The sequence below is a fragment of the Benincasa hispida genome, chromosome 10 (assembly GCF_009727055.1).
Source record: "Benincasa hispida cultivar B227 chromosome 10, ASM972705v1, whole genome shotgun sequence".
NCBI lineage: Eukaryota > Viridiplantae > Streptophyta > Magnoliopsida > Cucurbitales > Cucurbitaceae > Benincasa > Benincasa hispida.
In genome coordinates, this window is record NC_052358.1 from 11,863,098 (window position 1) to 11,935,186 (window position 72,089).

A 72,089-nucleotide genomic window follows, 5' to 3' on the forward strand; every position below is an offset into this window, starting at 1 on the left:
AATATTTTTCTAATAAGTTTTGAAAACAACAATATTAATATTAAAGGTCATGTCTTTTCACATAATAACTATAATTTTTTTTTTTAAAAGAAAAGTACAAATATTTCAATTTTGCTTTGACCTAACCTTCATTTTTGCAATGTAAGAAAAGAGTTTTATTTTTATAAGAGATGTTAGAGTCTTTTAAATAATATGAAAATTAAAATTAGATGACAATTTTTATTATTTTATGATGTAAATTTTGTATTCTATGAAAATATTGAGTCTCTAATTAATTTATTAATGCAAGAAATCTCACTAAATCTTAACAATAATTTGTTAAAATAAGGTCTAAATTGTTACAAATTTCAAAGTACAGGGACTAAGTTGTTACATAATAAAATTTAAGGACAAAATTGTTACAAAATCGAAAGTTGAGGGATTAAATCGTTACAATCCAAACTTTAGGGAGTAAATTATAACTTTTATAGAAGTTTAATGACTAAAAAGTGATTTTTAACTTACATTAAAAAAATAATTTTCAAAAACATGTTTTTTTATAATCTCAAAAGTTGGAACATGAAATAGAGGAGAAATCAAACATAAGCGGTTAAATAATATAATCTTAAATCTACATTCACCCTATAAATTTAAACTTTTTTCTTAATCGATGATTTAAGATGGTAGAAGAGTAGATTGGTTTAAGAGATTTTATACTCAAACCTCAACAACGTTATTTTCTCTTCAATTAAATATAAACAAAATTGTTATGAAACTTAAAATTTTAAGATGGGGTGTGTTTTTAGATTTGATACAAATGTTGAGAATTAAAAAAGGATAGAAAAGAAAACAAGGGAAAAAAAAAAGTCAAAAGCGTACGTGAGTGGAGGGATAACATTTACCAAACCAAATAAATAAATTTACTTTTGGGGAGTGGTCGGCTCAAAGCCTCAAACTCACCGGTCAATGCCCATTTATCTTCTAATTATTTTCTTCTCTTTTCTTTTTTTTTTAACTCTAAAGTCTAAATCAAACCATGCCCTTTCTAATTAATATTCAATATATTTTGCTTTTTTTCTACTCTCAATTATGTCCTCAACATTTTCTTTACACATATTATCATTACTCTTAAATAAGTTTACTAAGATGTGACCAATTCACTATTTTAAGCATATAGGCTCAATCCAAACAATCTAGTCCTACCTCTTATATACTATCATTATTCATTATTATATATATATATATATATATATTGATAAAATAAATGCAACCACAAAAAATATCTTTAAAAGTTTGGAGATTGAACTACACATTTTAAATGTTTAAAACTAAAATGTTTGTTTTTAAAAAGAGATCTAGAACGTCTTCACTTGAACATTAGCACCAAAATAAAAATTTAAACCCCATTTGATAACTATTTTGTTTTTTATTTTTATTTTTTGAAAATTAAGTTTATGGACACTACTTCCATCTTCAAACTTTTTCGTTTGTTATCTAATTTTCATCAATGGTTTAAAAAACCAACCCAAAATTTGATAACTAAAAAAAAATAGCTTTCAAAATATTGTTTTTATTTTTGAAATTTGGCTATAAATTCAACTATTGTACTTAAGAAATATGCAAATCAGTGTAAGCAATGTAAATGAAGTAGACTTGATTTTCAAAAATAAAAACTAAAAACCAAATGGTCACCAAATGGGGTTTTAGTGACTTAGACAAGTACTAACATAATCAAACAATTTTTTGGGGTAAAATTATTTACCCAATATACTTTCATTTAAAGAAAAACTTGGCAATCTTTCATGAACACAATTCAATAGATAAAATATTAATTATCATCTTAAATTAAAGATCAATTATTTGATCTCTCAACCTCTTATCAAGTACATGTTGATATTAAAGTTTATGCCATTATTATTCAAACCATACATTGAATATAGGTAAGATTTTTTTTTTAAATCTTAACTCTGTACTTTTATGTCATAGATACCCTCAAACTTTCAAAGAGTTAAAAAATAGTCTTATCATTAGTTTTGGATGGAAATTGTTAGTATATTATTTCGAAACTACCACTAAACTTTCAAGTTTCAACAACCTTTAATTTTTTTTTTTTTTTTAAAGGAAAAGTTTTAAAAAATAATCTTATTGTTAGCATAAACCAACATTGTTAATACATCGTCACAAAAATAACTCTAAAATTAAAAAAAAATAAAAAAAATAAAAAATGCTCCCACCGTCAGTATAGTGGTCTATTTGTTTGATTTTTTTTTTTTTTTTTTGAGTTCGAAAAAGAACCAATTTTAAAACATATTATATAGATATCTTTATTTTTTTCATATAGATACTTTCATTTTCTTTTATTTGTCCAATTCTCACACTAATTTTTCTCATAACCCAAAATAAAAATTATAAACTTAAGTTAAAGCATACAATCCAACGAAATCTCACCAAATTCTAAAATTAAAATCTCTCCTTAAAATAAATATATCAAAAAAGATAAATAGCTAAATATAAAAAAATATGTATTTGACTATCAACACACACTCGATGTTAAAACATTTAAATTTTAAAGATCCCTCGGTGCTTTAATTATTTTCTTTCTTCTTGTTATAGTCTATATATCTTAAATGAAGTGAAGAACTTTATTTATTATTATTATTTTACTAAGATAAACAAATGTCAAATATTTAATAAAAAGGAAAGTATGAGGGTATTAAAGAATAGAGGAGAAAACAAAGAGAGAAATAAGAGTATTTCTTTAACCTTCCCTTCAAAGTTTAAGGATCTTTTTTAAATTATTGAAAGCTCAATGATATTTTTTACACAAAATACTAAAGGTTTCCATTCAAAATTGGTAATAAGAGTATTTTTAACTCCTTTTGAAAATTTAATAGTATTTTTGAAACTTTTGAAATTTTAAATAATATTTTTTATCACAGAGTATAAAATCTAGGGATATTTTTGTACAATTTAGCCTAAACGTATATAATTTAAAGAAAACATTTGTGTCTCAATTGTAATTAAAGTGATATCAATTTCTTAAAGATGATTAAATTACTAATAAATTTGGTCAGACCAAACCACAAACATAAAAAAGTATATTTGAAATAATTAATAATTAAGTTGCACTGAAGTTTCACAAAAATTTTAAATCCCCTCTCTCACCTTCCTCTATAAATACACAGATACACATAAGAGGAAGCCAAAGCAGAACCAATATTATTTTGTTATTTCTCTTTGAATACAGAACCAAAGAAAAGCCCACAAATTTGGTTGCTTGGTGCAGCAGTAATTAATTGACAAAATTAATTACGATCCAACATTGCACAATCTTTCATAAGCTAAGGTATTTCATTTAATTATTCAATTCACATCTTCTAATACATTGCTCAAGGTGCAATCTTGTTGTCCATACTAAAACTTTGGATCTTTATATATTGTTTATTAATTCCTCAATGTTTATTTTTCTACATTAATTATTTGGAGAGAAAATATATTTCTTTTCTTGTATTTTAAGCATTTAAATATAGTCCCTTCAAAAGAAAATAGGGTAGATGAAACTCGACAAAATGTTTGTTAGTGTGGGAAATCACATGCATTCATGGTCGTTGCGGGCTCTTCTTGGGCTAGTTTGTCGGTCTACTTCTTTTGTCTAGTCTCATATGGTGAGAGTTCTTCACTCTGATGTAATGTTAAGCCACTCTTATGTCTAAGTTAGTATAGTGAGTGTATACTTTAGCTAAACACAAAAGTAAGGTCATAGTTATCCTTTAGAGATTACTTTACTCTTCTCCTTTTGAGTCGTCAAACTAGAGTATTCATAATGCCCTTTCTTTGATACACGTTGTCAGAGTTATTAAATGAAGCTATGACTATGTATAACCCCAACAATATTAGAGTAGTTATGGCAGTTGAGGCTGCGGGGCAACAAATCAGGTACGATTTGATTATTTCTCGATTGATATTCCATCGACTTAGCTGATTGGCCCGAAATCTGAAGCTTTAACTTTTTTCTTTTGAGATGTGCATTTCTCCACGTTGCTCCTAGTTAAGCTTAAACCGGCTCATGAGATTTTGGCCTTGCCTGAAGCAACCCTTAATAAAAGTTCAAAATTATGTGCTTAAAATGAAGATAAGATTGCACTCATATAAGTGGTGGTTAAACATTGTTTAGTAGACTACTTGTTTGGTTCATCTCCTTTATCAGCACGTTGATCTCTACTCTCAATAGTAAAATGAGCAAATATAAGCAATTAACATAGTATTTGTACTATCAATCTTGAAGTCAAAGATTTGATTCCCCCAATCCCGTATATGATTAAAAAACGTCTCTTAATCTCGCTAATTTTCAAATAATCAATTTAGTTCTTAAACATTTTATCTGAACAATTGAGAAATATATTTACATTATCCTACTTTTTGTTTATTATTTTTTATTAAGTCAGATGGAAATTAACTTCAAATTTATAGAAAATATCGTTTTATTTTTTTCTCAAAAGTGCAATGGCTAATGTTTTTTCATTCTACTAAAAAGTCAGTGCGTCTAAATTTAGTTCTTTTAAACATAATTCAACCGTCCTATTTATTCCATGTCATCTTCTCTCAAACATTCTAGAGGATTTTTATTTCAAAATATTTTTAAAATGTATGTGAAATGTCAAAGGTATAACATCCCAAATAAAAGAAGTATTTTTTTTAAAGAAAAGATAAAGTTTAATAGTATTTTTTAAGCTCGATTTGTTAATCATATGATTTTTAGTTTTTGGTTTTTGAAAATTATACCTATTTTTTTTCTAATTTTTTTCTAATAATTTTCATCTTTATTGAGTAATAGAGTTAAATTCTTGCAAAATTTCAAAAACAAAAACAAGTTTTTAATTTTTTTCCCTCTAAACTTGACTCTTTTTTTTTTTTTTTTATATTGGTAGAAGTATATAAATAACAAAAAAATTAGAGGTGGAAGAGATATTTATAAGCTTAATTTTCAAAAACTAAAATAAATAATCAAATTATTGTCAAACACAACCTTAATAATTTAACTTTTGCACTACAAATAGTCTCTTCTTAAGATTTTATTATTTTGAAATAGAATTTTTTTTATAGAGAGTGTCATCTTAATTATTAGTGTTGAAATGTCTTGAATTTATTGTCTGGCGCTACAAACAACCAAGTATGGGAGTTTCGCATTCAAAATTTATTCAGAATTTGTATTTAACATATTTAATTATTTATAGTTATTTACGATTATGACTCTAAGGTTTAAAGAGATGTATTACATAAACTCTTTAACTCGAGTGTACCGTCGTTTTGTATTCAGAAACTATTATCTTTAATAATATTGTTCTTTCTCTATCTCGTGAACATAGCTAACACACTATTAATGAATTATGTATATTTTTGTGTCGATCTTTTTTACGTTTGTTTTTGTGCATGCACACATGGATTTTATTATTATTTTATTATTTTTTTTAAAAAAAATGTTGTTTATTCCAAAAGGAGCAATAATGGAAAAATGAAGTACATATGTAATATCCATCTACAAAACAATCAAAAGCCAAACCTTTGGTTTCCTCGAAGGAAAAAAAAACAAGAAAAAGAAAAGGAAAAGTCAGTTTTTGGTTTTTCTTATTCCTTGACAGAACAGAAGGAGTCAACTCCACACAAGAACAACTGCAGGGTAAAAGGGTCAAAAAAGTTCCTTTTTTTAAAAAAAAAAAAAAAATACTTTAAATAATATTTTTAAAAAATCCAAAAGAAGCATCTTCTTCCATTTTCATGAAACTTTTTTAGACCCATTCTCTGTTTTGGACTCTCTCTAGACGCATGGAAGCACTTCTTCTTGGTAACCATTTTTTATTTCATAATTTTCAGTGTCATTCTTCTCTTTGAACCCACATACTAACCTTTTCCTACTCTCTCATTTCTCTTTTCTCATGTCTATTTCATTGAACATTTCAAAGCCCATTTCCCCATTTCATTCAAATTCTGAGTTTCAACCCCTCATTTCGGCTAGAAGAACAACAAGCCCTTCTCTTCATGCTCTGAAACAGGTATTTCTGCAAAACCCATCATCGATTTTTACTGGTTCTTATTGAGATGCAATCTTACTGTTTTTCCCCCTTTACCTTCTTTCTCTTGTCGGTGTGTGTGTGTGTGTGAATGAGAGCGAGAAATGTTTTGGTTTAAAGAATTGGACTTAGTTTAATGAACTTCAGCGTTTGAAAGAAGCAAAGTTCCCCCCATCACTGTTCTTTGTTGGGGTTGGGGTTGGCGGGGGGAGATTCTCTATGGTAAAGTATTTGGTTGTTGAAAAGGGTATTATAATACAAAAGTACTCACATGTCCAACTTGTTCATTTGAGTTGTGAAGTTTGAGAGGCTTTACAGCTTTATCCTTGCTGCAATCTTTTAATTCACATGATTCGTGGTGACACCAGGCATGGAAAACCTTCCTCTTTTAGTTTATGTGGCCTTGAATTCATGCCTTGTCTTTTTTCAGTTATTATGAACTTTAACATAATATGACATTTGTAGCTTTCTGACCTCTAATGTTATTTCCTTGTGTTGCAGGTTAACTCCATTATAACTGCAGCCAAAGTTTTCATTTGGGAATATCTTTATGGCTTATGGTAATTCTAGATCCATAAGGTTAGTTTCTGTTTCAATCTTAGAACTGAGGGCACAAATTTTTAACAGTATTTCTGTTGTTTTCTCTAGCATTTTATTGTAATTGGTTTGCACTTAGTTGAAATTTAAGCATCGTGACACGATATTATCTATTGTATTTATGATTTGAAGATGGTTTTTTCTTTCAGGTTCCAAGATGATCTCGAATCGTCTGCCCTGCCTACTATCAATGGTGGCAGTGTCACAAAGATCATATATAACATTGATGGCACACAAATACCGGAATCGAGCAGCAAGAGAACTGTGGCTTCTAGGAAGTCTGGAAGATCCCTGAGAGCTAAAGTTTTGTCTAGAGTTTTCTCAGAAGATTATGAGAGAGTACAAAGAAAAATATTGGATCCTAGGGGACAAGTCATAAGGCGATGGAATAAGATATTTTTAGTTGCTTGTTTAGTCTCTTTGTTTGTAGACCCTCTTTTCTTTTACCTGCCTGTGGTCAGGGATGAGGTGTGCATCGATATAGGAGTAGGTCTTGAAGTCGTCCTCACAACTATAAGATCAATAGCTGATGTTTTCTACACAATTCAGATTTTCATTAAGTTCCGTACAGCTTATGTTGCGCCCTCTTCTCGTGTATTTGGGAGAGGAGAGCTTGTTATAGATCCTTGTAAGATAGCAATAAGGTATCTACGCCATGGTTTCTGGATTGATCTCATTGCAGCCGTGCCAGTTCCACAGGTATATGTCGGTCCATCAATTGCTTTTCTGTTGGTGTTCGATATGAGGTTGCCAAATTGTTGATCTAAGCCTTGGGCCTTTGTAGGTACTGATCTGGATTGTCATTCCCAACCTTAGTGGTTCAACAATGACGAACACCAAGAACTTCCTAAGGTTCTTCCTCATATTCCAGTACCTCCCAAGGCTTTTTCTCATATTTCCTCTCTCAACACAAATTGTTAAGGCCACTGGACTTGTGACACAAACAGCATGGGCTGGAGCTGCTTATAACCTGATTCTTTATATGTTGGCAAGCCATGTAAGTAGAAAAATATTACCTTTTCTAATTGCCCCTGAAGTGGAAATTAGGGATTAAAATGACAACAAATGACTTATTTGTATCCCACTGCGTCTATTGTTGTATCCTTTTAAAAGGTTTTAGGAGCCTGCTGGTACCTTCTTTCAATTGAGCGTCAAGAAGCATGCTGGAGAAGACTTTGTATGTTTGACAAATCTTGTACAGATGGATTCTTCGACTGTCATAAGGTCGATAACCCTCAAAGGGACTCGTGGTTTAATAAGAGCAACATTAAAAGTTCATGCAATCCAAATGGTTCCTTTTATCAATTCGGTATATATGGTGATGCAATAACTTTCCATGTCACAACCTCAGCATTTTTCAACAAGTACTTCTACTGTCTTTGGTGGGGCCTGAAAAATCTCAGGTGAGCTACTCCTGCATTTTGATTATGTCAGCATAAAGTTTTTTTTTCACGTTCTTCTCATAAGGAGAAACAATGTCACATTTTGGGTTTTTTTCATATGATTTAAAGAGACAGGCCTCCAATGTGATCAGGGGCTAACATAGGCCAAAGGGAGTCTGTATATTTTAGATTTGTTTTCTGAAAGAAAAATGTTCTTTTAACCATCAAATGGTTGATGATCAGGAAACCTACCACTGAAAGTTTTCTTTCAAAGGGAAGAACATTATGTTGTCATGAAGCTTGCTGAAGAAAGTAGTCTTCGATTTCTACGTCACTCACTGTTGCTGTTCAAGCCATTCTTCTTCTGGCTTACTAGTGACCCTTCAGTCCATTAAAAAGTTTGATACAAAAAATTCCAATTTCCTTTCATTTACATGTGCAGTTCCTTGGGACAAAATCTTGCCACAAGCACTTTTGTTGGGGAAATAATTTTTGCCATTATTGTGGCAACTCTTGGACTGGTTCTGTTTGCATTGCTCATTGGTAATATGCAGGTAAGCCTTTCATATAATAGCTATTGTAATAAACCATTAGTTCCAATCCCCTTCTGCCATGTATCTAAATAAGGCACTAAATTATTATGCAGAAATACCTCCAATCAACAACGGTTCGATTAGAAGAGTGGAGAATAAGGAGAACTGATACGGAACAATGGATGCATCACAGGCAACTACCTCCAGAGCTCAGACAATCTGTCCGCAGATATGATCAGTATAAGTGGGTAGCAACTCGAGGAGTCGATGAAGAAGTGTTGCTTAGAAGCCTTCCCTTGGATCTCCGAAGAGACATAAAACGTCACCTTTGCCTTGACCTCGTTCGAAGGGTAAGTTTCACATATACATTTACATGACATATGGATATGGAGGAGCATTGTTGGAATTGATCACTCAGAATTACAATTTGTGGCAAATGAAACTGATTCTTCTCTGTGCACTCTCTTCTTGATCTTGGCAGGTTCCATTGTTTGATCAAATGGACGAAAGAATGCTAGATGCAATATGCGAGAGACTTAAACCTGCCTTGAGCACAGAAGGCACATTTCTCGTGCGAGAAGGCGACCCCGTCAATGAAATGCTATTCATAATCAGAGGTCATCTCGACTCATACACCACTAATGGTGGTAGAACTGGGTTTTTCAACTCCTGTCGTATTGGCCCAGGTGATTTCTGTGGTGAGGAGCTGCTGACTTGGGCTCTCGACCCTCGTCCAAGTGTTGTACTTCCTTCTTCCACTCGCACAGTCAAAGCCATCTCTGAGGTAGAAGCATTTGCTCTCATAGCAGAGGACTTGAAATTTGTATCCTCCCAGTTCAGAAGACTACACAGCAAACAACTGAGACACAAGTTTCGATTCTACTCGCATCAATGGCGAACATGGGCTGCATGCTTTGTTCAAGCAGCATGGCGGAGATATAAGAGACGCAAAGAGCGAGCTGAGCTCAGGGCTAGAGAGAGTTATCCAGCTACCAAAGTTGAGTCCCCGCTTTCACCACCAACGACATCAAACTTGGATTCACGCCCAGGAAACGCTAGAAGGGGATTGAATAAGCGTTGTGTGTCGGATGCTGGTGTCGTAAGCTCGTTGCAGAAGCCAGAAGAGCCTGACTTCTCCATCGTCGAGGAATAAAGTGATTGATCAAAGCTCGGCTGAAAAACCAGCAACTTTAGTCTGTACAGGTGGGGTGTGAATGGTGAAGCTATACTACTATTGGTTGTTCCGTGTAAAATGAAAGTTTGCTCAAGAAAATTTGATGTGGGGATTTTTGTTGACCTTTTTTTTTTGTTAGGATGTGGTGTTAGTGTAACACCGTGCAAAAACCAGGGAAAATAGCTCAAAGAGATGTATGAATGATGTAAAGCAGCACAATAAGTTTCTATAATTTGTATGTTAAGTGTTGTGATCGGGTTTGATTAACTTCTTAAACTCCATGTTTGAAGTTTTACATTTTTCTATTATATTTATATATTTTCCCCCTATTTTGAGACTTTAAAATGATAATTAGTAAGTTATTAAGCTAAGCTAATTGGTTATAGGATCTCAAAAGAGGGGCTCTAACATACCCTGATAACCAAAGGCCGAACTATTTTTGCATTTCGAACTTGCCCATGCAAATGTTATACCGCATCCTTTACTAGGTTTATTATTTTGATCCCGTTTAGTAATTATTCTATTTTATTTTTATTTTTTTTGAAAATTAAGTCTGACATTATCAACATCTTCAAATTTTTTCCTTTGTTATCTGTTTTTCATCAATGGTTTAAAAAAACCAAGCCAAATTTTGAGAATTAAAAAAAGTTGTTTTCCAAAAGTTGTTTTTATTTTTGAAATTTGACTAAGGATTCAACAATTGTACTTAAAAGAAAGATGCAAATTGTTGTAAGAAATACGGATGAAATAGGTTTAATTTTCAAAAACAAAAATAAAAAACCAAATGGTTACCAAATGGGACCTTCATAATTAATCCTTTCAATGTATTTGTTTTTTTCCCCATTTTATTTCATTATACCAACACATAATTTTGAACTTTGAAACGAATATGAAAAATATTAACATGAAATAACAATTTGTTTGACTTAATATTTGTATAAAAAGGGCCAATTTGAACACTTTTGTGGATGGGATAGCAGGGCAGTTCAAAAAGCCGAATCAACCCAACCCAATCCAAATAGAATTACGGGGCGTAAAACAAAAAAAATATGTTGATTCGGGTATTTGGATTGGGTTGATTCATATATTCACTTGAAATAATCTAAACCAATTCGAACCAACCCAAACTTATTATTGATTTTAAAAAATATTGTTTTTTTACTTAGGATAGAATTTATTTTAATTTCATAATTTTTTTGGATAATGTATTCTCCAACTTCTAAAAAAAATTTAATTTTCGTAATATAAATTGAAATTGAGTTATTAATCTTAATTCAATATACGTAAATAATTAAATAAAATTTTTATATATTAACATAATATTTACTTTTGCAATAAAAATTTAAATAAATGATCAAAATAACTCAAACCAACTCAATCCATGATAAATAATAAGAGTTATTTGAGTTAAAAAAAAAAAAAAAATTATCATGCGAATAATTGAGTTGAGTCACAAAAGTGCTTCGACCTAACCCAATCCTGAATGTAGATGGAAAGGCCCAATCATTACACTTGAAAGTTTGGAGCTCGTACTAAATGGGCCTGGGTTCGTTCAAAGTATACGGCCTGTCTCAACCATCTTTTATTTATCTACTTTCTATTTTGCCTCCCAAATGGAAAGAACCATGGCTTTAGTTGTTAGAAGTGTTATGGGAAAAATAATATTAAAACTGAGTAATGATGAGTCCATTGATAGAATTGGGTCGATTCCACATTCCCTCTAAAGTTCGCCATTTAAAGTTGTCAACCAAAAAAATAAAGCATTGAAGTAAATGATTTATAGCCTCATTTTAGACATTCATATTCATCCCTTCTATAAATTTAAAACTTAGCTTACACTTTTAGGCTCCAACAAAATAAAGTTGTGCATTAAGTTCTCTTTTTTTTTGGACCATATGACAATCTTGTTTAATTAAACCCCCCCAAAAAAGGACACGAATGATTTATTTCAATTGAATTTCACATAGGAAAAGAGAAATAAAAATTAAACGGTCCATTTATGCTATGATTCACATTTTATTTTGATTTCGTACATGAGAGGGTGAAAATGTGGTGGACAAATCAATGGTGGTGGTCAACATTTAACCCTCTAAAAGTGGGACAGCTCAGTAAAAATGAGACATGGAATAATAATAATAATAAGAGATGGGCCAATGGTTATTACCATGGCCCACCCAAGAAACCAAACCCACTTTAAAGAGACAAGAGTGGGCCCATTTTCGCCACATCAGCCTAGTGAGTCCCACAAGCAAGCAATGGGTCCATTTTGACTAGAGCCTCTCAAGGTTTTATTTTAGAAAGAAAATTTTCTAGTATTGCCCTAATACATCCTATTTACATTCAACATTGGATCTATTATTTTATTAGATGGGCTTCATAGAATTCTTAGATCTTGAATTTACGACAAGCAATGAATGAAAAGTGGTATAATTCTTTTCATAACAACCTAATACTATTAACTTTTTTTTTTATGAAAAAAAAAATTATAGTATTACGTGTGACGCCTATAAAATAAAATATCTTATTATGACCTGTCAAAAGTTGAACAAATAATGTAAACTAGAACTAAAGTGAGTTTGACTTAATGATATTAGTATGAATTTTGTCTCTAGAGGTCAGAGGTGTAATCTACCTTCCAAAAAGAATAATAATAATAAGAACTAAATTTGTAATTTAACAAAAAAAAAAAAAATGTATGTACTATTACAATAATAAAACTTTTTTTGTGATAAGGCTAAGAGTGAGGGTGTTATGTGAAAAGTTGAATCTGAATTTAGTTGCAAAAGATGGATGCTTTTAACCCAACTTTCAAACTCTTTGATTAATTATAATTCAGAAAAAGTTTGAAAGAAGAAAATGGAAAAGAAAAGGAAAAAAGTAAAATAAGAAAAAAAAAAAAGGGAATGAAAGGTGTTTAAAACAGATTTGGGACATTCATGTAAAATGGTAAGATATAAGGGGTCAGTGAGAGAGTTTTCATTGACTTGAGGGCATTATTGAAAGGACAAAACGGAATTGAGTAATTAAAGCCAAAGTTGTTGGGATTAGGAACAGATTCTGGGAATTAATTATAATGAAATTAAATTAACATACCAAATTAAAATTAATTAATCGATTACTTAAGGAGGTAAATAGTAATGTTGAAAAACAAGAGGAGATGATTCGGACACTGCAACGACTGAAAAGAAACAAAATTATCCTTGGGGGTCCAAATAGAAAGAATAACATTATTTGGGGATACAGAAAAATAAATAAATAATGAAAAAAAAATTAAAGTAAAATTTGGTTGCATTATCGTCAAGTCCCCACTCTTATTCGTGCGACCATGTGATGTTTAGAACAAAGTCCAACGCTAAAATAATAATGTTGTGTCCTAACTACAGTATTCTGTCTTCCTTTTTTTTCCTCTCCATGAAGATTCATTTCATAAATTGCACGATTTATCATGCAGTTTTATATATATATATACACGGATAATCAAACTTCAAACTTCAAAATCAATAATATAGATTATTATATTATAGTAAAATATGAAAAAACTCTTTAAACTTAGCCGTATTAACTCTAATTAAATTTTCTTATTGTATACTTCGTTTGGGAATCAGTTCAAATGATATAAACAATACGAAAATTTTGAGAGGGTATTCATATAATTTGGATAAAAAAGGATTTTACGTGATATAACAATTTTTCACATAATATATTCTTTCTGGAGGGTCATGACTTTTTTTTTTTATTAATTTTTGTGTTTCGTAGTTTTATTTTCTTATTTCTATTTTTTTTATTATTATTCATGGCATGTTTTTTATAATAGAAATTTCATGTTAGCTGAATTATATTTATGTATTTTTTATGTGCTTAAACTTTTTATAAGGTACATTTTTTATTTCTACTGTTTGAAATTAAAGAGGAGAGAGAAGAGAGGTTATCTGCAGTTTTGGGAGAACAATAACAGAAAAAGGAGGAGATGGTCAAATAATTTTTATTTATTTATTTTATCTTGTTGAATTTTTCCTTTAATTCAAGTTCCCATTGCTTTTTCTTTTTTCTTTTTTTTTTTTCCATGCGTATTCGTTCCAAATCCCAAAAATGTTCTAAAATGCTGAATTTTTCTTTTTCAAATTAAGAAAAAAAATCTTAATTTTGACTTGTGTTTGGTAATGTTCCACTAATTATGTTGTATTCAACAAAAAAGAACAATATAAAAAATGCTCAAGCGAAATGAAGAAAACCACAATGTTAATTTAAAACATAGAAATGTGAAAAGAGATAAAGTTGATTTTTTGATTTTTTTTTAAATTATAATTTATCCTCTAAATTTCTTAGATAAAAAATATAATAGACCCTTGAATAAAATTTATAGTTTAAAATTATTACATAGATGTGTCATTGTTATGGGTTACAGAATCAAATGGCATTGTCCTTTATATATGTAGACCACAGTAAAAATAAATAATTTACTGGCAGATATCGAAGGTAAAAATAAAATCGTTAAGAGAGTAGGGCTAATGTTTCAAAATTGTACAGATTAGGTGGAAGGGTTATATTATTAGGAGGAATCGATAAAAAATGACAACGAAAATAATTATTATGTTTGCTCATATATGGAAAATCAGCATATGGGAAGTAGGGACATTAATAATCTAATTCAAGTAAACTTGGAATCCAATTATCGTAATGTTCCTTGAACTTCGCACACCATTTTTTTTTTTAATAATTTTTAGGCCTATTAATATCATGCAATTAAGGGTCGTTTATTTTTCCATGAAGTGGATATCTAGATTATCGTTTTTTTATTATTATTATAAAATGCTCTAACATTTAAAAGATTTTCAACCATCCTAAGATATCTTACAAAAGGCATCTCGAGAGTTTTATATGTCCTCTTTAAATATGGGTTTTCATATTCTCGAGCTGAGGACATTCTCAGTTTACTTTTTTATCCTTCCTTTTTTCTTATGTATATATCATTCTTCATTTACATTATATAATTAAAATAAATTTTGTCAACCATGTATATGTAGATCTTATAATTTTTTAAACTAGATATTTAAATTTAATTTAATATTTATTTTTATAAAAAAACCTTAAATTATTATATAATATTTTGGGGAGGAAAACAAAAAAATATATAAAAATAATATAAATTATATTAAAAAAGAAATTCAAATGGATAAAAACAAAGATATTATATTAGTTCAAACTATATTAAATTAATTATGAATTATTAAATAGTTGTAAGAATATTATTGAAATATTATGTAAATTTAAGATATATCTAAATAAAAATCGTTAAAAAATAAATACAATAATAAAATATTCTTAGATATATAAAAAAATATATATTATTAACAAACAAATGTGGTAATGTAAAGATGTTGGATATTTACAATTTTGTATGTCTATAATCTAGAGTATCTAAAAAATTCGATTATCTACCTTCCAAAAAAACAATGAATGCTCAAGATTATGTTACAAAATTAACTCAAAACTTTTGATTTTTTTTCCTTAAATTCATGTATTTAAGATTTATTAGAGATAAATTTCAATTTTACATAGAATTGACCAATGCCCTCTCTGTCTCATTTTTCAAGGCTAAACAAAATAATCGGCGAATTCGACTCTATTTATAAATATGAGTTCAGCCTATTATTTCAAAAGATTTCCCTTTCATAAGAAAATTTATTGGAAAAATATTCCAATGAATTGATATTTTTTTTTTCCAAATTTAATGAACGTATGAAAACCTCTCTTTTGATTTAAATAATCATTATTTGTTCTTCTATAGGGGACTGATTGCGATTGTTCAAGCAACTTCCCTAATTATTGATGATCACTTGCCAACTAAAATTAAATAATTGAATTAATTAGATTAGAATCTAATTGCACGAAATAAATATATTATTAATTATAATTATAATTATTTTTTATTGCCTAAATATATAGATTTGTCTTAAATTGTATCAACATCAACAAACAAGACGATATTATGAAATAGAATCGTCGTTAATTCCAATTTTAAATAGTGAACCATTTATGTCATTATTATAACCTGTGCTGCAAATTATATAGTAGTGATGAAATTGTCCACATTAATGCATAGCACATAACATGACGGAGTTTTAAATATCGACACTTACTTATTTTAACTAAATATTTACATTTATTAATAATCACGATTCATGATTTCGAAGATATTTCTTTGTTTTTTTTTTAATTATCATATGTCATATGTTTAGTTATTAAATCTTAACTATTCATGTAACAATTATCAACCATGTCATCATGAATTTCATATAGATAAATGATTTAAGATTGCTTTTTAATTTTTTTTTTAAGACACAAAAGTCTACTAGACAAATTTGAATGAATAATTAGCTAGAAAGAAGATAGATGAAGATTCATGCATAGTTATTCAAAAAGAAGATTTAAAGAAATAGTCTATTGGACTCAAAAAGGCATTGACAAAAATATCTTTACTTTTTGTCAATATTTTATGAAACTATATTATTTTTAGAAAGTACATTAAAAAAAAAAAAAACTAAATCTTTTCTCCAGATTATAATTATTAAGTTGTATCTAAATTTTAAAATGCACTATGGTTTATTTGCAATGCAACGTTCTTCTGTTTTAGTTTGATTTGATCAAGAAATTAATGAAAAAATGTTCACTTTTTTTCTTTTTTTTGTAAAGATATTAAATTAAATATACAAATTTGGAGAATCAAACCTCTAATCTCGAAGTTGATAATATAAATACTATATGAATTGAATTAAATTCATTTTAACCATTTTTTTTCTTAATATAGTTGACGAACATTATTTATATAAAAATAAAAAAAGGTATTAAATGAAGTAATGAATAATTTGAATGATCATCACGAATGTATAGAACAATAAATTATATGAGACAATATTTAGCCGGAACAAGTACCTATCTTTATCTAACATTAATTATATTAATTGTGTTACAACTGTAAACCTTATTAAAAACAAAATAAAAAAAAAAACAAAAACAAAAACAAAAATAACTTATCGGAAAAACAAGAAAATTATTCTGAGGCCAACATAACCGTAGACGTCCTTAAAGTTAAAAAAAAACATTTAACCATAGAGCTACGGTCAAAAAGGAATCTAGCGCATAGCAGTTGCTACATTCATATATAGCCACATAGATCTAGTGCTTTCGTATCACTCACTCCATCCAGATTTAGCCACATTATTAATTAATTCATTTATTATCTTTTTAGATAACAACTTCATTTATTATTTTACTTCATTAATTTCACAACTGACTAATAATTAATAATAGGGCGTGTGTACATCATTTTATTAATTTCTCCTTGAAATGTTTATATTTCTATCATTTTATTAAATTTTCGTTATACTGTAAAAAAGTTTAACACAATAAAATAATCATCAAAATATCATTCATATAAATATATTTTATTTGAAAACACAATATGTTTATTTATTAATTTAAATTTATTTTTTGATTTTTTGATTTTTATAATTTTTCAAAATTATTCATCCAAATTGATATTTTATTAATATATTTATCGAAGTTTTTATAAAATTAAGATATCGATATTTTCATTGACGTTGATATCTTAAATCTTGATGTGTGCATATTCATGTGTGTAATATATTTGAGTCTAAGTTTTTTTAAAAAATTTCTACTCAATTTATAAATTTTGAAGAAAATTTATTTAGTTTTCATTAATAAACTTTAAAATTTTTAATTTTGTATCTACATTATATTTAGTTAATAATTACGTGGTACACAACTTTCATTCGTAATTCATAAATAATACATTCAAGATATATAATTCATATATGACTATGCATTATTTAATAACAGTGGAAGAAGATTTGTTGCATTTTTTGGGTTAAAAAAATATTGAAAATAAGATATAAAAGTCGAGCAATAGGTAACTTAGGATCCGTTTGGATTGACTTAAGAAAAAAAATGTTTTTAAAAGAAACTCATTTTTATTTAAACACTCTTGATAAAAAGAGATTAAAATACACTTGAAAAACTATTTTGAGTGGCTACCAAATATTTCAATTTTATCTAAAATGATTTATTTTTTAAATTAAACATTTGAAAATTTATTCCAAACACACCCTTAAACATGTGTGAAAAATGATGATTGAAAATGAAACTCTAAAATTATAGCTTTAAATAATATAGCTTAATTAATTAACAAATTAGTATTAACTATTTATTATCAATATTTTTATTTAATTATTAAATATAAATATATTATTTAGATTTAATAAATTTCAACTAATATCACTTACATTAATATTTTAGGTTATCTTAAATTATTATTATTAATTATCAGTATTCTAATGTATTTATATTTATTTTTAGTAATTAATTTAATTCTGTTTAATTTAAAAGTATTTATTTTTTATTTTATCTATTAAATAACTAGTTAACATTACATCCATTAATATTAAATTTAATTGATCTCTTACATTTAGCTAAGTAATTATTTACTTTTAGTTTCTACATAAAAACTATTGAATCGAACATAAATATTTAACTTTCAGACATTAATTATCCTATACATCCCAACACAAACATTAATCATCTCAAACATTTAAAATTCAGATACTCAAATTTCAGATATTTAATATTTATATTCATAAAACAATATTTGCGATTCAAACGACCTTTAGAACTAAAAGTCAAAACTTTTCTCTTCAGTAATCTGATTAGAAATTTGATCAAATGACCATATGATTTAATATGCCAAAATTTAATCTTAATATCATTCAAATTATTTTAATTGAGTTAATCATAACCCTTGGTTTCTAAATATATTCCATCGTCACTTTCTAACATTAAGATGCAAGTTTTTTCTTTTTCTTTTTCTTGTTCTTTTTATATTTTCTTTTCTTTTTAGAGTTTTTAAATTATCGGTGAAAATGAAATTGAAAAATAAAATTTAATACAAATCGTATAGAATATTGGTTAAAGTATGATTTTAGTCTCAAAATTTGTTGGAATTTATATTTTGTGTATAATAGATTTTTAAATTTTTAATTTTGTATCTATTAAATCTGTGATATATTCAATTTTTTCTAAAAAATTAAATTGATGATTAATCTATAATCTAAAATAAAATTATTCTAATAGAACCATAAAGTTTCAATTTGATGTTTATAGTAAGTATTTGAATTTTTAAAAAATGTTGATTAAGTCAACAACCTATTAGATACAAAATTGAAAATTTTAGCTCTCATTTGATAACAAATTAAAATTTCAGAATTAAACACATTTTCTCTCACTTTATTAGGGTGGTTTGCATCTTTCTTATGTAAATGAGTTGGTTCTTAATCACATTCCAAAACACAAAAATAAGTGTTTTAAGAAACTACTTTTTTAGTTTTCTAAACTTTGATTATTTTTTAGAAACATTGGTAAAAAGTAGATAATAAAACAAGAAATCTAGAGCTGAGTCCTAGAAGTTCTCAATTCCGCTTCTTGTTCAAAACACCTCCTTAAATAGTTTTTAAAGTTTATGAACATATTTGACACAAAATTGAAAGTTGCAAGACCTATCAAATATTTATAGAATTTCAAACATCAAATAGGCACAAACCTAAACGATAAAAAAATAATCTTGTGTTGTCCACCTATATTACTTAATCAGAAAATTAATAATCTCTACTTTATTAAAATGGGTCATATAAGGAGAATCTTTATCGGCCTCTTTTGCCCTTATAGTTGTGACTTTTTAAGTGTAGGTGTCCACTTGCAAGATAATGGAGGTAACTTTTCCAATTTTTAGTTTACAAAATAAATTTATATATTTAAAAATAAAGTCTTAGGTCGAACAAGTGCAATTGATGTTGACGGAACGCATCGAGGAATCAAATTCCCGCAGAAGTGTGTGAACACCTTACATTTAGATATTCGATTTTTATGAAAACAAAAACAGTAAAATAAAACATGCATTTGTAGGATAAAAATTCAAACAAAATTATAAGTATGCTATAAAAGAGGAAGAAGAAAAGAAATTGAAACTCACCTTTGTTGACTCCTCCAACTATCCTCTTCCACCGTTATCAACGATCTCGAACTTCTCCAAGAAGAAGGACACTACCAACAAAGTTACCTTTTCTCTAGGATTCCAAAGAACTTGGAAGAGTGGTCTCCAAGTGATAGGAAAAACATGCATATAGCGGAAGCAAACAGAATCAATAAACATTCTAATTACACTTAATTTGAATTTAAAAGCATGCATAAAATTTTTTTACAAAAGGAAGGTTTCATAGATATATACTTTTGTAGAAACTCTTCTAATCCTTGCTGAAATTCACGAATTTGACCTTCAAATCAGTAGTAGACTACTTAGAGGGTCTTCTATACTATTCTAAGTCTGAGTAGTGGAAACTCCCAATTAAGTTGTAGTTGAAAGGGTTTTGAGAGAGATGAGAATAAAAGAAAAAATTCAAAATTTCTCACTAATTTTTCCATGCATAAAATGAAAAAATTCAGATCATGAAACTTTTATCAAGCTTAACCATACAAGCACTACACACATTCAGCAAAGTGATACTTCAAACTGCACTAAATGAGTGTCGTAGGTGTCAAAAATTGAAAAACCCCGCTAAAAAATTTAAAATTCAAATTTTGTTTAAATTAATTGAAATCAATTTAAATAATAAACTCAATTTCTAAAATTGAATTTATTAAATTTGAAAATAATTTTATTTAAATAATTAAATAAATAAATTTAATTAATTAATTAAATAACAATAATTTATATCAAATATTAAATTAATAAAACACCTAATTTAAACATGAATCCTATTCATGTAATCAAAATTTAAATACTTAAAACTCTCCAGTTTATGTTTAATTTCAATAAACTAAAACTAAAACATTTAATTATATCGAATATAATTATTCAAACCTTAAAATTGAATTTCAACATTTTAAATTCAAAACCCTAATTTCAAATTTTGAACACTTCAAAATTTGCTTAATTTTCTAATCCAAGGTGTAAAGTTTTACGAGCTAGTAGAGAGACCTTATAAACCTACATATCATGAGCTCTAACGATTTGAGATTAATCGGTTAAATTATTTAACTCGAATAAATTAATATTCGTTAACCACCAAGACATACCACCATAGCTCGATGGTTGCACTCTCGATGTATTTCTGTCCATTTGGTTTAACCATAATCAGTAAGTCGATCCTTCATATGTTGTTTGTATTTACAGCTGGGTCAAAATTATCGTTTTGCCCCTGTAAATACATCTTACACCTTAAGCTTCCACCTATTCTCTATTGAACAATTGATTTATAGTCCAACTAATAAACCATGTCTCTCTCGGCCATGAGAGGGCAGGGTCCCTTTGTTCAAGACCAGAAATCAGTACTTAAGGGAATAACCTATCTGCTAACCATAAAACAGGTAGGAGTGAATTCCATCTTGTAGAACTATGTTTACAGCTATCTATCCGATCTTATCCTCAAAATGGAGGCTTGTTGAGTAGTGTTGTTGATCTACTATCACCTACGCAGATCAAAGGATGATCCTGAATATAAATAGGAGTTCATAATTAGCTCAAGATTAAGATCGAGTTATCCTAGGTCATCGAATTGAAATAGTCAGTTTTAACAGTAAACGGTCGTTATAAAGAAAAAAATAAAAAATGACTATTTTGTGGTCCGATTTTATGCAAAACTCTATTGCATAGGATGCCCCTACTTGCATGTCTCCACATGAATGATTTCAGGATCACATCGTTTGTATCATTATACAAAGTAGACCGCATCCATAGTGTCCCTAAGACGAGGTACCCAATCTCATCCATATACGTATAGACCATTTTAGCTATCTACTCGAACTTGATCCACTCTTATGTCTCCACATAAAGTTCAAATACTCATGTAATAGTCATGAATTCGTTTATTTGGATTTTTATTACATCATGCAATTTCAGTAACACTTTACTTTTATTAATAATAGAATATGTTTTCATGGTTTACGAACTACGAGTTTTAGGATATTCTCAACACCAAGAACTTTTGAGGAGGAAAAGGGTATATAATTTCTAGAGATAAGTTAGAGAGAATGTAGAGACTTGGAAGCTAAGTTTTGTGTGATAAAAAACCCCTTGCCCTAAATCGCTATAAGGATATATTTATATGTAAAAGGTTAAACCCTCCTCCAAGAATTTCCATTTATACCCTTAGGGGTAATTAATTAAATAACTCCTATTTAATTATCACAATAATTAAATAACCATATATTAAATCCTATTTAATATATATATTTTTTTAATTATCAGAAATATCATATATTTATACTAACATCTTATCATATATTTATACTAACCTCCAATCTCCATTATTTCTTAATCGTTTAATTAATCATTAATTAATCAATTAAATAACTATATTAAATCATATTTAATATGGAGTTAATTAACATATAAATATCACATATTTATATGTGTACATCTCTTTACGAACCAATTCATATAAATCTAATATTTGAATCTTATTCAAATTTTAGATCATATCTATAATTAACCATTATATATTAATCTCGTTAATATAAAATTTCCTAATTTGATTTACAATTTAAATCATTCCTTATTACTATTATTCAGCGAGCTAACAAGGGGACCTTATGAACCTACAAATTAGAAGCTCCAATAATATGAGATTAATTGATTAAACTCATTTAATTCAATTAATCAATATTCATTAACTACTGATTATTCCATTAAAAATTAGTTATATTTCTGTGTCCATAGATATAACTAGTCAATAGAGCGATGACCCTTCACAAATGCTCATAACTACAATTGGGTCAAAATACCGTTTTACCCTGCAGTTATATCTAATTCTTTAAGTACCACAGATTTCTCTGATAAATAAACACTTTTAGTCCAATTATAAACTAACACCTCTTGGGCTAGTGGGTGATTGGAGTCTCATTGTTTAAGACTCGAAACCAGCTATTAAGGAAGCAATTTATCTACTTTCCCAAGGAATGAGAGTGAATTTCATTTTGTGTAGCTGTGTTCCCAACTCCCCAATCAGACAAATAGTAGGCTTGTTGAGTCGACTATCATGGCTACTCTCACCCATACAGATCAAAGAACTGTCGTCATAAACAGAAGTTCACAACTCACTCATGATTAAGGTCAAGTCTCCTATGGTCATCATAGTGAACTATTAGTTTCTTCAAGTAACAGTGTTAGAAAGAGAAACTAATTATTTCGTGGTCCAATCTATGTATAAACTCCTTTATATAAGATATTCCACTCACATGTATTTAGATAAACAATATGGTTCATATTGTTTGTAACACTGACATCTCATATAACAATTACAAAGTGGGTCATATCCGCAGTGTTACTAGGATAAGACACCCAACCTCCATCCAATTACTGTAGACCTTTTAGGTTATTACTTGAACATGAAATACCTGTATGTCAACCACACACTGTTCAAGTGACATGATATAACATTGGATCTTAATTTATTGGATTGAATAAATGTTGTCTAAATAGCAAATAAAATACCAACAAAACTACAAACCACGAGATACACTAGATTTAGGACATCAATTCCAACACGCACCTCTTCAAGATAGGATGCAATAGATGCCAATTAGATATATCAGTTTAGGGGTGAACCCACACATATCGAATTAGTGTATTGATTCTTCCAATGTACATGTGAGGTGCACGTGTAAACAAATTAAATACTTGCATTTATATTCTTAAAATAAAATAACTCCATCAAATCCAAAGTTTAGAGGAAATACAAATACAAAAGAAAAATAGAGTATTTAATTGAATGAGTAGTAATTAATATAGGAAAACAACGCATATTTTCCTGTAACTTCCTAGTAAATATATAATAACATTAAAATAAAAATTAGAGGGATTTTCAAAAATAGAAAAAATAAGATAAACTATTTACACAAAATAACAAAAGTTTAATCTTCTTTAATAAATATTATCAGTGTCTATTAGTGATAGAAACTCAAACAAGTGTTTTTTCTACTATTCTGTAAATAGTTTGACATTTTTTCTATCTAGGAAAATTTTTCTAAAAAAATTATTGCATAATATATATTACAATATTATTACTAACATATTAGTTCGATAATCTAATTGTTAGAACAAATTTCCTCTCTTGGTACTAGATATAAGTATATATTATTTTTTTTTTTTGGAAAAAAGACTATAATATGAGAACACCAAAATAAAAACTGTTACATTATTTAACTTTTAAAAGTTGATGGTAACTAAAAAGAAATTATAAAATATTTATTTTTTATATGCCAAGAATCACAATTAAAAAAGGAATACTTGGAACTAGTAGATTTCACGTAGATTGGAGGCAATTCTTGACTAATAATCTTATAAAAGATGAAATATTAATGTAGTCATTAAATTATGGTCGGAGCCTGAATTGTTTTAGCTCTAGATCCATCCACGACTATTAGTAAGAAGAGAACGGTAGGAAAAGGCGCTAATGTAATTTGTAGGTAGCTTTGCGATGGGCTTTGAGAATCGTACAGGTATCGGGCTAACCAAAATTAAATTAATGGGGCAACAAAACAATGTCCCAGTGCTATACATCAACTATAGCTTTAAATAATGTAGCCAAAATTACATTTTTAATCAATATATATATATTTCGTCTCTATCTTTTTCTTTTTTTAATATCTTTTTAGTCCTTAAATTTTCAAATTATATATTTTTAGTCTTCGAATTTTTAAGTATAAATCTAAAAAGTTGTTGAAGTATTTTTTAAAAATTATATGAGGTTTAAAATTAGAAAATAATTTTTAACAATAACTTTAGAGAGAAGTAACATATAATTATTTTAAATAATAATTAAAAAAAAATCATTTGAGGGACCTTCTAAACATGTTTTATAAAAAAATAGGGATTAGAGAGGTATATTTTGAAAATTTAAGAATGAAATGTACCTATTTTTAAAAATTTAAAGACTAACAAGGTATATTTTGAAAACTAACGACCAAACACAACTATTTTTTAAAATTTGGAGACTTAAAAGGTAATTTTTGAATAATATATATGTGTGAGAGAGAGAATTTAAGGATAATTGCACTGGACAACACATTTAAGGCTAATAATTAAGTATATAATAATATTTTTAAAAAAATTGTACTCATAATAGACTAAACCCTTATTAGCGAACGATAGATTTCGAAAGTTAGATTTAAATTTTATTTTATCTAATTTTTTAATATTATATTATATATGTTAATATATTTGCAAGTGTGGATAAATTTAGTGTTGAAAATTGAATGTGTTATGTGTGTTGTTAATACGGTGATGTTGAGAGGATAGGGACCAAAGGGGTGAAAGTAATGTGACGGATATTCTGTGCAGACAAATAAGAAGTCGGTGCTTGCTTTTCTTTTCTCATCAAAATTATTATTAAATTGTTTGTCAAAATTAAAGTTAAAAACACCCACAAACACTTTTCCCATCATCCTCCTTTTTTTTCTCTTTCTCTATATATTTCTTTTTTAAATAGTATTCATTTTCACATTTCTTTTCTTATTATTATAATCATAACCTTCCATTCCTTTTTTTTTTTTTTTCTTTTTATCCCGCAACTTTATTTTAATTTAATTTATTCATGGTGTGTTGTGTGAACTTTCAAGTTTTCAAACCTTTTCATTTATTATATCTTTCAAATCTTAAAGGTTAATATAAAATCTAATAGATTATGTTTTATGTTTTTAGATTTACTCATTAGTTTAATAAATATGGATTTAATAGACATGAATTATGTGATCTAAATATTATAAATATATCTAATTTTGAAAATTTGAAATTTTAAAGATTTTTTGGATTTTTCTATAAGAATTTTCCAATTTAAAATGTAAAATTACATTTAAAAAGTGCAAATGTTTAGAAAATAGTATTTAATTTTATAAACCCAGTTCATTTTTAATTGGGATATGTATTATGTAATACGTATTAAATTATATGATAGTAAAAATTAATTATTATATTATACAATTTTTTTTAATATAAGATGTTTATAAATTAATTAATAATATATTATACTTGATAATTACAACTAGTTTTGTGGTTTATAAAAATATATTAAACACATTAAAAATAACTGTTTAATTTTTAAAAAATCTATTATTAAACACATATTTGAAAACATAAAATATACTTTTATTTTCATTGAATATCTTATTTTCAAATTTATTACCAAACATCATTTACATTTTTAATTTTTTAGAACTTTCAGATTTGTATTTAATAAATCTTTGACTTATTCCTTAAATTTATTTAACGACCTATTAAATAAAAAATTTAATCTTTATGTTTTATTGATGATTAAATTTACAAAATATTGAACATGCATAGGAAGTAATTACACACAAACATGAAGTCATTTCAACTTTTCTTTTTCTTTTTCTTTTTCACTTTACTTTATAAAGTGGTTTGATTTTGGGTTTAGTTAAAGTTATTGGACATGCTTAACCAAACAAAAGTGTTTGGTTAGTTAGTTTTACATATTAGTGTTATTTAATACACAAATTAGTAATGAAAAACGAGCAAAAGGAAAGAAGAAAGAATTGTTACATTGACATAAGCTACAAAGACTGGGAACATTAAACATACGACCAAGAAAAGCATATGTTTTTAGTTTAATAAAATGAAAAACGGATAATGAAACCTGTGGACAGCATAAGTCAAAGTAAATATTTAATATGGACAATTTTAGAATATAATCTTTAAATTGATTCACTTTTATAGCAATTTAAAAGTTTTATTTAAACAATTACATGGTTTCATATGATTTTTTGTTTTTTTTCCAAACTGTCTGAATGAGAGAGTAAAATTGAGGAAGGTAAATTAAAGGAGATTGGGGTAAATGAAAAGGAGGAGATTGAGAATTAAAAGGGTTGGAGATGGAAAAAGGGAAAGAGGGAGTAATTAATAATAATGAGGCAATGAATGAAAAATAGGAATTAAAGGAGTTTGAAAATGGAGTATGAAAATGATGGAAGGGAAGGAGATGTAGGGAAATTTAAGAAAGCAACAGCTTAACCACAACTTTCAATGGCGGCGAGAAACACAGAGAAGTTGAAATGACTTTCAATGTTTGAGCAAACAATTATATCTTTTGCCTAGTTATAACTATTCGGCTCTAAGTGATTGCACGATGAAGTGGTAGATACTTTCATGCATTGGTGTAATTTAGAAATTCTTTGAATCTGGAACAAAAATTGAAATTTAAAATTACATGAAAATGAGTTAAAACAACGTAGTGATCTAAAGTTCTTTGTAACTCATTGTGACACCATTTCATGTCTTATTTTTCGTCTAAAACTTTAAGAAATTTTTACTCCAAAGATATTTTTGAAACATTTGTAAAAGCTCGTAAAGTTGTTAAATTGCTACATTTAAAAGTATAGAAATGTTTTTGAAAGAAATGACGAAATTTGAGGGCATTTTATATATATATATATAATTTAACTTAAAAGATAGGGTCGTTGAGCAAAACAAACTATTTGTTTTGTGTGTGGTAAAGCATGAAAAAGGAAAGGTTATCTTCTTTCTCCCTTTTTTCTTCTAATGATTTTTAGTTAATATTCTTTATGCACCAATACACTTGAGACACGTTATGACTAAAAGGAAAAAGAAAAAAGAAAGGAAAAGGCATCGATGGAAATCATTCCAACAAAGAAAACAAACACAAAACACCCATAATTTTCGTTTTTTTTTTCACAACAAAGAAAAATACGACCACTTATTTACTTGAAATTATTAAAAAAAGAATGATCCAAAATTGAATTATTAAACTTAGAAGGAAAAAAAAAATGATCCTTATGTTTAGGATTAAAGTGGTGTTGAGAAGAGTTAGGTGATTGTAATTAATAAAATAATAAAAGATGGGGGAAGGCATAATTTTTAGGAGCTTCCTTTGTGGACATTGCTTGAATTCAAATACGTTGAAAGAGATAGTTGCCTTATCCAAAAAGGCAAAAGCTTTCTAAAACCCATTTCCCCTTCTCACTCTCTCTTTAATTTGTCTCTCCATTCCTAATTCCATTATTTCACACATGCATCAATTCCTTTTGCTCTTTCAATTTTCATCTATGATTCTTTTTTTTTTTTTCTTTTTTTTTTAACATATATTTTAAGGGTAATTACTAATTAATATTAATACACGTTTCTACGTTGACAACTTGTTAGATAAAGAGATGAAGGTTAGTTCGGTTTTATCTATTTTAGGATCAACTAAGATCAAACAAAACCTATATATATATTTTAAATTTATATTAAAAAATCAAATCAAACTGTTCATTAATTTAATTGATGATTTAATATGATATCAAAATAGAAAACCTACGTAAATGAGAAAAATAAACGTAAAAGGGGTACTTGAGAAGTTGTTGTGTAGCTAAGTGTGGTAGGAAAATGGGCATAACCCAAGGCTGCGGATTCAATCAGGAACATCAGTGGAGGGCTGCAAAGGAGGTTTTATCTGACTAGGATTTCCACTACCATTTCTATTTTCTTTTTCTTTTTCTTTTTTTTTTTCTGTCTTCCAAAGTGGGACTTCAATCATAAATTACCTTTTAAAATTATAATTACATATTTTCAATTGGAGCTCCCAAAACAAATAAGCCCATTCTCCTCTTTTTTTTTTTTTTCTTTTTTTTTTTAATATATATATTTAAATTTCCACCCAAAAACTTTAAACTCTTTGTCCACTTGAGTTGAAGGAAAAAACTTTGATGTAACTTGTTCCATCCATGTCTTGTTCAACAATAATAATAATAAAAAAAAAGATTAAAAGATTTTTTTTTTTTTTTGTTATAAAAAGGATAGCATGATACTTAGAATTGTACCTAAGTATGGTTCTTTGTTTAATTACCCAACACAACACGTAAACAAGCTAGCTACCTTAGATATTAATGTCAGTGAGACAAACCACACACAATAGGGGATTTAGGCTGAACTTGTTTCAAGTATAGAATAGGCTAACTATGAGGAACAAAACTATTTTAGTATGGGTAAGAAATAGTAACCACAATAATAAGGAGAAAAAGATAGGATTGATAGAAAATAGTAGACACGGTAAGAAAAAGGGATTTTAATAGTATTATTGTCGTAACAAAAACTAAAATAATTTGCACTTAAAATATAGACTATAATAATTGGTATGTTTAAGTAATCCAAACGATATTTAAATGTTATGTTATATGTTTGAAGCTTAGGTAAGTAGGTGAAGTGTTATTTATTGTTTAGAAATAGTAAGTTGATAAAAGAGATAGATAAAGATTAGAATTGTGTTTGGTTTAGAATGGGAGAGGATGGGAAATGATGGGTGATTAATAGAGAGAGGGTGGGATTGTTAAAATAGAACTGTAAATCAGTGAAGGATTGGAAAGTTTAGAAGAAATGTAAATTGGTGGTAGACCCAATTGCCTTATTTGGTGAAACCAATTTGACCACCCTTATTTACAGGTTTTGGACTCTGATTGGTCACTCAAACTTGAAAAAGGGGGCTGTTTTGCTCTACACTATCTCCAATTATGACCCTCATACTCATGGTGCCTCAGAGGCATATTCTTCATATCTTGCCCCTCTAAAGAGGTGGGGGAAGATGCCCACGTGTCAATCAAGGGACTCCCTTTCTTTCCTTCTCTTTTTCCATCTTTATTTCATCATCTTTCTTCTTTCTCTTCATCTTTTCTGTTGCCCTTGTGTGTGCATACCCACTGGGAACCAAGGACAAACTCATCAAACAACCAACAATCCAGCCTATTAGGTAATATAAACAAAACCCATCCATACGCAAACAATGCATAAACAATAAGAAATGACATAGATTTAGTTACATCCATGGACAGAGCAAAGCCCGATATATATAAAATACAAATACAAATTGTCAACGGAATTTAAACGGTTTATACAAATAGCAAGACCCACGTATTTGAGTGTGTATGATCTCAAAGAATCACTCGCTCTGTTTGATAACTGTCCTTTTGCATCAACAAAAAACAAGTCATTTTTAACGATTTATTTAGCGATGACCTCTCTGTCATTCAAAGTTTAAAATCATATATCCAAGACATCTTTGATCTTTTAAGTCAATGGTACAATGCATTTGCCTTAGCCAGTTGACCAATTCAGCTATGTTGAATGCTCAAATTGTTTGGTTCACTTTTCTAATTAAACTCACTTTTAATTTATTAATTTAATAATGTTTATAATGTGACAAAAATGTAATCGACAAGGAAAGAAAGCGTAAACAGTAAAGATCGACACCGAGATTTACATGGTCACTAATAGTGTATTAGTTATATATATATATATATATATATATATATATAAGGGGAGAGAGAGAAAAAGTAGTTTTATTATTAGAGAGAAATATCAAATAGTACAAATATAGGATTTACAAGATTTATATGTAACACCCCTCGAAATCCAAGGTCTAAAATCGTAAATAACATATAATGTTTATATATTTTAGATTTCAAGGGCAATGCGAGCCCCACCAGGACCAATGCTCAATCATTCGGAGTGTCATATAACAAATTCTTTTTATTTCTCACCCCCTTGTTCAAATCATTCATTCATTTACTTCGGTTTTGCCTCTCCCCCCAAAAAAAGGAACAATTTTTGTTTAGTAGAATTTTGATGAGTGATGGGAGTTTTGCAATGGGGTGTGTGTATGAGAAACAAAAGCAATAATGGAGGAGTCGGGCCTTCATATATACGTAGTAGAAGGGGCAATACATCTATCTTCTAATCTGAAAGCTTATATGGGACAACAGTGATGCATGCAACAAAGGCAAGAGATGCAACACCTAGCTCTGATATTACCCATTCCTTTCTTCAACACAAGGACATGGGAAAAACAATAAACAATATTATTATTCTTATTACAATATATATAATCATATAAGCAATTTTTTTTTTTTTTTTTTTTTGTCCTTAAATCAAATTTCACGTCTTGTTGAAAGGATAAAGACCCAACAAAAGAAACCCTCTTTACAATGTTGCATCTTGCATGCATGTGTACTGTCTACCATTCAATGCTTTTCAAAACTTTTCCACATTTCTTTTGACCCAACATTCACTCGCGTCATCCACGAATGCGTGTATCTTATCCTATTGTACTTAGTTTTAATATGAACAATATTTATCTTCCATTAAATTTATTATTTTTGTCACGTTTCTTTCACGACATAAATAATATATGAAGCAAATGAACCAAATTAATGTGTTATATATATTTTATATTGTACATGATAATAGGATTGGAATTTGTTTGAGATATATATTATTTAAAACTAATAGTGGGTTGAGATTAAGAAGGTAGGAAAGTGGAGGATCCTTTGTTTTTTCTTTTAACAACTTAAATTATAAGTGTTTCCTATGCTTATAACAGAGTTTGTCCACCAATGGATTCCCTTTCTAGGGCACAACCAATAAGATGCTCTTCTTTTAATTCTCACATAAATCAATTGCCATCCCCATTCTTCTTTGTTGTCTACTTATTGTTGCTTATACAACCCATTATTACTTTATTTATGTTTCATCTTAACACAACCTTTAATTTAGCTTTCTCTTTTAATAAAACATACTTATATTAATCATACCCTTATAATCTCAACATTCTCTCCCATCCCATCTTATGCATCATTCATTTGACCATACACTATATGTTTATAAATAATTAATTACTTTTTGAAGTGATTTTACTAAATTTGAATCAATAAATTAAATGAAAAGTAAAAGCCCATGAGAGGAAAGTAAGGTGTGTGTAATAAATTGTTTATTCAATTAAGTACATAAAGAGCTTAGAGTTTTGCTTTCAATGCATGCAATATATTTGAGTAATTAAAGTATATGGTTTGGTTTTTGTCTCAACATTTGTCTTTTAAATCATTGATTATGTTGGGTCAATATTAGGGAGGTTTAAAAAACCCAATGACTCGAAAAAATCAACCTAATTCGTGCGATTTGGGTTGAGTTATCAACTCATTTTGGTTAGGATGGATTCAAATAAATAAAAAAAATTTATGGGTTAGGATGGATTCAAATAATTGGTTATTTTAGATGATCCATGAACCAATCCGAACTTATTTTATATTAAGTTTAAAATGGATATTTGACCCGAGTAATCCAAATTAACTCAATCCAAATATTTCGTGGTTGGAATGGGTTGGATTCATTTTTTAATAAAAATTATTTAGTTTGAAAAAATTTACAATTCGAATATATAATTGGGTTAGATTTAAAAAGACCTTCAACCCAACCGAACTCAACCCACGAACACCTCTAATGAATATGTCAGTTTAATTAATTACAAGATCTAAGACAAGTAAGAATGGTTCTTTTACATAAAGGTAAATCATGGTAACAAAAGCTTGTGATTGTTTGTTGAAGACAATAGGAAAAGGAGTGACATTTATTGTGTCGAAACGTCACCTTTTCGGTATGTTTTATTTAAAATAACCATCATTATTCACTCTGTACAATTAAAAAAATTAAGATTAAAATATTATTTTCATCCTTACTTGTTCAATGTTATTCCTGTATTTTCAAATGTCGTAGATTTCAGAATCACATTTACATAATATATTTTCTTGTAAGAAAATTATTATTTTTTAACCAATCTTGAAAATTATAGTTTATAGGCTAATTTTTTGAAATTATTGAAACTAAAATTGAACAAATTTTAAAAAATAGATAAATCAAAATGATATTTTAACCAATATTTAGTTTTGTTCTCACTTTAGGTTAAAAAGAAAAAAAAAGTTCAAATTCTCCCACTTCCTTATGTGCAATAATTAGGCTACATCTAATCTCACGGTCCCCTTGTTTACATAGTAAAAATAAAATTAAGAAATTATTTTCTTAAAAAAAAAGTTGACACATGACAACTTTTTATTGTGTGATGGCTGCCCAAGAGAGGTTGCACCCAAGTTTTTTTTTTTTCCTTTCTCACTTTTATCTGCTATAAATTATCCAACAAAGTTGCTACAACGACATGTGAGCGCCTCATAATAACTATCGGATGTGAATTGAAAAAATCTAGAATATGTTACCAATACAGAGAAAGTACAAAATTTAAGATGTCTCCGATAAAAACTTTGGAACTTCAGCAAATAATTTATCCTTGTCCATGGGAAGGGAAGGGGAAGAGACATGAACATGTGACAGAGGGTTTTGATTACTAGGTTTAAGGGGTAGAATGGTTAATGTAGACACCCAAATATGAAACTAATTTGGTAGTCAGATCAGCCCATTCCTTAAAAGCAAATTAGAATATTCAAATTACTAATCGTCAAACTTGTGGAACTGTGGGGATGCCCAAAAACCACGCTATGTCCTTATGAAAACTGTTCACAACCGCACCAACAAAAAACAAACCCACTTTCAACTCTTTACAATTTCCCCAATTTTACATTTCAAAAACTAATCAACTCAATTTTCCTTTTTCTTTTTTTCTTCTAAAAAAAAAAAAAAAAAAAACCCATTTCAATTTGCCACGCATCATCATGAAAAGCCAACATCTTTTGGGTTATTCAGTCAAAAATAAGGCAAATGAAAGCTAAAGAAAGTTATTAAAGCTAGTGGTGGCTTATTATAATTTATTATTAAAGGTTTAAATCCATTTTTTTAATCTTAATTGAAAAAAACAACCTTTCATTTATTGACTAGACAACACCCAATCAACATATGTTCATCTTAATTAATAGAGTGACACCACTTTTGGAGGAAGAAAAAGAAATTTTTTACGAATGACCTAATCCTAGAGACGTTAATGTTAAACGACAAAATCCTAGAAAATTAGTGAAGGTCAATCTTCTGCTTACGTCATAGAACACTCCACCATGTATTAATTATCGCATTAGAGATGTCTCACTCATTAGAAAATGATCAAAATCTTGATATGACTTTTATCGTTGATTTAAAATAAATATATCGATAGAAATGAATACCAAATTAAGACTCTAGGAAGGGAGTGACAATCTCTAACGCAAGGGAATAGTACTTTGTAAAATGTTAGTTTTAATTTGTTTATCAAAAAATGGTCATCCATACAAAAGGAAAAAGAAAAAAAAAAAAAAAAGGTCGATATTTTTATTGGTGGGAAAAGGTAAAGATCGCTAAATTTTCAGTCGAGGTAATACAGTCACTTTCCTTTGTCCTTCCTCAAAAGAGGGGTCCTAGAGAGAGACAGAGAGAAGAAGAATTTGTAGCGTCGATATGTTTGTTCCTTTGCAGTGCAGTGCAGTGCAGTGCAGCTATATATGTAACCACACCACACACCCCTTCTTTCTCCACCAACCTCATCAACCACACCACAAAACAAACACTGACTCTGAGGCAAAAATTTTCTAACCAATGGAGAACGAAAATGAACCCAAATTACCCATTTTCAAGAGGATTTGTGTCTTCTGTGGCAGCAGCCCTGGCAAGAAAACTAGTTATAAAGATGCTGCCATTGAGCTTGGAAAAGAACTCGTAATTTCTCTCTTCCCCCTCCTTTCCTCTGTTCTATTCCTCTGTTTTTATATGTGTATCTCTTCTCTTTTTCTCAAATTTTGGAAATGAAATTCACTTGGGGTTTTCGGGTCATTGATTGAAAGGGGGTTTCGATTGCTTCCTCGTCAGTTGCAGATTGATTGATTTTTACCTTTTGATGGTTTAGGTTTCGAGGGATATTGATCTGGTTTATGGAGGAGGGAGTGTTGGATTGATGGGATTAGTATCTCAAGCTGTTCATAATGGTGGTCGCCATGTTGTTGGGTTAGCTTCGTTTTTTCCCCCTTTTATGGAAATACAATTTTTGGGTTTCTTTTAAATGTTTACTAAACTCTTTTTTGTTTTTGGGTTTTATTTGCAGAGTCATCCCCAAGACCTTGATGCCAAGAGAGGTATGATGTTACTGTTATATCAAGTTTATCATTCACATTTTTCTTCAAAATAAAAGACTCTAGAAAAATTGGAAGAAATGACCAAACAAACAAGTTAGGAATGGAGAGAAAGCTCCAGCATTATCTGCTATATTTTTTGTATTCTCAAATAGAAAGAGATATTGTTTCCTCTTTTCTTCTTGTGGCTACTATGCTATATTTTTTGTATTCTCAAAACCCACTTGGACTGTCTTGGAAAGAAGAAATGGGTTGTAGTAATTTTACCCCTTTAGAGATTTGTGATTCCATTTGAGTACAAAAGATATTTGGGGTCTCTATTCAGTGACATACAGTGGAACTAACACATAAAATTGGGAAAAGATGAAAAGATAAAGAGTATTGAAATGAAGCAGTGACTGTCTTTTGCAGATAACTGGAGAGACAGTGGGAGAAGTGAAAGCAGTTGCAGATATGCATCAAAGGAAGGCTGAGATGGCCAGGCGATCTGATGCTTTTATCGCTTTACCTGGTTTGTTACTCATAAGTCTTATCTGCTATTCACCTAAATATTCAAAGAAATAATTCATTCTTCTTTCTTTTATTTTCAAGCACTATGAATAATTTGTCTGTTTGCTGCTCTCTGTCTCTTGTTCCTCCCCATTTAAGCCCTGCAAAACCTTAATGTTAACCATAAACAAAAGTTTGTGGTAGGGCTCTTTGGGGCCCCAAGCTTAGCTTAGGCAAAATAGACTTAGACTTAGCCCAACATTTAAATGTGTAGCTGCTCTGAAACTGGGCCCTGGCCTTTTTGGTCTTGTTCTAAGTACCATCATCTTGCTTTATACATACCATTTAAATTGATGCATACCACCCTACATTCCCTTTTTAACACAACCTATTATTACAATTTGAATTATGTTCAAAACATCATAAATAAAGAGTAAATTTTCAAATTATGACTTTACTTCAACATAGACAGACGTATGTTCAAGTTGGAAAAAAAAAAAAAGAGTTTTGATATGAAATTGTTCGTATCAACCGTCATTAAGTTTCTAATCCAACTTAAATTTGGGTTCAAGTAGGAGAAATAACACTTATAAATATATTTTTAGTTCGGTGGTAGTAGGGATTTGAACCACTTGACTAGTTGAGTTTTCTCATGCAAAATAATTTTTTTTAAAAAGAAAATAAAATTCATTAAAAAAAAATGTCAACAACCAAACATAATCCCTCACTAGGATGAGTGATAAGATAAAGGAAGAAAGAATTCTCTCAAACAAGGAAGTCCCAAAAGAAAAGGTCAAAGCTACTAGATTACATAAATTAGAAATATTTATAGATAGAGTCAGAAATAGTGCCTCCTCGAAAAAAAAAAAAAAAAAAAAGAAATCCTTGGTAAGTTAGAATTCTTAAGATTCAAAAGTTTAATGACTTCGATTGAATTTGAATCCACCTCCACCTAGAGGTGTGTCCGAGAAATCAAAGTGTGTTATGACTTTAGCTTCTAAAACTTTTGCCGACCAATTGGTAGAGCAACCACCCTAATAAGGTGGCCATTCTAATCATAAATAAAGATAGAGTTTTGTAATATTGGAATAAAGATAATTGGTGGAAGGTAGTTTGTGAGATTTGATTATGAACAATGTCTGACATAGGAAATTAGTGGGCAGCCTTTTCCTGAGAAATCTGAGGAATGGCTGACAAAGTGGCAGTCTATTGTATAGCCTATATAATTCAATGGTACAATTCTTAGCTCTAGAAAAAGAAAAGAAGGTAGAAATTAAAGCAGATGGCCCCCAAAGTCCCCAATTTTTTCCCTACATTTATTACAAGCCTCTTCTTTCTTTGGCATTATCTTCCAGTTGGGCCTAATGTCTGGGCCCATCAGCATCCAAGGTCTCGATATGCAGCCCATATCTGAAGCCCAATTAATTAAACAATTCTTTCATCCTCATGCTTTGCTATTGCTAATGAAGGTGGCTATGGAACTTTAGAAGAATTGCTTGAAGTAATCACCTGGGCCCAACTGGGTATTCATGACAAACCAGTAAGCAAACTCGTTCATATTCTTTGAAATTTCCATTAATAAAGCTTAATTATGAATCCATTTTTCATTAAGATGAAGTGAGTTCTTTCAGGTTGGATTGTTGAATGTGGATGGATATTACAATTCCTTGCTGTCCTTCATTGATCAAGCCGTAGAGGAAGGTTTTATCAGTCCCAGTGCTCGTCATATTATTGTATCTGCACCTAATGCAAAGGAATTAGTCAAGAAAATGGAGGTAAATCCCTCAAAAAAAGATGGAACTTTTTGAATGTATAATGAAGATTCAATCTAATTAAAGTTGAATATTGATCTAGGAGTATGTTCCAAGGCATGAAAGAGTTGCTTCAAAGCATAGCTGGGAGATTGAACAATTAGGGTACCCTCCAAAATGTGACATCTCAAGATGAATAGAAATTTCATTGGACTTGACAAAGGGAAGCAAAGAAGACAGACTACTCTTTTGGTAAAATGGAAGCCACTAATTTTATTTAGAGGACCAATATATTTGCTGGAGTTGGGTTTTTCTTTTTTTCTTTTTTCCTTTTGTTTTCTTTTATTATTACGCTATTTGTAAACTACCCAAAAAAAAAAAGGAGAAGAAGAAGAAGAAAAAAAAACTGACATAAAAATGTAGTTTTTAAGAGTTTATGTAGTTTGGTAATTGGAGCCTGGCTTCCTAATTAGCTGTCTTAATTTTTTGTTGTTTCAAAAGTCAGGCAGGTAAAATGGAGGCTTAGTTAGCTTAGATCAAATCAATGTATCTAATGTTATTGACATTGTGAGTTCAAATTCTCTATGTACATTTCTTAACCTTCCTTTCCTTTCTCCAATTCACCAAGTTAGTTTCCAATTAACAAAATGGAATGTTTTCCCAATTATTCCGTTTATAGATTTAAATCACTGTTTGAGAAATTAAAATTGTCAATGGACCAAATTATCATATATGTTTGATGCATAAGAAAAGAATAACTTACATCCTTCAAATTAAAAGGAGGGGAAATTATTTTTTAAGAGATAATTTTTATCGAAAAAAATTGTATGTACTTTTAGGGACAACAAAATTCTTTGCCCCATTCCTGTTTTCTAAATGCCTTTGTAAATTATAATGGCAAAAACTTTTACTTCCATACTTTCTTTCTTTTTAATATGAAATATTAGAAGTAATATATCTAAAGAGTATTTGTTTGTTATTGTTTTTTTTTAATGAAAAAGTGGTTGTTTGAAAAGCAAAATAGTTAAAAGGTTTACAGACCTACTAAACATAAAATTTAAAGTCACATAACATTCAATTTTCTATTAAATAGATCAATTAATTTAGACTCATTTGGTAATCATTTCATTTTTTAAAATTAAGATAATTTTCTCACATTCTCTTACATTGGTTAACATCTTTTTTTAGTATAATGGTAGAATTCTTAGCCAAATTCTAAAAACAAAAACAAATTTTTAAAAGCTACGATTTAATTTTCAAAATTTTGCTTGATTTTTTAAATCATTGGTAAAAAAATAGATAATAAATGAAGAAATTTCGAGCTAAAACTTAGAAGTAATGTCTGTAGATTTAATCTAAAAATAAAAAAATAAAAAATTTAATGATTATCAAACGAAACTTTAATTTTCTTTGAATATATTGGAAAACTATTAGATAGAAAGTCGAAAGTTTAGATACCATTGAGAAGAGCAAGTTCAACCGACATCAAATATGTATTATCATATTCGACAATCTCCCACCCTACAAAATTGCCAAAAGAAAAAAAAAAAAACTTTAGAGCTTAAACTTGTAATTTTAAATATCTATTTTTAGATCTTCAAAAACCAATTTAAATGATCTGTTGATTTGATAAAAATCACTTTTTTGAATGTTAACCAAACACTCAAATTAGGATTAAAAAAAAAAAACATTTTTAATTGTCTTCCCATCACCACATCAAACACCTAAGAAACGGAATTTGGATAAATTAACAAGGATGACAAATGTAATTTTCTGTAATTGTAAAATGATCAAATTTCCTTTTGAAGTGTTTGTTAAAAAAGCAGTTTTAGCCATCTCTATATATATATTTCAAAAAGAATGAATTCAATGTTTTTAAAAAACAAAAAATAAATATACAGCTAAAATGTCCAAATTTGAAACATAGTTTTTAGAGAAACGAAGGACACGCGGCATGCAGGTAAGCGGGAGCCATCAAAGAAACGCTGCTTAGCGTTACGATTTCTCTAATGAAAATTCAAAATCAAAGCTAATTTTTTCACTCTAATCAAATCAATCCAACACTAAAAACTGCTGAATCCTCACTGACTCGCCCCCAGATTCTCCTTCTCTCCAATTCTTTTCGCCGATTTTCTTTCCCGGTAACGTTTCAATCTCAAGCTTTCGATTGTTTTCCCCCCTTAATTCCTACTGTTTTTAGTTTTTTTTTTTTTTTTGGTTAAATTTGTTTCTCCGATTTGGTTTCTTATTACATTTACGTTGCAGTTGTTAATGGCGACGGATTTTTTTAGATCAGTTGTTGTTTTGTGTATCTTTAGGATTTGAATGTCTGAGGTTGCTTGAGTTAATGCGAATTTCCGACTTTATTGGACATTGATACATTGATACATTGTGATCTCAAGTTTCTTTCGCTGTTTATTTCGGTTATTATATGCATCTCTTCATATTTGTACCGCTGAACTGCTCGATTTTCTTAGGAATTCCGTATTCGATTTCTGTTTTCGTTCTCGTAACTTCACTGTCTTTCGTTTAAATTTTCAGGGCTTCAACTTTGTGTGGATTGGACTTTCACTGTCTTGGAAAATCGTTTTTGCATTAACAAGTCGCTTAAAGAATTGATTATTATTAGAGAGATTGAAACTTTTAAGTTGGTATACAACTTGAGATTTCATTACAACTATGGGAAGCGCCCACCGGTATACACGTGCTAGTTGTTTGCCTTTGTTTTGTTCTTCTCCATGTCCTTTTTTAATTTCTATTAGTTTTTTATACCCTGCTGATTTTATGTGATCTATTTCCCGTCCATATTCATTTCTTAGTGGAGGAACTAGAAAAGCAAATGACAGTACAAGGATTCTACTCACAACGTTAGTGGGAGTGGTCTTTGGATTTTTTCTGGGTGCTTCATTTCCTACAGTGTCTCTAACCAAGGTATGTTTTTCTTTAACAAAATGTTACCTGCAGCACCTTTATGCCTACATCCATTTGATACATTTCAAAATTTACAGATTAACTTACCTTCAAGCCTTATATCATCTCTTGATGTAGCCATTGATGTGGAAAGATCCCCTAGAACCAGGATAACTGAGACTCATGGATCACCCAAAACTCCTAAGGTATCATTGTTGAAATTCAGAAATTTTTCTGGGCAAAAGACTAACATTTCATGCAGACTTCTTTTTCTTCTATTTATTTGATATATTGGCGCAAAAGTTCAACATCCAAATACGATTGTCATGGTTCATAATAAATTGCTAATTCTTGGAACTCACTTTTTTGGCGGGCTTCTCATTTCATTTATCAATGAAGTATCTTTGTCTCTCTCAAAAATAATAATAAATTGCTAATTTCTCACAGATATATGTGCCAACAAATCCTCGTGGTGCAGAGTCATTACCTCCCGGAATTGTTGCTTCAGGATCTGATTTTTATTTACGGAGATTATGGGGTGAACCCAGTGAGGTATATATGATAGTGATGTATGTATACATTGAAGTCTAATCAAATTATCACTGTTCTGGGGGATCTTGAGTTATTATTTTGAGAACGATCTTGGAATAATTTCTAAATATTTTGGCATTCCCTCTTTATGTTAAAGTGACAGTATCCTCTCTTGAAACAATTTAGAGTTCGAATTTCATTTCAAACAGTGCCAATTGCTAACTTATGTAATTTGTCACTTACCATTTCATGAAGCCTATCAATGATATATTCTCTATAAAGTCATATGTTTTTCAAGGGATGGGGGGGGGGGGGGGGGGGTTGTTCTGGGGAGCATAGGAGGTTTTTGGTAATTAGTAATAGCCACCTTTTGTACAATCTTTTTCTGCATCTTATTTTAGATGTAGAGGAATCAGAGCAGACTTATGAGTTATGGGTTTCTTTTTTCTTTCTAAAAAAATAATATTTGTATTGCAAATTTACTGCATGTGGAAGGGATTGAAGCCTATAATGAGAGCCTTTAATTGTGCAGGATCTAATTAAAAAACCCAAGTACTTGATTACATTCACTGTGGGCTTTGATCAGAGAAAAAATATTGATGCAGCAGTGAAAAAGGTCATATATGTGGAGGAGTATTGTTCATATTGTTTATACTAATTAGTAATGACTATGTTGTTGAGGCTCATGTTTGTTCTTGTTGTATCAGTTCTCTGATGATTTTACAATTTTGCTTTTTCACTATGATGGTCGGACTACCGAGTGGGATCAGTTTGAGTGGTCAAGGAGTGCAATCCATATCAGTGTCAAGAAGCAAACAAAATGGTAGGTGTGTTGATATTTTGTATGATTTGGGTTGTTTCCTCCTGTATGGCATCTTTTGCAATCGGAACCTGAATCGTGTATTGAATTTAGAATGCATATATAAGATCTTACAGATGGAGAACTAGAAGGTTCAATTTTATGTTTTCTTAGGTCTTTCTTTTGCATTCCAGGTGGTATGCAAAAAGGTTCTTGCACCCTGATGTTGTAGCTGCATATGATTATATTTTTATCTGGGATGAAGACCTTGGAGTTGATCATTTCAATGCAGAGAAGTAAGCATATTTTTCTTTTATCCTTCTCGTGATGTTTGGTTCAATGGTACGATGCTATTTTTGTAGTAGCTATCTCCTATTGATTGAACAATCAGGTATATTGAGTTAGTGAAAAAACATGGTTTGGAAATCTCCCAACCTGGACTTGAGCCTAATAATGGACTGACATGGGAAATGACAAAGAGGAGAGGGGACAGAGAGGTTCATAAGTAAGTCCCTTTTTTCTTTCCTTCTTCTTCTTCTCTTCTTTTGGGTGGTATTTTAGGTTTAGGTTCTTACCTTTCATGTATTCATTGGATTCTGACATGCACATTTCCAATGCTGAAATAGGGATACGGAAGAGAAACCGGGCTGGTGTAGTGACCCTCAGTTGCCTCCATGTGCTGCGTAAGTTTTCTCTTACACAATTATGTTTCTCCCTTAGTTGGATATATTAACATACAGATCACCTTTTAATTATGTTTCTATTTAATCCTCTGGATTGGAATTTGTATTTTATGAAGACTTGTGAAATAGAGTTTAGAACTACTGACTGGTGGCAATCTAGTCATGTGGTATCCTCACAAGTTTAGATCACTGTTCTCATATGTTACAGGTTTGTAGAAATTATGGCTCCTGTATTTTCACGTGAAGCTTGGCGATGTGTTTGGCATTTGATTCAGGTATACTGTTACAACATGATAAGATAGAGTTGCTTGATACAAACTAGCAAATGTTTGTGGTCAAAAGTTTATTTATTTATTTATTTATTTATTTTAAAGCTATATCTTACCTAAGTAGTTATTTACTTGTAGAATGATTTGGTACATGGATGGGGGTTAGACTTCGCTCTCAGAAGATGTGTAGAGGTTAGTAGTTCTCCCCTGATGTTATCCTTTCTGTGAGCCTTTCGTCTGTCTTGTATATATATATAAATTATTTCTTTTATCTGGTTTTCCACAGCTTTCTGTACTTGAAAATCAGCTGTCAATAAATTTCATTTTTAAATGACTCTAAATATGCATAATATAAATTGAAATGTACAACATATATGTATATAATGGTCGGATCCAGAAAAGTTGCAATTTATAAGTTCTTTCACGGCAATGGTCTGTTGACAAGTAAAAAAATTGGAGGTGGTTACATCTTCTATATGCAACGTACTGAATGAGATCGACTCTTTTCTTTTGATGGATTCCTGCAGCCTGCGCATGAGAAAATTGGCGTAGTTGATTCACAGTGGATTGTTCATCAAGTAATTCCTTCTCTTGGGAGTCAGGTGAGATGTATTTGCATTCTATTTATTGTGAATGAGAATCTCCGGACCAGGCGCGGCGCCACCCCCCCCGCGCTTCCACACCTCATCCTCCCACTCCTCCCAACTGGATATTGTTGTTAGACCAAGACGTGTGCATGCAGACGCAGGCACCCATCACCCATATTACATCTGTGTTATTGTCTATGTTTCTCTGTTTTCCTTTGCTTCACCCTTTAAATTAGGCATCTTTTTGAAATAGTTTCCTATATGTTGTATTTTATACTTAATTATCTGTACTTTCAGGGAAAATCTGAAAACGGGAAGGCTCCATGGGAAGGGGTAAATATCAATGATATTTTCATCTTTTCAATGCAAAATAATCTCTATAATTGGATTACCCTGTAGTTTTTACTTGCTATATCCATTTTCAATCGTCAAACTTGACGTCATTGTTTATATTGTTGGTTTTAAAAGACCAACTAAGCTTGTTATATGTTTCTGGTTTTGACCTGCAGGTGAGAGCAAGGTGCAGAACTGAATGGGCTGAGTTTCAATCTCGGCTTGCAAATGCTGACAAAGCATATCTATCTCAGATTAGTAAGGCGAAGGCGAAACGTTTATAGAAGAGAGCAGCCTTGTGAAATTGTCACAGTTGTTATTATGTACATGTCCTCTTCTAACCTTGAGGACTTCTTTGATGGTGTCCTTGAGCGAAATATTTCTCTGATACATTTGTTGTAGGATTTTTATTTTGTTCACTGATAGAGAAATAATTCATATAAAAGCAATACACAGCAACAGTCGTTTTCCCGGTTTCGCTCTTTGTAGTGTGTTTATGTTGGATTGACGGGCAATATAACAAAAGTAGTTTTCAGATGGGAGTCAATACAGCGAGTTGAACGAACTAATATGACTACGATACATAACATCGTATTGAGAACTTTTAAACCGTACGTACTTTATGGTAATTGGTATTTTATCTATAGAAGTTGGTCTGCATAATGGTATTACTGGGTTTTCTGGTTTTCCTTTTTCTTTCTTTCTTTCTTTTTTTTTTTTTTTTAAATAAAAAAATAAAAATTATTATTCGTTTTATTTTGGTTAAAATGTCAAGAATCCTGATGAGATTCTAATGTGGACTTGCAATCTATCACCGGGGATGACGATTGAAGTGGTCACTGATACCCAAATATAGACTCAAAATTTCCAATGGGAGCATAATTCACAAAGATGCGGTAGGCCATTCCATTGGTAACACTTAATTTGAGTTTGAAATTATGTTTTGGTTGTCATTGATTCTCTTGTTGGAGTAGATATTATTACCAAAATGAATCAAAGTTAAAAATATTGAGACCAAAATAAACATCAAGTATTAGGATAAAAATGAACCAAAACTATTTATATCATAAAACTAATAATTATCAATATGTATCTTTTTCAGGTTGTTTCATACTTAATTAATATAGCATTAATATATGAGTTATTTTTAATAATCTCAATAATTCTTATTATTATTTTTAGAGCAATAGTTAAATATAGACTCTTCCATTATAAGAACTTTTGTTCGATGAGTTATTTTAGCTGTATCATAATATTTTGTTCTTGTGATTTTTAGTTGCCAAAATATTAATGAGTAAAAATAAGAAGATTATAAACTGTCTGCATCTTTCATTGATTTATTTTCACTATACTAAGTTGTTTATATAGTATAGTATAAGTTCATCTCTAAACATTTTTACTACATCAATGTAATTGCATTTCCCAGATAAGAATATAGTTAATCATGAAAAAAAAAAAAAAGATTAGAATTGGGATCATACTATTGAAAATAGATATATTAGTAATAATTTGTTACTCATTATGTAGTTGAGAAAGGAATTGATCAAAAAGAAAGAGACAAAATGTCAAGATTTATAATGAGAAAGATAATAGGTTATTTTCTAGAAAGAGGTTAGATAAGGTGTCAAATGTAATTTTGTGTGTGGAATTCTATAATTGAGCTTGAACCAAAATAAGAGACCCTTACTTAGAGGCTTAACAATTCTATGTATGGTGGGTGATTTTAGAATGGAATTAGGTTTGGAGTAAGATCCAAGGTTCTTCACCTAACAATAATGCAATTTTCAGAAACCCAAACTCCTTTTGCTTGCATTTCTAGACACCTCTCTCTCTCTCTCACACACACAACTGAATTTTCACCATCCTTCCTTCTCTACCAAGGCTCAATATTGAGCATCTGTTTCAAACATATCCCATAGTTTTTACCTAAGTTAGCTTATAATTACCCACCTTTGTCTACTATGCAGTGAATTAATCCATTTTGATTTAAACACCCTTAAAACCTTACCTAAACACAATAACTATAATATTGCAACCAAAATGTCTGGTTAATCAATTGGACAACAATATATCATACTGACATAAATAAATCATTCTTCAATGAGTAAATTATATTTGTTAATTAAGTTATTGTTGGCGCTTGGATCTCGTATGCGTTCGTCAATGCGGGTCCCTCATGGGCTTGACCTCTGGCTTGCTTCTTCTTGACTAATGTCGCTGTGTGAAAGATCCTCCTACCGTTGTGGTGTCAAGCCTACCTCACTTCGATGTCTAAGTTTATACATGGAATGTATAGTTCAGCTAAACACACAGATGTAAGGTCAGTGTCATCTCTTTGGGTCATCAAATGGGACTACTTATAATGCTCTCCCTCTAACAGTTGCTTATGATCACGTATAACTATAGTGATGTGATGGTTATTTACAACGCTCGAGGTTGTAGGACACCAGATTGAGCAGCTCGACTATTTTTCTATTGATATATACTTACCTACTCGAGGTTGGTCCTGAATCCTAGGCTTTTGATTTTTTTCTTTTAAGATGCACGTTCTCTCATGCCACCCCCAATTTCCCCGTAGACTTTGGGCCTTTCATGGAGAAACCCTTAGCGGTTATCATACTAAGATAGTGTCATCTATTATAATTTAGAAATTCAGAGTGTGGTAAGTGTAAAGTCAAATGTTCTTGAGGTGAGGGGTGTGTTAGTCATTTCATTTCATATCAGAATAAAACGTTAGCATCCCAACGGTAATTTGAAAATGGAGGCCTTTGCTTGAAGTGGGAGTCAATCATATGATGATAAGAGGGCCTTCTCTAAACCAAAAAGCACCAAAATTAATTTAATTTAATAGAATCTTCATTCTTAAAATCCAAATACACTATTTCTTTAAGCGGTAGGCACCAACCTTTCATCCCCCCACCAAAAATATAAGCCACCACAATCCTACATTCTCCTTCAAGCTTTCATTCTTTCTGTAAAAATCTAAACTTGGCAGCCATAAACAATTGTTGAATGAAGCTATAGCAGCTCTGGATTTTTGATTGATTGTTTGTTTCAATCATTTGATCAGAAATGGGAGAAATCTCAAGCTTTCAATTGGGTGTCATTGGAGCACTCTTCTTATCAGTGGCATCCTCTGTCTCCATCGTCATCTGTAATAAAGCTCTCATGAGCAACCTTGGCTTCCCTTTCGGTGCATATTCTTTCCCTAACATTATTTTCTATCAGCTTACCCATCGTGTCGTTCTCTCGTAATGTCATTTATTTTTTTTACAAGAAAGAGGGTTTTTTTAGTTCAACGAGTGGAACGGAAGAATTGAGCCTAGTTGAACTGCGTTGAGGTTGACACGAGAGATAAAGTGTACACGATAGTTGAACTCTTATAGTGTCATTTATTTTCTACAAGAAAGAAGGTTCATTTTAGTTCCACGAGTGGGATGGAGGAATTGAGCCCTTATATTTTAACTAGTTGATCTGGATTTAGGTTGACACGAGATAGTATTAAGAATATGAATAAATGATTAAATTCATTTCTTTGTGGCAGCAACTACTCTGACTAGTTGGCATCTGATGGTCACATATTGCACTCTTCATGTGGCTCATCGCTTAAACTTGTTTGAATCGAAACCAATCGACACGAAGACTGTTGTACTATTTGGGATGCTCAATGGCATCTCCATTGGATTTCTTAACTTGAGCTTGGGATTCAATTCCGTTGGATTCTACCAGGTTGAGTTTAATTATGAGTTCTCTTTTTGAATCCTTCTTCTCTTTTCTACCAAACTGATATACAATGTTTTTCTTTCATTTTGGTTTAAGTTTGCGGGGTTCTTGTTTGTTTTTCTCTGCAGATGACAAAACTTGCAATCATTCCATTCACTGTTATGTTAGAGACTATTTTTCTTAAAAAACAATTCAGGTACTAACTGGTACTAGCCTTTTCTCCTCTGCCTAATCACAAAGAAGAGTTAATTTCTCACTTGAATTTTTGTTGTAGCTCCAAGATTAGGCTCTCTCTCTTCCTCTTGCTGGTTGGAGTTGGTATTGCCTCTATCACTGATCTTCAGCTCAATTTTATGGGAACTGTTCTTTCTCTCTTGGCTATCATAACAACCTGTGTTGGCCAAATTGTATCCTTCTCCTCACACCCTTTTCCATTTTATGTCTTTATAACTTTCATTTCATGATCGAAACAGAAAAAATTTGTGTTTTTTTCTTAACTTGGTGTTTGATACAGCTCACAAACACTATTCAGAAAAGGCTGAGTGTATCTTCTACACAGCTGCTATATCAGTCTGCTCCATTTCAAGCAGCTATTTTATTTGTATCTGGCCCTTTCTTAGACCAATGTCTCACCAAGAAAAATGTGTTTGCTTACAAGTATTCTCCCGTGGTTTTGGTATGTTATTGTCCACCGGTTTCACGATACTCTTGTTGTTAGTCTCTTCTTTAATGACTTAGAAAAATAAGTGTGTTCTTGGACTTGCAGGCTTTTATCATCCTTTCATGTCTGATATCTGTGTCAGTCAACTTTAGCACATTTTTGGTGATCGGAAAGACGTCGCCTGTGACATATCAGGTGCTCGGCCACCTCAAGACATGCCTTGTTCTTGGCTTTGGCTATACTCTTCTTCATGATCCTTTCACTGAGAGAAACCTCATTGGAATTCTAATAGCCATTGGTGGGATGGGCTTGTATTCATATTTTTGTACCCAAGAGAGTAAAAAGAAGCAGGGTGATCTCTCTTTAGGATCTCAGGTACCTTCTACTTCTTTTATATGGTCGAGTTATCAAAATGTACCTATCTTTGTGTATCGTGATCTAATCACACAAAAGAAAATGTATAGTACTACCTCTCTTAATACTATATGACAGAAATACTAAGTTTTCTTGAAAATCACTTATGAAAATAAGGTCCTACAAAAGGCTTATATTAAAGAATTGGTTTTGGCTTTGTTTCAGATAAAAGACAAGGAAACAGCAGCTCTTCTGGCAGGAGTTCATCAAGATAAAGAAAACCATGAAGTGAAGAAATTAAACAAGGATTCTCTGGTTTAATCAAGTATATGGGATATGAAGGGAGAAGATACATAGATTTTCAGGACAATGTTTTTTTTTTTTCTTTTTCTTTTCTCAGAGAAGATGGTTTTAAATTCTTTGAATAAACACCCCATTTTGGTACTTCTTTCCATTTAAATACATCTCTTAGGATTTTGTCTGAAGAGTACTGGAAGAACCATATTGCAGATTTATCATCACTGTGTTCTGAAATAACTAGAAAGCTACAAGAGCCATTGAAAAGCCTGCTTAAAAGATGGTGCAATTCCTTCTTACTACCAAAAGAAACCACACTCTCCCATTGGAGATAGCTGAAGAAACAGATATGTGTAGTGCAAAAAGATGAACATATTATAAACATTATTTTGTTGTTCATTATGAGGAAATAGTAATCAATTATTATTATTATTGTTTTGTATCTTCATTAGATTTGTAGAGATTCTTCCATTTGTCACAGAATAGAAAGCAAATAAATATCCCCTCATCATCATGTGCCTATCTCAATGGATATACATGTGTGTTTCCAAATTAGTAGCTAAGTTGAAGGAAGAAAAAGGAACATTTTGTTTTCAACAGCTACAGTTGCTGCTAAGTTGTAATCTAGTTGCTTGCTTGTGTTTATTGCTTTGGCTTTTAAGTCAATTTGGTTGATGTTAATTGGGTACCATAATGTAGGTGTACTGTCCCTAGTCAATTCTGTCTTTTCCTGATAAAATAATCTATTGCAGTTGATTTTTACAAGAATTTGTTTTTTTTTTTTCCCTCCATATTTTTGAACAAGCAAAGAAGTGAAATTGGAGCAAAAGAGCAAAGTAGTAAAAGTTCAGATTGTCCTTTGCATTGAGAATATGGTGAGTATTTCAACAACTCTAACAAAATAAGCTGGAGGCAGACTAGCAAACTATCAAAGATGCAGTTGGGTTTTGTTGCCGGTGTTTGGTGGCCTTGAGCTCTGCTCGTCTCGTCTAGTCTCGATATCCTCTAAGTTGACTTATGTAAGAGATTCTTAAGAGATCCTTGTGCTGATGTGATATCGAGCCTATTATACTTCAATGCTTAAATTAGTATAAAGAGTGACTAACTCAATTAAGCACTAAAAAAAATGTAAGATCGAGCCTCTTCTTTGAAGGTTACTTACTCTTTCGCTTTTGGGTAGTCGAGTAAGGTTGTTTATAAGGCTTAGTTTGGGTAATTGTAGCTTTTAATATAATTGTTGACAACTTTGTTTTCTAAAAATTAGTGGGAAGTAAAATAGTGTTTGGTAAATTTTAATTTTAAATTAGAAAAATTAGTTACAATATTAGATAAATTAATATGAAATTAGTGTAGTTTCATTATATGAACCAAACTAGGCTTATTATGTTAATTATTTTCATATCAATAATTATTTTATAATTTATTATAATATATATTTTTAAAAAAATTATGTGTTTTTAATTTCAACTAATTTTGTTTAATATAAATTATTTGATAAAAGTTTTAAAAAAATAATTGTTATAAAAAATTGAATCAATTAAAATTTGAAAAAATATATAAAAATATATTAATATGAAAGAATATTATTATAATATATTTATTTAAATGGTTAAGAAATTAGCAATTTTTTAGAAAAGCTTAATCTAAAAGCTACTACTATCGGCGATCACATATTAGTTAGAATTTTAAAAGTGATTGTGTTAGATTAATTAATAATTTGATTTACCAAACAATGAAGGCGGTTATAATTTTCCCAAAGTCACTTTCTACAATTACAAACGAAATCCTAAACGGAGCCTAAATTTGTTCTTTAATACACCACTACAATTACGTGTGACGGCAGGAGTATCAAGGATGTTTTAGGTGCTTGAGGTTGCAGGATGCCAATCTAACTTTGGCTCATTTATTTCTCGATTGGTATAGATTTATTGGCTCGACCATGAGGCACTAACTCTTCCTTTTAGGATGCAGCTCTCTCATATCCTTTCCTGATACTTTTTGGGCTCAGATCGTCTATAAACTTTAAGTCTTGCTTTAAAGAACCTTCAACATACGAGAACATTCTTGTTTCTTATTTCTAATTATTGAGAAGCAATACACATTTGGAAACGGAAAAATTAAAAGGATATTGTACTTTTAGAAACTATTTAGGAAAATATTCTTGTTTTCAAACTATTTGTAAAAATATTGTTGTTTTAAATAAGTCAAGGGTTGAAAATTCAACCTAGATAGGTCGAATTTTGAACCCTCGACCTTCCTTTTTTTCTTTAGGAAAATATTGTTATTTTTAAACGGATTTTGTCATCTCAGCAAGTCTGACTAAATAACGAGCTAATGAATCTTCTTCTTTTTGCCGCTAACGAGCTAACGAGCTAATCAAATTCGAGAGTGAGATTATGAGAGACAGCGAGAGTTTGAGAGAGCGAGATTTTGAGCGAGAGCGAGAGCGAGATTTTGATAGATAGCGAGAATACCGTACAAATTTCCCTTTTTTTTCCTTTTTAATTATTACACATTCCACCTTCTTCTTTCTAATCATTTCTTCTTCTTTTTTTTAATTGTTCATTTTATAAAAAAAATTCTAAAAATATTTATTATTTTATTTAAACTCTAAAACGAATAAATTAAAAATAATAATAACTCATAAAAATAAAAAAAATGTAAATTAAATATCTCATTTATATAAAAATAATTACAAAAATCAATGTGTCCCACAAGGCTGACGTCGTCGATTTCGAACTGGTTGTCGTCGTCGACTTCGAACTTGAGGTTGCTCGGGTTCTTCTTGATGTTGCTCTGGTACCTCTGCAGGCGCTTCATAATATAAATATTCATTATGCTCTCCACGACCCCGACCATGTCCTTGCATGTATGAAGACGAAGCACCAGCCTCTGAGTCATAATGTCCTGAATCAAATATTGGCATCATCATCATCGGACTAACATAATCAGTTTGACTCTGCGTCTGTATCATAGGGGGCAACTCTTCCACATTATGTGCAACCTCATCAAACTCATCCTCTTTTCGAACAGGTCCTCTACGTTTAGGAGCTGGTGGAGGAACAATAGGTATATCGTACATATAATGAATTTCCTCCATATAGCTATTGCGTTGTCACTACATTATAGCAAGAACTGTGTTCGGATATCATTTGCAACCTCACGGAGATCTACTGTTGTTTGATCTCTGTAATTATAAAAACAATTAGACAATATTTAAAATAAATTTAAATTAAAAAAAAATTAGATAATATTCATTCATTTACTAGACCTAACAGCTGCTCCCAGACGAGTGATCTAAGCGCCTTGTGATATTATTATACCAATGAATAATAATTCTGGAGTGCAATCTGCTGTCAAACTGTTCAAGAGAAAACCCACACCAATAAACCTTCCACGAATTAGTCATCGCACTACCAAATGTGCAACTTTTTACGGACCAATCTCCAGTCCTTAGGTCAATATCATAGCAGTACCGGATTCAGTATTACATAGAGCGCGATATCTCTGCTGAAAACCGATTTTCTCATCACCCTGTCAGGAAGACCACTCCACAAGGACACATCGTCTGCCATATTGTTTTGCACATTCATACAAAATTAGGCAAAGTATGCAACAATAATTTGTTACGGCTCCCAAATAATCTGAAACACAAAAATTATATTAGAGATATATTAAAGACAAATACAATAAAAATGTGAATAAAATAAATAAATTATTGTTTAGTGTAAATGTACTTGTTCAGGTTGAAGTAGATTCAACATGTATCTATATTGTTGACTACATGTGTGGCTCCTAGTCACACAAATTTTGCTCTCTCACCTATAAGTTTTAAATTGATAATTTAGAATTTAAATTAACTAGATCATGATATAAAAAAATTTAAATTGAATTAAAACAACATATCGAGAACCGTAGGCTCGTCCAACTAACTGAGCGTCATTAATGATTTAGCTGTGGAGCCATTTTAGAAATCTGCTCTAAAGCCCCATAGTTGCAAAAGTATGAGAGGCCCAGCTATCTCTCGAACCCCAGGTCTTGTTGCTTTGCATAGTTTCTATACAACCATGCCAAGCATTCTCCACCTCACGAAATATACCCGCCCGCATCATAGAGGTTAAGCTAATAGTGGCAGGACATCGAGTGAACAAAATGTCTTTATTTATCTGAAAACATACTTCCACCCATCATTTGTAGTTATATATGCTCGCGCATATCTTATGACGATTTCCTCGTCTGCATCATTTGTGAGCTCACGAAATTGTATTCCTAACCATATTAAACTTAACCTCGACCCTTAATCTTGTCGGAGTGGGTCACACCGAGATACAGTTGACAAACTTCTAACTATCATCGTACATCACTTCGGTGACCGGCTCAGTCAACAGGTAACCCCAACAACACTTCTATGTCTTGTAAGTGATAGTGCACTCTCCAACAGACCTATTGGAATATATGCGTCTCGGGTCTCCATCTCTGTACCAAGGCTGTGATCAGATACCAGTCCAACTGGATAAAATCCTGCCTCTCGACGTTCTGCAAGATATTTTTCCCAGTAGTACGATCTCGCCATATAACATAATGATCGATGAATGGACTGGTCGTACAAATCATCGAGATCACAAGGTCCTGGGTTTATCTTGATGCTCCAATGCATTCCTTTATTTCTGCTCTTCTTTCTCGAAATAGTTCACGCATTTAAAGAATGTTATCTGAGCAAGAGCATTTATAGGCAACATTCGAGCTCCTTTGAGGACTCCATTTATGCACTCTGATAGATTTGTCGTCATCCACCCATATCTGAATCCACAGCTCCGATTTACTCTTTGATATCTTCAATTGCTTTATTGAACTTTTGAATTTGAAACTTACACCCGACACGATAAACAAAAACTGACACCCAAAAATTCACGTTTATCACAACGAGATGGATTGACAGAACCAGCTACTCGACAACGATAGGATTTGTAACCAGTTAGACATAATCAAAGAAAGTGTCTTCGTTACTAAGATGGGCTCCAGATAATTAGGGATTGAATAATAAATAATTTTTTTATATATGTATTCATTTTATTACATATTTCAATTTTTATTATTATAATTTATGTATATTCAATTTCTTTATAATAATCTATCTGCATATTCTTTTTTTTTTTTTTTTTTTTGTAATCAATAAAGTTTTACATATAATAATCTAATATATTCAATAATAGTTATATAATCTAATATATTCCATTTATTCCATTATTGTCTAATGATTATTCAATTATAGTTAATAATCTAATATATTCAATTTGTTGTCTAATGGTTATTCAATTATAGTACAATAATCTAATATATTCAATTTGTTGTTCTAATTATTATTCAATTTATAGTATAATAATCATATATATTCAATTTGTTGTCTAATAATTATTCAATTATAGTACAATAATCTAATATATTCAATTTATTGTCTAATGATTATTCAATTATAAGTATAATGATTATTATCTCTTTTTCTCTTTTTTATATATATTTCTATGAAAGTTCAAATAAAGTGAAGACCTCGCTCTCTCCTAAGATCTCGCTCTTCCGATCTCGATCTCGCGCCCTCACTCTCGCCCTCGCTTCTCGCTCTCTCTATAAGATCCTCGCTCTCTCTATTTATTGTTGTTTTTTCCATTAATGATTACTAGGAACAATCGCAAACACTTTTTTTATTATGGATCTACTTTTTTGTTCGTAGACAAAGCTAATTCGGAATTGTCTTTCATTCCAAGAAGTAACTTGTATCCATGCGTTCATATTCGCCTGGAGTTCGCTCCCAGAAATATACCATCCTCACCCCCTCACGTTTCAATTCCACAAGCCTCCGTCTAATTCGAAATGATAAACAAAATGCATAGGTTTAGAAGCAGCTCGAGTACACAGATACATATAGTATACCATCTCATTACTTTATTTCCTCTATGAGGGAAAAGAAAAGTAATAAACACTGCAATCTCAGGTGGATGTGTGTCAAAACTTCAACCTTCGACAAACCCTAAGTGAGATTTCACGAGTATTCCCTTGTCGAGGTTGAAGTTTCGGCTTTAGTATTGTTTCTAAAGTTTTTCTTTGTTCGTCGGTTCTCAACGTTCGACCTCCACATTAGTCGAGTTCTAAACGTTCGACCTCTAGCCTCGGATTCCCAAAACAACAATATTTCTCTAATAAGTTTTGAAAACAACGATATTAATATTAAAGGTCCTTTGGAAACGGTCCATTTTTTTTCTCTCATTTTCAAAAAGGTTGCCAACCCCTAACAAAATTAAATTTCATGTCTCAGGTTATTTTTTGAGTTTTTGTTTTTCCCAGAACATACATAAAAAATAGTGTTTCATTATTTATTTATTTATTTTACTTCTAAAATGCATAATAAATATCTAAAGGATAAATATAATACATAAAATTTCAAATTTTCATGTAAACATGTATTGTTTTTAATTTTAAATTTCGAGAACTAAAAACAAAAAAAATAGTTAACAAAAGTTTTTTTTTTCTTTTTCTCTATTTCAATAAAAATAAAATAAAAGAAAATAAAAATCAAGAAATAGAAAACGAAAAATATGAATTAAAGAAACTCAGAAATTTTACGAAACAGACTCTTAGTTATAAGATTTTGAATCTACTGCAGTGCAAGGAGGGGAAAAATTAACTATTGATTTGATTTGATATTTGCTTGGATAAAAATTCGGGTTTCCAATAAGGGTAAAATTGTGACAAAAGCGTCATAAAACGTTCCAACAACAGTAGAGGATCGTCCTTTATTATTTAAAAAAAAAATGGAGCAAACAACATTAATCATCTAAAATTTAGGTTACTTATTATTCTTTTTTTAAAAAAAAAAAAGTCTAAGAAGTAAAAAAGTTTCTTATTTTAGGGGTGCTAAAAAGTAGGAAAGGTTATAGGTAGCTTACATTAAAGAAGCATGCCTATAGACAATAGATAGGGAAATTTAATACCATGCTTTTATTATTATAGTTAACTTCAACTTCAAAGCCAACATTCTTGGTTGCATCACTGTGGAAAAAAGGTCCAAAGGTGCTAAAGCTAGCTATATGTAGCTAAAAATGTTTTTTTAATGTATAACTTAACCCCATTTTAATGCCCATGCTCTATAATCGTCCAAAGAATCAAATTTTAAAACATCGATGAAAATACTAATATGTCCACGAAAATTTAATATCCCTCATTCGACAAGAAATCCACTCACACATTTCATATTCCTCCACCCATTTCATTGTGGACCCTTACCTCACATACCAATCTTTCGATCCATTTCACAACATGTTCCATTTTTAGTTTTAATAAATTTGAATTTACATACGCTTGAAATTGAAAAGTTTCGTTGTAATTATGAGTCAAATTGAGTTAGACTCGTGAAATTAAGTTACTTCCTTTATTCATTAATTCTATCAAAGTTGGTTCATATTCACCCAAATTTATGAGTGAGAGAATTGATATTATAAACCACCAAAATCATTGTTTTTGTCACTCCATGTATAAATCATATCATACTACTCTTTATTAGGAAAAAGAATCAATTAACTTTATAGATGTCATTAAAAATGTGAACATGTCAGTAAATATTTAATTGTTTATCTTGCTGTAGGCATCACTTTTTAAACAAGTAAATGTCATATTCCAAAGGCTTTTCGTACGTCGAGTACTCACCTTCTTAATTACATTTTCACTTATTTGAAATTACTTGTAACGAGTTTATTTGACCTATTTTGGGAATTTTCATGAAGCAATATTCATCTATACGGTAAATTTAATTAAATATTAATGAGACGACATGGTGAGTGTATTCTTCCCTCTCTCTCCTTTTATTGATAGTTTGAGAATGCCAATATTGAAATAGTTTGAGAATGCCAATATTGAAATACCTTAAATTTCTTATTTGGCGTTGAATAATGAAGCACGAGGTATCGTTGTTTGGTCAACAAGTTGGGATCTAGAGTAACACATTATATGTTATTTACAATTTTGGACATAGACGTCTTTGCATCTATATTATCCGATTTACCTTTTTTATAATAAAAATATTCTCTCCACTCTATTGGTAGACATAACTAACATGGTGTTAGTGAACGATGTAAATTTCTATGTTGTTTTTTACTATTAATGTTTTTTGTTCGTAAATTTCGTTTATGTCATAATAACAAGCAAAATGTTGAAATAGCAATTAACATTATTTTGCATTACTTGTAATAAATTTGTGGATTTCTTTGAGAGCTTAACAACACATAATAAACAATTCTCGAAAAATAAAAAATAAAAATGTTTGAATCGGTTGAAATGGCTTTGGAACTTAAACATGCCATTCTCTTGACTTTTCTAAAACGTTTCAAAACTATCTTATAAGTTCAACCTACCAAAACGTTGGATAAAAATTGATTTGTTAAAAAGGTATGGTACTGATTTGAAATGAAAATCAGGACTTGAATACCACCACACTGTTTCAAGTCGCAACCACACCCATTCCAGGTCTCTATTTCCATAAAAAGTTCTAACAGATGTCTATTTCAAGAGTATTTTTGAAATATTTATGAAAGATTAAAATAAATATTACAACTTTTGAAGAATAATTGAAAAAAAAATATTACAACTTCCGAAGAATATAGGTATTTAAAAAAAAACAAAGAAAAAAGTTCAAGAGTAGTTTTTTGTAAGAGCCAATTACAAATATGACAATCAAGCCCAAAGTTAACAAATATAGCGATATGCCACCAAGATTTTGTTAAAAAAATATTTTTTTCCTAACTTATCAATTATTTTAGCCTTCTTGTACATCTCACCAAATTAAACATCAAGATTCGGCTACTTTTTTCAAATATTATGAAATCATCCAAATCTTATATATTTTTAAATTTTATACAAATTCATTTATCTTTATCAAATATTTAGCCCAATTTTTGTTTCCACAATTATATGAATTTTTAATGCCCATTTGGTAACCATTTTGTTTTTTGTTTTTGTATCTGAAGTCTATGGACATTACTTCCACCCCAAATTTCTTCTATTGTTGTCTACCTTTCACCTATAGTTTAAAATACCAAGCCAAATTTTGGGAACTAAAAAAGTTGTTTTCAAAAAATTGTTTTTATTTCTGAAATTTAGCTAAGAATTCTACCATTGTAATTAAGAAAGATGCAAATCATTATAAGAAATATATATGAAATAGGCTTAATTTTCAAAAACAAAAATAAAAAACTAAATGGTTACCAAACGGAGCTTAAATTATCCAAATGGCTTTCAAGTGATTGACTTGTGATATTTAAAATTTGAAAAAGATCAAATTTTGCCAAAAAAAAAAAAATATATGATAAAATTTAATCTTTCACCAAATATAAAAATCAACATGTAATTTGAGATCCATTTGGATAATTGTAAATTAATTTAGTTGGAAATTCATATAAGTGTAGGAACGAAATTGGGTTGAAGATTTGGTATAAGGTTTGGGAAGATTATATAATATTTGGAAAAAAAAAATAGCAGAATCTTGGGGTGTGATTAGATGTATCGAGAAGACCCAAAATAATTGATAAATTAGAAAAAGTTACTTTAAAAAGTATTGGTAAGGAATTTTAAAACTAACTTAACAATGCTATTTTTGAGTATTTTGGTATATTGAAATAAGAAATGAGTTGTAAAAGTGAAAAAAGAGGCCCAAAAATTGTGTGGGTATGGGAGAAGATAAAGAGAGGAGCGTGGAATGGGAATTTGGATCACATGGGTTTGGCAGTGGCGTGGATGCCGCAGGGGTTGTCTGCTAACTTGTCGGTATAGGCGGGCCACACTATTTTACTTTAGGCCCAATTCAAACCAATGGACTACCTCCCCCACTTTTTTTCTTTTTTTAAAAAAAATTAAAAAAAAAATTACCCATTTTTCACTCTCACAAATTGCCAATATGCTTTCTCTTACAATATAATTTAAATAACATACTCTAAAAGAAAAATAAAAGATTTTTTTTCTAATATAAGTATTGAGAATTTGAACCTCCGATCGTAAAGTTAAAATAATCCATCTCCATCAATATGGTTGGTATTATTAATTAAATGGAGGTCATAAATAATATGTTTAAGTTGTATGTATGTCGGTATCAATGTTGATTCCAAAAACCTAACTAACTAAAAAGCCCTTTCTCCACGTCATTACTTTGATGACAATGATTCACCAATAGTTGTCATAAACTTTGTCCAATTCCTTCTGATGCGACATGTCGGTAATGACGTTGCTACTTCACCCTCTCTCTGTTTCCACCCCTTTTCAGCTCCTCTAAAAAAAATTCTTTTTTATTTTTTTTCTTTTTTGCTAGCCAGATTCCTTTTTAAAGAAAAACAGTTTCTATATTTTTACTGCTATTTATTTGTATTTTTTTATTAAAAAAAAAAAAAAAGAATGGGTTGGTCAGAAAGTTTTTTGGTTAATTGTTAGAAAGGCTGTCGGTGTCGTATTATCCGATGTTGCCAAAACGGTCACCTTTCAGTTCAATCTTTGTGCGTACCTTATTAATATATATTGGTTACTTCCCATATCAATCCTTTCTTCTTTTTCTTCTCACTCTTTTTTGTTAGGCATAGAAACATATATGCATCTTCACATACCCATACCGAATAGTAGTGTCGTTTTATTATAACAGCTTCTACTTAGTGTCTGCAAAATCCAACGAGCTCTACTTGTGGAGTAAATTGAACTTCAATTAATTTTTAAAATATAAGAGAATTTTTATGGAGAAAAATGCTTAAACAAAAGTGAAAATGTAATTCAAAGAATAAACATATCTATAGATTAATTCCTAGTCATCCGAATATAATAGCCGTGTATATTCTCTTCTTCAAGTTGATCAATATTTTAAAAGATATATTTATTCATGAAATAATGAAAATTATGAAACTAGAAGGATCCAAACTCTTAACAAAAAAATCACGTACCATTTGTTCTATAATATCTTATCAAGTATTTGCTTATGAATTCTGAAGTTGATAACTTTCAAACTCATTCATTTAAGCACATCCATCAGATTTTTTTCCCTCCTTTAACTAACTTAATGATTTGGTTTGATAAATTTTAGTGTAAAATATGTTTTTTTTCCTTGGCTAAAATTTGAATTATATTAAATTATTTAGGATAACTATCTTATCATATAGTATATATTAAATTATATGTTATATTAATATAACACATAATCTATAGTTTTTATATTCTATCAAATAAAATATAACCTATAATTTGAATTTTCTCAGTTATTTGTGGTATTTAATATAAATCACATTTATACTAAATTTAATTATATGAATCCAATCCATGTAATTAGTATTTGAATCACATTTAATTCCTCCCAAAATAAACTTCACATTATAATGTATAAGATACATTAAATTAATTATATCATATATAATTAATTTTCTCAATTAATTTGAACAATTCAAATTAATCTAAAATCAATTCTCAATAATCCTTATTGAGCTACAGAGGGGACCTTATGGACCCGTAAATTGAAGCTCAAATTGTACTTAAATAATTAATTAAACTCCTTTAATTAAATTATCCAACATCCATTAACTGTCGGTCACTCCACTAAAGATCAACAGCTGTACTATTTGCACCACAAATATATTTCTATGTCTATTGGATATAACCAGTCAGCAGTGTGATGATCCTTCACAAATTGCTCGTACGTACAACTTGGCCAAAATTACCATTTTGCCCTTATAGCATCTAACTCCTTAAATATCACTGATCCCTCTAATAAACAATTAATCATAGTCCAACTATGACCAAATATCTCTGGGCCCAAAAGAGTATGACTTCACATTGTTCAAGTCCTGAAATTAGCCTTTAAGGGAGCAATTTATCTACTTACCCCGACATTAGAGAAGAAGTGAATTCCATTTTGTGTAGCTGCATTCCCAAGTCCCAAATCAGACGAATCCCCAAAATGGTAAGCTTATTGAGTCGGCGATCTGGCCACTCTCACCTATACAAATCAAAGGACCGCCTTCATAGGTAGAAGTTCACAACTCACTCAAGATTCAGGTCATGTCACCTATGGTCATCCTAGTGAAATGTAAGTCTTTATTATCAATGCAGTCATATTATGAGACTATTCATTTCGTGGTCCGGTTTTATACAAACACTTTTGTATAGAACACCCCTCTCACATATCTCTATATGAATGATCAAGGTCAGATCATTTGCATCACTTTACAATAATTGCGACATCTACAAAGTGGGTCGTATTCATAGTGTCATCAGGATAAGGTATCCAGACTTATCCATCTATTATAGACCATTTAGGTTATCACTTAAACATTATCTATCTATGTCTCTACATACATTTTTAAGTTATCGAAGATAATTTCGGATATTAGTTTATTGGTTTTGTGGGTTAATGCTACTAAATGTCAAATAAAATACCTCAAATTTTATTAAATAAATAAATCATTTATACATTACAATTACAAACTACAAGACCCACGAGATTTAGGGCATCAACCCCGATATATTGGTAATTTATTTTAAAATTTACAAAATTAAAACTTCTCGTGAAATTAAATGGTGGGTTTCTTTTTTTAAAGAACATACAACTTTAATGAAGAATGTGTCTTTAATTAAAAAGGCTCGACTTTATACAAAGAGATATTACTATTTGAACGATTACAATAGTTTGTAAATATGTGGTTTTATTGTTTACTTTAAAAATATATAACGCATGAAATTTTCTCTTTTTCTATAAAAATACTCATGTATTGTGTTGTGCTCATGAGTCTTACGGTTATATTGCATTTACAAGATAGTAATCTATCTAAACATGAAAGATAATTGTTCATGGCACCTTGAGCATCATAGATAGAACAAAATTATCTTGAGAAAACAATATTTCTCATAGGTTTAAATTAATTGTCTTCATATTGTCTCCTTATTCTACATGAATTTGATATTTGGGATTTGAATGTGGTTTCTCTCAATAAGTGTTCATATAATTAAATTTACCACAATCCATCAACTTAAGATTTTAGATTAACTAGTGATTTAACATGGTATCAAAATAGAAGGTTGTTTTTGAATTAATCGGTGATTTAACAATTTCTCTTTGATTCTTGATATTTCAAAAAAGACATGTTTGTGATCGAGGTCTTAATTTTATTTTTAATTGATCATTGAATTTCTTTTTTAAACAACAAACCAACTAATTGAAAAATGCATGTTTAGCATATATAATTGTCACATCAAACGTCATCATTTCCTTAAGTCAACTAATGGAATTAACTCTACTTGACCATTTAGTTAGAAACCAAATTGGAAACATTGAATACTAATTAGAGATCAGCTTTACACCTTTTGGATACCAAATATATATTATCTTTTAAATCTCATGGGCCAAATTATTTAGAATGGACTGATAGACAAAACTACATCCAAATTTCAACGAATAAAATATACGTTATACTCTACGTATCTGTTTGTTTCAAAGGTATTGTCATAGAATTACAAACAAACATTTAATATTCTTATTTCAAGATTTTGTTTTTTAAAATTCATAATATTATTATCCAAGAAATTTTAAAATCTATATAATATGAATTTTCTCGTCTCATGACCAGGTTTTAACAACAAAATTAGTTATAGTTAATTAATCTATAAGTAATTATATTTTTGTATGCATCTTCCAAAAATAGTAAAGGGGTCATATTAGACCTAATTTTTACCAGCTAGATAAAATAATTAAAGTGTGTGGAAATTAAAGTATGATTGGGCATATGACATGGCAACTAACTATTTAAATTATACCTAATGTTTCAGATCTCAATTTTACTGGAAAACATGACGTGGCAAGACACATTACAAAAAGATGTCACTTTTTTTATTAGGGAAAAAAAATCTAACTTTAAAGAAAAAATAAATGTTAGAAGTATAAATGAAATTTTGAAACTATAAACATATAATTGAAACATACTCTGAGGGCATATGTATAATTTAAATTTTTTATTTAGTTAACGTTATTTTTTGTGTCATATATTTGAATCATCACTTATTACTTTAATCGATATCTCATGTCAAAATTTAAGTACTGGTTTTGACAACAAAATTTTATTAAAAATGTGTTAAATGAATATAACTATTATATTCAATGATTAAATTTATAGTTTAATCAAAATTATATTTATATATTTATTATTTTTTCTTTTCTTTTTTTTCTTCCAAAATGAGCTGTATTATCAAAGTTATATTTGATATTTCTTTTAGGTTAAAAATATATTTTTTTTAATCTTTAAAATTTGGGCCTAATTTTTATTTGGTTCTTAAGTTTCAAAATATTACCCTCTTAATTCTTAAATTTTGTGGTTGATTTTAATTTAGTTTTTAAGTTTCAGAATGTTACAATTTTCCTTTAAAGATCTGGGTTTTGTTTTAATTTGACCCGTTTTAACCTTGATTTTTCATTAAAATACTCACTTTCAATCTTTAGTATTAATTTTAATATTGATGGAAAAATATTGAAACTTAATTAATTAAGATTATTTTGATTATTTTGAATTAATTAATAGACATTAGCACTACATACTAAAATTGAGTACTCCGTAAAAAAATAATATTAAAAGTATAAATCTTGAAATCTATGAACCAAATTATAATAAAACTCGATCCTCGATGATAAATTTGAATCCTGTAGACTAAATTGAAATCAAATTCAAAATTTAAGGATTAAAGATGTAATACTTCAATATTTATAAATCAAATAAAAATTAAATTCAAAACTTAGGGATGAAAAACATAATTTTTTTATTTTGCGGATATATTTATTTCTATAGATAGCAGCGGAGAATTTAAAGCACGTGCCGATACGTTCGGGTACGAACAGTGTGGGGTAGGGCTTTGGGGATGCGGCTAAATATTTCAACGACATTAATCAAGTGTTGAGTCATTCCATATATTCAATTAAAAATCAATATTTATTTTTTCATTTGTATTTACAGTTTTACAGTAAAGGGGGAAAATAAAAAAATATTCTCTTTTATATATATATACACATATATATTGTGGAAAAATGGTAAATATAGAACTCAATATAATAGCAAACTGATTACACCTCAATTACTTGAAACAATACACTCAATGTATAATATTCAAACTCAAACGAAAGTCAGATGGTGTGACAAAGTTTAGATATGAAAATAACCAAAGATTAAAAAACTTCAAAACCTTTGGAGACTCAAAACGTAGTCGAGGCACGCTTCTGATAAATACTGTGCTAAAGACAGTTATTTGCTCTGTATGGGCTGCAAGCAGATTACAACAATCGTCTCAGCATGATACAACAACTAATTCTAGTAGAACTACAATCTCGAATTACTCGAATCTGGCAGAATTCTTGGATACTTGTTCCCAACTCAACTCAATAACAAAATAAAGAAAGAAATGAGAGAACTATTCAATTTAGAATGGGATGCCACAAATGAATAACCAAGTTGCTATTTAGAAGCTAGCAACTTGGTAACTCTCCAAAGTACGAAATAAAATCAAATAAAAAAATTAAAATATTTGCCAAATTTAACTCGATTGAGTTGTTAGTTAATAAAAATCAAACATAACTCATTCAAATTGAAAAAACTACAAATCTAATTTTCATATATATTAAATTTGTACGTGAAACATCATTTTAATTTGAAGTTTCAATTCAATTTGAAAGTTTCTAAACAATGAATTTAATCTACACAATTAAATTCATTTTATGTTTCAAATCTTCACCAAACTTTCACTTTCTTTTACTATATATCCAATGATATATTTAGGTGGGAAGAAGCCTGAAAAATACGATCTCGACTGATATCGTGCATCTACATCATTGAAGGGTCATAAAAGAAATATCAATTTATACTTCTAAACTTTGTGATTATATTAATTTAAACTTTGAACTAATAATTGTATCAATTTAAATTTTGAATTTTTGTGAGTATATCAATTTATACCTTCTATTACGTATTGTTTGAGATAATGTCTCGTGTAAAACTTATAATTGTATCAACTAGGCCTTTAAACTTTCATAAACGAATAAATCTAGATACTAACTCATAGTTTTTTTTTTTAGAATTGTCTATATATTTGCTCTAGTTCTCCATTTTGTAAAATCGACATTTGAAGAAGTCTACATACATGAGAATTATTGTATGGTTTATTTTCAAAGGTAATGGTAATAATGATATAAATTGATTAACTTATGAAAACTTAAAAGTTTAATAGACTCAAATTATAAGTTTCACGTGATATTTAATGAAATGTATAAGAGGGTATAATTAATATAATCTCAAATTTTAGGGATTCTCTAATTTTATTATCTTTTTATGCACAAATCAAATACAAACTAGGAAGGTAAGAGGTTTGTAAATCCTACTAATAGCTTAGAGGAGACTCGTGATGGGTAATCTTTTGTAACAGAAAGAATCGAAGACAAAAGATGTAGTAGGCAGTTTATCGTTGTCTTCTTCATTCTGTTTTGTTTGTTGTAACCACTAGAGCTTCTTCTGTCGAAAATGAGAGCCTATATAAAAGGTGAAATAATCAAAGAGTAAAGGGAAGAGAGCGAGAACATTCATTCTGTAAAGAAGTTTAAAAGAATAAGCAATAAAGATACCCTCCCTTTTTGCATAGTAGACGTAGGCCTTTGGCTAAACCACTTAAATTCTTGTGTTCTTTCTTTCTCAATGATCATCTAGCTATTTCTTAAGTATCATCTACACGATCGTTTAGTTCCTCTTGCATCGTCTAAATTACCGTCTAGCTCCACTTTGCATCATTTATATGATCGTCTAGTTCCTCAACTATCGTATATATGTTCGTCTAGTTCCACTTAACTATCGTCTACACTATTGAACTATCGTCTAGCTCCTCGGAGCATCGTCTACATGATTGAGCTCGCATATAAGTAAACGATTGAAGATTTGAAGTCTAAAAGATTTCATCTTTCCTAAGTCTTGAAGTGAATTAGACTGTTTATGTTGAGTAGTTTGGGCCTGCAAACAAGAGAAATATAATTAATTTGGGGCCACAAGTGGTATAAGAGCCACAGAAAATAATCAAGACTAATCCAAGATTTGAATTCTTGCATATAAAGATTCAGACAAGTCAATCTTGAAGTTCAAAAATGGCTACAACCAGGTTTGAAATTGAAAAGTTTGATGGAAAGACAGATTTGGAATTGTGGAAAGCTAAGATCAAAGCAATGTTGGGACAACAAAAGGCATTTCTGGCCATCACAGACCCAACAAAGTACCCTGAAACACTCACAGATGCAGAAAAAAGGACAATAGAGGTAAAAGCCTATGGAACTATTGTTTTGAATGTTACAGATAGTGTTTCATAGCAGATAGTTGACCAGCAAACTGCTTATGATTTCTGAAACAAACTAAATGAGATTTATCTCAATAAAGATCTTTCTAATAAAGTTTTCTTGAGGGAAAGATTCTTCACATATAAGATGGATACTGCAAAATCCCTCTTAAAAATTTGAATGAATTCAAGAGACTGTCATCAGAATTCAAATCAATAGGAGATAACATTGGGGAAGAAAATGAGGTATTTATCCTACTAAACTCCCTACCCGACTCGTTTAAGAATGTTAAAACAACAATGAAGTATGGTAGAGAAAAGATCACGACATAAGCAATTATTTCAGCAATCAGAGTTAGAGAACTTGAGTTACAGATGAGCAAGAAAGATCAACAAGGAGGAGAATGTTTGTTTTCAAAAGGGGAAACAAAGAACAATGGGAAAGACAAGCAGAATGAGGGTGACAAGTCTAAAATCAAATGTCATTTTTGCTATAAACTTGGACACATGAAGAAAGACTGTGTCTTGAAGAGAAAACTGAACCAGTAGAACAAAGGAGGAAAACAAACAAAGCAGATGTATGGGAAAATTCCCTTGTGTATTCAGATGCCTTGGCAGCAACTAAAGAGTGTGTGGGACAGAATTCTATGGAGACTCAATAGGGATGTTCAAATAACCAGACAACCCGAACAATCTGGACTACCCAACCCAAAATGTAAGGGTTGGGTTGGGTTAGTTTTGTTTTTGGGTTGGGTTAGGTTGAATTTTTCTATTTTTATTGTGTTGGATTGGGTTGTGGATTGGATAAAAAAAAATTTGGGTTGACCCAACCCAATCCGAATTTTGTATATATAAATATATATATTCCTCTTTGTTTAAAGTTTGATTTATTTGTATTGATTAATTTTTGAATTTTTAATATTTTTCTTTTAAAATTTTTATGATATTTGTCTTTGTTTAAAGTTTACAATAAATATCATAGATATTTGGTATTTAGCATCTTAAATTTATGAGATTTTAGTTATTAGTCATGTGTTGTATATAAATTTACATATTTTTTATTAAAATTTTTTTAAAAAATAAGTTATAACCTGACAACTTATCCCAACCCATCCCGAATTTTAACGGTTGGGTTGGGTTAAGTTAGAAACTTTATTTGGGTCATTTGGATTGTCAATCAAACTGATCCGAATTTTCGGGTTGGTCCAAAAAATACTCTAAACCCAACCCAACCCATGTACACCCCTAAGACTCAAGATTGGGTTATAGATTCTAGTTATTCATTCCATATGACACCATCTAAAGGGTGGTTTTGTACCTATAAGAAGTGGGATGGAGGATTGGTTTACATGGGAAATAATAATACCTATAGGGCAGTTGGTATTGGCTCTGTTTCCTTGAAGCTATAAGATGGTTCAGTGAAACGAATCAGCAATATGAGGCATGTTCCTACCTTAAAGAGAAATCTCCTATTATTGGGGATGTTTGACTAAATTGGTTGTGAATATAGAGGAGTTGGAGGCACCTTTGAGATAATCAAAGACTCAAAGGTGGTGTTGGTGGTTACTAAAGTAAATGGCTTGTATGTCATTAAAGACATACAAATGGCACAGTCAACCTTGATGGCTACAAATGAATATCCTATAGAGGATGAGCTATGGTACAAAAGGCTATCTCATATTAGTGTGAAAGGGCTGCAAGTTCTTTCTAAATAGGGGGTTCTTCCTAAAAGGGTTGGAAACAGCTTGAAGTTTTGTGAACATCGCATCCTTGGCAAGGCAACTAGGCAAGGCTTCCCTAAAGAATAGCATACTACCAAGGAGATACTTGAATATGTGCATTCTGACCTATGAGGTCCAGCACACTCTCCTTCACTAAGTGGAGAAAGGTATTTTCTTTCTTTTATTAATGATTATTCAAGAAAGAGTTGGGTTTATTTTCTAAAAATCAAAGATGAAGTGTTTGGGAGATTTAAAGAATGGAAAACCTTGGTTGAAAAACAAACCTCTAAACACATTAAACACCTGAGAACTGGTAATGGTTTAGAATTTTATGAAGAAGAGTTTAACTTGTTTTTGCAGAGAAGATGGAATTGTAAGGCACAAAACAGTGAGGTATACACCTCAACAAAATGAAGTTGTTGAACGACTCGACAAAATGTCAGTTGTCTAATGCTCTTTTGCCTGAGAAATATTGGGCAGAGGCAGTGTCCTACACAGTCTACACTCTAAATAGATGTCCACATTAGTATATTGAGCTGAAAACACCATAAGAAAGGTGGACAAGAAAGCCTCCCAAATTGGAACACTTGAAGATATTTGGGAGTGTAGGGTATGTGCATCAAAGCCAAGGTAAGTTGAAACCGATTGTCAAGTGCATGTTTTTAGTTTTACACCTGAAGTGAAAGGATACAAATTATGGCAGATGTATCAACAGTAGAGATGTTTTGTTCAGAGAAAATGAGATGTTCATGCTATCCGAGCAACAACCTACACCTATGTCAAAGACCAATAGTACAAGGTTTGATGTGGAGCCTCAAAATGATTAGGGAGTTTCTACTTCTTTTCAGAATCTAGAAGTTGAAGGTGAAGACACTGCTGAGACAAGTGAAATTGTGTCAAATGAACAAGATGAAACACAAGTAGACCTATAAAATTATTCCCTAGCAAGGGACAGGACAAGGAGACCATTGTGCCCCCTGCAAGGTATTTAGAATCTGACTTTGCTAGTGTTGCTTTAAGTGCTACCATTTCACTAAGCAATAATGAACCCATCAGTTTTGATGAAGCAACTAACAGCTCTGATGCTAGACAATGGATAGAGGTCATGAATGATGAAATAAGGTCCCTTAACCTTAATGATATCTGAAAATTAGTGCCTATACCTAAAGGGTACAAACTTATTTCATGTAAGTGGATATACAAGCTTAAAGAAGAAATTCCATGGGTACAAAAGTCTAGATTCAAGGCAAGACTTGTTGCAAAGGGGTTCACACACAAAAAAGGATTGACTATATAGAGTTTTTTCTCCTGTTGTAAAACACACATCCATTAAGCTACTCCTTTCCCTAGTTGTTAAGGATTTGAAGTTAGACCAATTGGATGTGAAGACAACATTCTTACATGGATTGTTGAATGAAACTATCTATATGAGACAACCTCAAATGTATGTGAAGAAAGGAGAAAAAGACTTAGTGTGTCTACTAAACAAATCAATTTATGGGCTCAAGCAGTCACCTAGGTGTTGGTATGACAAATTTCATGAGGTAATCTCTAAAATGGGATTTAAGAAAAGCTCCTATGATTGGTGTGTATATATCAACATTAATAACTTTAAAGAACCAGTGTATCTACTCCTATATGTAGATGGCATATTGTTGGCTGGAAGCTCCAAAGAAGTTTTAGGACAAGTCAAGGCTCTTCTAAAGGAAGAGTTTGACATGAAAGACCTAAGGGAATCTACAAGGATTCTTGGTATTGAAATCAGTAGAGAAAGAAGACAAGACAGACTTTATGTAAGTTAAGTTGATTACTGTGAGAAAGTTTTATAGAGGTTCGGCATGGATGGTGCTAAGCCTGTTGGCACTCCCCCTACACCTCATTTTAAACACTCAGCTGCCAATAGTCCTAAGAGCACAGATGAGGATCACATTAACCATATGAAGGCAGTTCGCTACTCCCAGGCAGTAGGATCATTGATGTATCTAATGACTTCAACTAGACCAGATATGTCCTATGCTACAAGTTTGGTCAGTAGATACATGGCCAATCCTGGTAAACGTCATTGGGAAGAGTTAAATGGATACTAAGGTATCTTTGTTCATCAAAGAAAGCTCGAATCCTATATAAACATAATGACCCCTCTAATAATGAAATGTATGGTTATGTGGATGATGATTATGCAGGGGATCTAGATAGGAGACACTCACTATCTAGATATGTTTTCCTATGGGAAAATAATCTAATAAATTGGAAAGCAAGTCTGCAATCTGTTGTGGCCCTATCCACAACAGAAGCTGAGTTTATAGCCCTATCTGAGGCTATCAAAGAAGGTTTGTGGCTGAAGGGATTACTAAACGATTTTGGCATTGAAAGGAAATCGGAATCGGGATTTCCATGAGTAGCGGAACAAAACTATTCCAAATTATAATCAACTTCAAACAAGCGGTTATACAATTCATACAGAGAAATTACAGCATGAAAAACTATAATGCACAAAAAGCAACTCTATGCACATATGAAGATGCGTCTCCACGCTCTGTTGCGCGACCGCTCGAATAATCAGCAACCTCGAACACTCGATCTACACGACTGCAACACAACACAAACTCTTCGCACTCGTCCTCAACGATCTCCTCAGTCACAATCTCCTCTGCAACAGCGAACGACCTCCACAGTATCACAAACGCCTTTAGAAAACCTTGACAATGTCGAGTTAAGTCTGACACCACCAACAAGGCTACCTTGGTATTCTCGATGTGAAAATCCAGAGGGTGAGCTCTGTTTAGACTTGGATTAAGGCAGATGAAGGAGAAAAAATACTTATCACGTACACGACTGGGCAAGTGGGAGATAGCGGAGATGCCCAATCGTTTAGATAAAGCTATGCAATCGTTTAGCTCTATCGTTTAGCTCGGTTTATTACCTACAGACTCTACACAATCGTTTACTTGGGCCAACAATCGTTTAGCAAAACTATGCGATCTTTTAGTAAATATTGCACTATCGTTTAGCTTGCCCAGCCATTGTTTAGTAAATCCATATTTACTTGACGACTTCGTGAGTTTCTTTTGCGCGGAGAAAACTTAAAACTTTTTCAATCTTTTGTATTTAAAAAAAAAAAAAAAAAAAAAAAAAAAAAAAAAAAAAAAACTTCCTTTCAAAATAGGAAACCACTTTCTTTTAAACTTACGTTACCATTATCCAATAACCACCCACTCATATGGTTATTAAAAGAAAAAGAATTAATTATCTAATAATTAATATTATTATAAACATAAATGATAACCAACTTATCATACTATATTTATAACATATAGTTTTAATATTTCATCTCATGAAACATATAAACCATAGTCTTTTTTCTATTCCATGGTACTTAACGTAAATCTCATTTACATCAATCCTCCACTAAATGTATCTCATACATCATACCGATTATATCATATATAATCAACATACCTCTTGTCAATTTGAACATTTCAAATTAACACCAAGAACTGATCATCAACTGAATCCATTGAGCTACCAAGGGGACCTCATGGATCTAATAGCTCGAAACTCCAACGGTACATGAATGACTGACTAAACTCTTTGTCACAGATCTACCATCCGTTAACTGTCAGGCACTCCACTAAAGACCGACAGCTGAACTCTCCTTACTACAGATATATTATGTGTCCATCTTAACCAATCGACAGTGCGACAACCTTTCACATATCGCTCGTAAGTACAGCTGGGCCAATAATCGTTATGTCCCTGTAGTTACATCTATCTCCTTAAGTACCATTGATCTATCTAATGAACATAAGTTATAGTCTTACTATGACTGAGTCTTCTCTTCCAAAGAGAAGTTGTGGCCACTATGGTCAAGCCCTGGAATCAGCCCTTAAGGGAGCAATTTCTCTACTTATCCCTACTTCGGGAAAAGAGTGAATTCCATCTTGTAGGTTGAGTTCCCAGCTCCCAAATCAGACAAGTCCCCAAAAAGGTAAGCATGTTGAGTTGGCAATTTTGCCACTCTCACTTATACTAATCAAATGACTGCCCTCAAAGGCAGGAGTTTCCAAAACACTCAGGATTGAGATCTATCAAGTCTCTAGTATCAATAGCGTTATATACAGAGTCTAGTCATCTCGTGGTCCAGGTCTTATACAAACTCTTTGTATAAGACACTCCCGCTCGCACGTCTCCACATGAATAGTTAGGATCTACCATCTATAGTAGTTTACAATACTTGCAAACATCTACAAAGCGGGTCCTATCCATAGTGTCACCAGGATCAGGCATCCCACCTTAATCCTTATACTACAGACCGATTTAGATTATCACTTAAGGCATGATCCACTTGTATATCACATATACATACTTAAGTTCACATAAGATAATCAATGAGCTTTGTTTATTAAATATGAGTAAATGTCAGAATTAAATAACACTTATTTTATTCATTGAACAATGTGTATCTTTACAAAACAACGAGACTCCTGGAGAATTAGGACACCAATCCCAACAGGCATTACATAAACAAAAGTGAGAACATATTGTAACAATCAGAGTACTATCTATTTGTCTAAAAATCAATAGTTTCAAAGCAAAACTAAACACATTGACATCAAGTAACACTTTATCAGACAGGAGATTGAGAAAGGGGAAGTTGAGGTAGTAAAAATACATACCTCAGATAATGCAGCTGATATGTTGATCAAGACAGTTCCCCAAAGCAAGCTTGGTTGTTGCTTAAACCTTATGGGTTCGAGTTTCCTAAAAAATGTTAGCTCAAAATCAGCTCTACAAGCAGAAAGGAAAATATTCTCTAGATGTTTACAAAAGTGGAGATTGTAACAGAAATAATCGAAGACAAAAGATGTAACAGGCAGTTTATCGTTGTCTTCTTCATTCTGTTTTATTTGTTGTAACCACCAGAGCTTCTTTCGTT

At 30.5% G+C, this 72,089-nt stretch overlaps 4 protein-coding genes across 4 annotated transcripts; all 4 read left to right on the forward strand.

Moving 5' to 3' along the window:
* The first annotated feature begins 5,691 nt into the window (after nucleotides 1-5,691).
* Nucleotides 5,692-10,030, forward strand: LOC120089433 (protein CNGC15b). Its single transcript, XM_039046894.1, has 9 exons — nucleotides 5,692-5,821; nucleotides 5,940-6,029; nucleotides 6,549-6,626; nucleotides 6,794-7,343; nucleotides 7,429-7,641; nucleotides 7,758-8,047; nucleotides 8,469-8,580; nucleotides 8,673-8,909; nucleotides 9,041-10,030. The coding sequence occupies exons 3-9, from the start codon at nucleotides 6,598-6,600 to the stop codon at nucleotides 9,710-9,712; spliced, it is 2,103 nt and encodes a 700-aa protein (XP_038902822.1). The 5' UTR covers nucleotides 5,692-5,821; nucleotides 5,940-6,029; nucleotides 6,549-6,597; the 3' UTR covers nucleotides 9,713-10,030.
* A 23,963-nt stretch (nucleotides 10,031-33,993) lies between these two features.
* LOC120089328 (cytokinin riboside 5'-monophosphate phosphoribohydrolase LOG1) lies at nucleotides 33,994-37,505 on the forward strand. Its single transcript, XM_039046762.1, has 7 exons — nucleotides 33,994-34,274; nucleotides 34,462-34,559; nucleotides 34,657-34,687; nucleotides 35,096-35,195; nucleotides 36,643-36,713; nucleotides 36,805-36,948; nucleotides 37,028-37,505. Exons 1-7 carry the CDS (start codon nucleotides 34,155-34,157, stop codon nucleotides 37,118-37,120), a joined length of 657 nt encoding a protein of 218 aa, XP_038902690.1. The 5' UTR covers nucleotides 33,994-34,154; the 3' UTR covers nucleotides 37,121-37,505.
* Nucleotides 37,506-38,798: 1,293 nt separating this feature from the next.
* On the forward strand, nucleotides 38,799-43,571 carry LOC120089502. The gene is made up of 15 exons (XM_039046990.1): nucleotides 38,799-39,065; nucleotides 39,466-39,620; nucleotides 39,744-39,855; nucleotides 39,933-40,040; nucleotides 40,282-40,386; nucleotides 40,898-40,981; nucleotides 41,073-41,188; nucleotides 41,359-41,460; nucleotides 41,556-41,669; nucleotides 41,791-41,847; nucleotides 42,056-42,122; nucleotides 42,255-42,308; nucleotides 42,644-42,718; nucleotides 43,001-43,036; nucleotides 43,213-43,571. The coding sequence occupies exons 2-15, from the start codon at nucleotides 39,604-39,606 to the stop codon at nucleotides 43,318-43,320; spliced, it is 1,155 nt and encodes a 384-aa protein (XP_038902918.1). The 5' UTR covers nucleotides 38,799-39,065; nucleotides 39,466-39,603; the 3' UTR covers nucleotides 43,321-43,571.
* Nucleotides 43,572-45,888: 2,317 nt separating this feature from the next.
* On the forward strand, nucleotides 45,889-48,813 carry LOC120089503 (UDP-xylose transporter 1). Its single transcript, XM_039046992.1, has 7 exons — nucleotides 45,889-46,229; nucleotides 46,581-46,765; nucleotides 46,888-46,955; nucleotides 47,034-47,166; nucleotides 47,274-47,435; nucleotides 47,526-47,795; nucleotides 48,000-48,813. Exons 1-7 carry the CDS (start codon nucleotides 46,109-46,111, stop codon nucleotides 48,093-48,095), a joined length of 1,035 nt encoding a protein of 344 aa, XP_038902920.1. The 5' UTR covers nucleotides 45,889-46,108; the 3' UTR covers nucleotides 48,096-48,813.
* Nucleotides 48,814-72,089: the final 23,276 nt, after the last annotated feature.

Coding starts and splice junctions, on each gene's coding strand:
- LOC120089433 (XM_039046894.1), top strand. CDS start 6,598: ATGGCTTATGGTAATTCTAGATCCATAAG. Junction 7,344..7,428: donor CAGCCGTGCCAGTTCCACAG/GTATATGTCGGT, acceptor GGGCCTTTGTAG/GTACTGATCTGGATTGTCAT. Junction 7,642..7,757: donor TTTATATGTTGGCAAGCCAT/GTAAGTAGAAAA, acceptor TCCTTTTAAAAG/GTTTTAGGAGCCTGCTGGTA.
- LOC120089328 (XM_039046762.1), top strand. CDS start 34,155: ATGGAGAACGAAAATGAACCCAAATTACCCATTTTCAAGAGGATTTGT. Junction 34,560..34,656: donor GGTGGTCGCCATGTTGTTGG/GTTAGCTTCGTT, acceptor TTTTATTTGCAG/AGTCATCCCCAAGACCTTGA. Junction 36,714..36,804: donor TGGGTATTCATGACAAACCA/GTAAGCAAACTC, acceptor GAGTTCTTTCAG/GTTGGATTGTTGAATGTGGA.
- LOC120089502 (XM_039046990.1), top strand. Junction 41,189..41,358: donor GTCAAGAAGCAAACAAAATG/GTAGGTGTGTTG, acceptor TTTGCATTCCAG/GTGGTATGCAAAAAGGTTCT. Junction 41,848..42,055: donor CAGTTGCCTCCATGTGCTGC/GTAAGTTTTCTC, acceptor CATATGTTACAG/GTTTGTAGAAATTATGGCTC.
- LOC120089503 (XM_039046992.1), top strand. CDS start 46,109: ATGGGAGAAATCTCAAGCTTTCAATTGGGTGTCATTGGAGCACTCTTC. Junction 46,230..46,580: donor CAACCTTGGCTTCCCTTTCG/GTGCATATTCTT, acceptor TCTTTGTGGCAG/CAACTACTCTGACTAGTTGG. Junction 46,956..47,033: donor TTTCTTAAAAAACAATTCAG/GTACTAACTGGT, acceptor TTTTTGTTGTAG/CTCCAAGATTAGGCTCTCTC.